General features: G+C 30.3%; 2 protein-coding genes across 3 annotated transcripts in view; one reads left to right on the top strand and one right to left on the bottom strand.

Moving 5' to 3' along the window:
• LOC112694266 overlaps window positions 1–8887 on the bottom strand; it is a 9886-nt gene extending 999 nt beyond the window's left edge. Inside the window, exons 1-4 of the mRNA XM_025569687.1 lie at window positions 8412–8887; window positions 5001–5138; window positions 3650–3749; window positions 1–651 (exon numbers count right to left, since the gene is read on the bottom strand). The exon at window positions 1–651 is cut by the window's left edge and continues 999 nt beyond it. Of these exons, the coding sequence (XP_025425472.1) occupies window positions 70–651; window positions 3650–3749; window positions 5001–5138; window positions 8412–8560 (969 nt within the window). The 5' untranslated portion in view covers window positions 8561–8887 and the 3' untranslated portion in view covers window positions 1–69. The remainder of the gene's footprint in view (window positions 652–3649; window positions 3750–5000; window positions 5139–8411) is intronic.
• Window positions 8888–29306: 20419 nt separating this feature from the next.
• Window positions 29307–62925, top strand: LOC112694292 (thiamine transporter 2-like). Of its 2 annotated transcripts, XR_003149557.1 has the most exons (10): window positions 29975–30100; window positions 50008–50178; window positions 50949–51165; window positions 51897–52078; window positions 52833–52967; window positions 53045–53147; window positions 53875–54067; window positions 55284–55416; window positions 58290–58462; window positions 62619–62925. XR_003149557.1 is itself a non-coding variant. In XM_025569716.1 (9 exons), exons 1-9 carry the CDS (start codon window positions 29975–29977, stop codon window positions 58398–58400), a joined length of 1371 nt encoding a protein of 456 aa, XP_025425501.1. In that variant the 5' UTR covers window positions 29307–29974; the 3' UTR covers window positions 58401–58521. The 2 variants fall into 2 exon arrangements, 1 of the variants encoding a protein (XP_025425501.1); XM_025569716.1 differs by lacking the exon at window positions 62619–62925 and having other exon boundaries at window positions 29307–30100; window positions 58290–58521.
• Window positions 62926–72089: the final 9164 nt, after the last annotated feature.

The raw sequence follows: 72089 nt of genomic DNA, 5'->3' as shown, positions 1-72089 counted from the left end.
TCAGGGTGGGGGGCTGGAGGGTTGGCGCAAAGGTCTGTGTTGGAAGCCGAGCGCACGGCTCGACGTGGCTCACGACGTCTCCATGAACTCGACCGGCGGCACAGCGGTCGAATCGTCCGACTGGTAAGGGTGCTGTTGGTTCTGGGGGTGGTGGTGGTGCGACAGCTCTTGCTTGGCGTGCTTGCGCCGCGCGGTCGGCGGCGTCTCTATGCGCGTGTTGACGTTCAGCATGCCCATCTGACCCAGGAACAGCACCTCGTTGATCAACCGCTTGGCGATGATCACCGACTGTCTGTCCATCTGCCGCAGCTCGTTGGCCGCGTACCGGCCGAAACCGTCGTAGTAGTCGGCCACCGGCGGCTCGGCCGGGTCGCCGCCCACGCCGCCCAGTATTTGCGGATCGTAGAAGTCGCCCGCGGTCGTCTGCGCGTACCGGTACGTGGGTTGCGCCGCGGCCGCGGCCGACGACGGCGGCCCGGTCGCGTCCAATATCCGCCGCCGCCTCTTCGGCCTAATCGCGCCACCCGTCCCGGCGCCCCCTTCGTCCATGATCATTTGCAGACTGCTGGCTGCCGTCGGTTGCTCCGGTTCGGTGGAACACGAGTCCTTGTCCTCGGACCCGGCTCGGTCCTCGTACATCAGTATCTGAGCCTAGAACGGAAGAACGCGATGTAATTGGTTAGGTACGCGTGTCGACAGATTACGGACCACGACTTATCCGATCTCTCGAAAATCTGTTTTAATAACTACAGGTCGGTCCATGGAGCTTACGCTGCCCCAGTCCAAGATTGTCCCGTACCGGCTCATGAATCATAGTAATTTATTGCCTAATTTTAAACGAAACAAGGTAGGAAAAGAAATCGAAAATTGGAGTGTTTTTTTTTATCGTAAACGTATGAAAATCGTACTGCAAACTATTTAATATAGTTTGGTATTCGAATTTTTACTGGGACGACTTTTTTATCCACCTCTCTCGTCAAATAAAATTAAGTCTACGTGCTTGCGTCCAATTAAGAAATCTGTGTCGTATTTACAACTGTCCGAAGTAGCATTAACCACGTTATACATACATAATCGTACGTGGCATAATTTATAAAAGATCTTATTTTTTAATGCGCAAAACAGTACATTATAGGTATATACAAAATAGGTAACAAGTATCGAATCATTTCAAATATTGGTGTTTGTTTAAAACAGATCATGTCTAATCATACAATTTTTGAAAAAAATTTATATGATTAATGTGATAATGTGTATTTGTGTTAATCGTCTAAAGAATTATTTTAATATGAGTAAACTTAGAAATGTTGATCGATTTACTAAAAAAATCGTTATTCTACGCTGGATTCTAAATCTTGTTTAAATAAAAGTCAATAATTATATTTGAAAAATAACTAATGTGGATTCAAATAATTCAAATTCAAATACTAAATGGCACTCCTGAAAAAAGAGTTATCATTTGTGACCTATTTATAAATATTTATATTCTAGTCTGTCATGGACGACTGATTCATGATCGACGTTTACAGAGAAATAGGAAGCAAATCTTGTCATAACAATATAGATCTGTGCGGGGGAAAAAAGAAAAATGACCTTACGATGTTTAGAATACGTCTTTTGAAGAAATCAAGTCTTCAATGACGAAAACGGAAAATGTATGCAAACGAATCGGTTGTAACAAGATTTATTTATTTATACAAACACTTTATAGAATTAATCGACAGTTGCAGTGGTTGGATGTGATTACTTAGTGACTATTTCGATATAAAAAAAACAAATCCTAATTATAATAATGCATAATTAGTAACTGCTTCGATACTTCCTATTTGTTTAAAAAACTTGATTGCTATTTAATAGTAATTTATATTCTCACAGTGTATTACGAGTATAATATAAATATATATTTTTCATTTTAAATTTTTTAAAATCATTTTTTTGTTGTGATATGAATATATTATACTACATTACACATATATACACCTTATTAACATTTATAAAATTAAATATAACCATAACTACTGATTACTTTTATTTTACAACATGTGAATCACTTACAGATTTCATTAGAGCTATACTAATAAAATGTTAACAATTCATAGTTTTCATTACAATTACTTTTAATTTATTAAATATTACAATTAATTTTTGAGTAAAGTTATGACAATATTAACATTTTATTATATATTGATCCAAAAACTGGTATTTTGTGAGCAATTTTGTCCATGTGTACAATTTCATATGGATCATGTTTGATAATTTTTACTACAGAAATACAATTTTTCAATTCTTACTTAAAAATGTAAGTATAGTAAATTTTGTTTTGAAGTATATTTTAATACAAGTGTGTTACTAGCAAAATTTTATTGAAAATATACTTTTAATATTTTTTTTAATTTTAATTAAAATTCTTTTAAATTAAAAACACTTTTAACTATTGAATTTATTACGTAAATTATTGTTTTATTTTTTTCAACATTGTCGATCACATTTTCTTATAAAACGTTTATACAGAACATTTTATACACCCCACAAAATGTTTATGAATATAATTACGTGGTATAAAGACCTGTTTAATACTAAAAAGAATTATATTCGCATGTCTTCACCAAGTAGGTCACAGTAGAAAAAAAATATTATTCTATTATTTGATTTATAATATGATTTATAATATAAAGTGAAACACTTTAAATATTTTACAACATCCATTTATTTTTACCCTTTGTTAATGAAAATTTAAATGCTGTAATTGAACCTTTTTTTTTTTTTTTAATGTAATGTCACAAAAATAAAGAAGTTATGCACATAAGTAATTATGAGGAGATCATTTTTATACGGTTAAAGTAAAATAAATAAAAAACTAACTTAATCATGTGGAAAATGCATTAATATAACCTGATTATATCATAATAGGCATTTAAAATGTCTATAACTATCTAGACGTTTATACTCGGTATAAACTGCTGTGGACAAACTTCATTATAATTTAGCATATATTTTAAAGTCATTATATCAAGTCTACCAAATATGTGTATGATCTCAATAGTATATAACTGTGAAATATTTCCCTACGACTATTATTCATTTTTTTATTATAAAACAATAATTTTGCAAAGGAGATTTTGGTCAAATGTTGAAATTCATAATAACCAGGTTTTATTTAACATCGATTATCCCACATGAATTTTTAATTGTATAATATTATTGTTCGACTAACTGAAATACATGGTTATTAAACTATTATATGGTAATTAAAACTATTTGAATTATTTAAACATGCCTAAACTTTCATAAAAAAAAGTTTTTTATCACAGTTACATATCCTGAACAAATTTGTGAATCTTTTCAAATCTGTGTTTTCTATACTTTTAAATACCATTTTTTATACTAGCTAAGCAATAAGATTTTTGATTATATCAAAAATTATCTAACAATGGTGAATGCCCCAATAATAGATTTACGTTGAAGAAAAAGGGACCAACAGGGAGTCGACTGAACGGGGACACGTTACACAATACACTATAAAATATTTTTATACTTCTCTGTATACGGTATATATACATAGAAATGGGATAAAAAAAGTAAGAACGTTTAATCTCACACTATGTGTTTAAATATATTATATATGCGTACGGCGTACGCGTATAACTACCTCGTTCGACTCGTTATCTTCGTCACTATTATCCGGATAACTGCGGCCCAATCGCACCCTTTCTTCGCCTTGATGTTGGTCGTTTAGGAATTCCAAGGACCTATACGTGTCAAACGACAAAACACACTACATTATATAACAATATAATAAAACATGCGTGCGTTAATATATAACAAATGATGCAATAAAAAATCATGTTCGAGCAAATTAAATTTTTTTATTGAAAAATGTATTATTATGATTTTTTGTAACCTAACAATGAACTACATATTTGTTAATCTATCATTAAATATATCTATACTCTTTTTAAATCTAAAAGTAGCAGATAAGCATTTATATTTATTCATTTTTAAATACTTATAAGTTGTGTATAAATATCGATTTTAATATAAAAATGTAAAACAATTAAGTCCGGCGAAATTCCGCGGTCGAGTGAGATACAGAAATAGTAAATGTAATTGCTGTATTGGTCTTCCTAACTTGAAACCTATGTATCATTGATCTTGATAAAAACGATTTTGAATGAAAGAAGTTAAATGGATGAGTTTATATATCTAAAAATGGTTTATAAAGAAGCAAACTCAAATTTCTTAATACGGTTGATCAAACTCTTAACGTTCTAATTTAAACTAAAAAAATTATTTAAAATTTGGGAAAATAGAAAATTTAAAGTGGTTTTAAACATTACCAACTTCATTAAAATATTCGAACACCAAGTAAATTTTTCAAAATGCTAATATAAGTATTAGTTTTTTTGAAGTTGCTACAGTTAAAATTTTTTTGGATTATAACTAAATAACAAATAATGTTTAATGGAAGTTCGTTGGAGTATCTGATTTTATCAACATTTTATAAACTATTTTAACTAATTTTTTGCGACTTATTAGTGAATTACATTATAATTCAACATATTTGTAAAAAATTTTAATCGTTTTTTTTTTTTTTTTTTTTTTTTTTTTAATTTCACTAGAAGAACACTGCAGAGTATACAACAAAATCTTTATTTGACATTTAAAAATCTAGAAAAATACAAATATTAGATAAAATGAAAAAACCACTAATAAAATATGTTTGGTCAAATGTACCAACTCGTTTTTCGTCAAAATATAAACAACTATAAGTCTCATGGGAATTATCACATTATGTATAACATATTACAATTTAATATATCAATAAAGAGTAGATCCATAGATGGTCTGTCTCTTGGTAGGCAATTGTCCAGTATAAATTAAAGAGATTACTACCCTCTCTACGGTAAGTCAGAAATTAAAAAATTATACTATACGAATTAATAAAAATAAATATATTTAAATAAAGCGTGTAGCGTAAAAATCACACAGCGTTGTCTTACTTGTAATACCATAAGCTGGGCTCGTAAACTCCACCGTATCTTTTGGCGTCCATGACTTTCTTGAATTCCCTCAAATAACACGTTCTCAGGTTGGCTATTTTACGTTTTAAATCGTCCATTGTGCAATGTTCGTTATACCTGTACACACAAAATTTCATTATAAAACATAATATTACTTGAGAAATGACCGAAATCTTCAACTGGACAGTAAAATAGTAGATTAAAAAAAAAAAAATAAAAAAAATATCTCAATAATATTTAAAGATTAAAATCCTCACTGGATGTCATTAATTTAAATAAAAAATGTCGATTGGTAAGCTTTAAAGAGTGGAGTAAAAATTAATTTTTAGTAATGAAATTTTGCTATAAAAAAAAAGAAAAAAAATGCATTCATAAGCCAGATAACATCGCTGCTGCCGGGACATTTTTTTTAAGTATTTTATAACATGAGATTATTCTTTTCTTTGAAATATTTTTTTTAATAAATGGCATATTACGTAATTGATTAATATACTCTTATATATTATAGTATATTAATATACTGACATTACATTTTTTTTTTGAGTTTTCATTTGATCATTGAACTCTGAAAATTACATGTTTCTGTTCTCTTCCGTGTTTTTTAATTATATTAACAGTTTTAATTTGGCTCGTTGTCGATTAATAAAAACTTCAAATATTAATCAACTTCTATTTCGCATTTTAATCAAAATGTAAAATATTTTCAATTAGATATAAGTAAATGTCAGTAATATAAGTATATGTAGATCATATATCTATAGGTAAATATTATCCAGAGATACTATCTCAATCACATCAAATGTGCAAGATCTGGTCCGATACTATTTTTTCAACCGTACAATATTAATGACCAATGGATAATATACGATTCGAGCAAATTATTTGGAATAATACCCCCACACATACTGTACGGGGTAAATAGGTGTAAATGTGAATGTGTAAATGTAAAATATATAAATAGGTACAATCTGTACATATTTATTTACGCACTTCGATAAACATTTTAAATATTTAATTGTTGAGCATACAATAGTATTGTTTCATTTTTAATTGAACATATGGATAATGTAAAATTTGTTAAACTTGATTTACACTGCCAGTCATTTTGTATTTTTTTTTTTTTTTTGTAATATTAGTAATTTGATTTAATATAAGCTTAGATCAAAAAAAAAAATTACATTAAAATTTAAACTTGCGTATAAAAAGTTCTAATAATGTATCAACATTTTAATGGTAATAAAATACATGTTTTTTAATGTATAGATATATGTGGGATTAAATCCGTAAAAAAATTTTAAATTTTAAACACTGATTTTCCCTTAAAGAGTTTAACTATTTTCTATAAGATGGAGAGGTTAGGATTATTTTTAATTTTAGTAACGCGTACATCAATACAAAAAAATTAATGTTAGGAGGATACGTGAAAAACAAAAGGGATCGATAAACAAAATGAACTTCAAAACGATGTACGTGCCACAAAAATAATATACATTTTACCAGCATTGTGTAAAAATCAATCGTCGTGACGTTAATACGAAAGTTATAAAAACATTTAAATCAACAGTTGTACTCGTATTTTGTTAGAACATTTATTAAGTATGTTTTTCTGTTTATTCAAATCATTTCTTTAATTTATAGGTATTGCGGCAAACATTCACAACACCGATGCCATTTAATTATTTAAAATAATAATATCAAATTTTAAATCTGAGACGTTTCTTATGTTTTACAGTTATTTTTAATAGTTTACAAATTACAATAATTAATTAATTATTATTAAAAATGTTAAATAAAACGTAGTTAAAAATAAATCTTCAACAAAATAATAACAAACGAAAATATTAAAATACTATTATTGCCGACCATTTTTATGTATTGATTGCACTAATATACTATATTGATGTATTGACATATTTATGTAGGTAGTGAATATAATCAATTGGAAGAAATTATTAGTATATCAATGAACAAACTATGAACGATCGATCCAAATATCGTTAAAAAAATCATAGTTCCGCTGAACTTTATGATTAGGATATATTAAGTGTGGTTATTTAGTCGTTTTATATTGATAGAAAATCAGATGATCAACTCGAATCAACCCGTACGAAAAATTTATCTCGCATTACGAAAACTACACTTGGAATCGGTTTTGCAAAATATTCGAAACAAACGTAATTTTACGGACGTATCAAGAGAACGTTGTTCAAGGTTTTGCCGTAAAAGTCCTTGTCATCACAATTGATCAGATTGCTTTAAAACGTTTCACCAGACATTTTATGATTAGAAAATACAACGAAAATACGGTTCATTAGGAGGGACCAGTACGGAGTTCATCCACGATAACGTCAGTACGCGGAAAGTACCATCGAGATGTCGGCGGAGTGGTGAAAACACACGATCTAAACCGTAGGGTTGGATTTCCTACACCAACAAACTATTATAACAAGACTCGATAAACGTAAGATGCACGTGCACAGTAGGCGCGTAGTCAGGAGAGCGTCTAAACATTTTCCGGAGGGTTCAATATTTTTACCGCCACGCGTTTGAAACGTATTTATTTCGCAAGACAATAATGTTTTTTGGTAATAATTGATTTTATAACGGGACACGGATGGACGGTGGATTGCAAAAATAACCCTGGAAACCAGTCAGTTTGAACACCCCCTCCCCACACTAATCAGGCACACCCCGGTGCGTAGTGCACGACGAACGAAAACGGCATTTGAACGGACACCGCAAGAGAACACACACCTGACTCGCGAAGACACCGTAAAACCGTACGACGCCGCCACCGGTTGGCCGTCATCGATTTTCGGACGATGCGACGACGGAAATCGGGCGCGCGCGCGCGTAAATCGGTCCCGGCGAAAACGTAGTACGGCCGACGGTACCTCCGCCGCGCGACGATCGGCCGACGACGGGTAGGCGGGCGCGCGGGACGGAGGGGAAAATCGTTAGCGCGGCGGCAACGATGGATCGGCGTCGGCGGCGCAGCGGTTTACGGTCGCGGGTCGGGGACTGACGGATCGACGGCGACCTTACTATTATTATTATTATTATTATTACTACGACGCTTTATTACCGCGCGCGCAAATATTATCATCTGGTATTATTTTCCTAAGGTTGTCCGCCGCCGATCGCGTCCGACGATCACCGCACGAGCGCGTTGTACCGTCGCCACCTCCGCGCCCTATCCTCCTCGACGGCGACCGCCAATCGGATGTGACCGTCGGCCGCGGACGACCCTTCACGCACGGTCGCGTCGGATAACGCGTACGCATCACTACGACGACGGCCCCGCGCGCTACCGCGACATCCAACACCGTTCTACCAACTACGATGATCTGTGCAACGACGCTGTTGGTTACGATTACGTTTTTCCGTTACTTTTTGATCAGCTGCAACAGCGACTCGTACGCCTCGTTCTTCATCTCTTTGTTCTTGTAGTCCGGATCCTTGATCCGCCACAGGCACGTGCACGACTTGTACTCTTCGATCAGCTCCGATATCAGTTTCCTCTCCATGGCCACGATCATCGGTTCTGCCGGGTCGGGTCCACCGCTCCGGGTCGCACGCGACGACTGCAAACGACGGCAACGCGGTCCGACGGTCGGATGTCGCGCGGGTCGCGGATACGACTGTCGTCGCAGGCCCTGGCGGTGTGTGACGGCGGTCCGACGGTCGCGTGTGCGCCACGAGCACTGCTACCACCGTTGTCGCTGTCGCCGTCGCCGCCGCCGACCGCGGCTACGGCGACGGTCGGTCGGCCACCGATTTGTCGTCGGCACGCGGTTGGCCAACCTGACGGACGACGCGAGCGGCGCCGCGCGTACACCGCATCGGCGGCGGTGATCCGACAGCCGTTCCCCTCTTCCGACCGGACGCGACCAGTGGTCGGCGGTGCGCAGTCCCGTCGTCGTTTGTCGTACGGACGATCGCCTCCCCCCAATCCCCTCCGTATAACCTGTAAACCAAGGTGCCGCAACGACAACGAGCGGTTCTATTGTGAAATCGTGTATTTCATTATTAGACTACGTAATGCGCGTGCGTCCGCCGTGTTTTTCTTTTGCTTTTGTTCGTTCCCATTCAGCCTTTGTCCCTTCGGCAACAGCTTGTGCGTCGGATCTTTGCGCTGAAATCAGACATAACGCACGAACAATGTAACAATCTAACCTTGGATCGGTAGGGGACGCAAGGGCACTTCTAGGTCTGCCTAACTCGCAGCACTCGAAACGGTCCCTTTTATCGTTTATCCGAACGGTTCTCTGGGAAGTTCCAAATAATGCTCTTGTAAAAAATTACTTATAAGTAAAACTAGGATTTCAATGAAAACCGCGTCTTTTTATTCGGATGATCTTAGACAATGCTTTCCAAGTTCGTAATTCGTTTCGTTTCGAAATAGATCCTGCAAAGGTTAAAAGATTCATGTGTTGCGTTTTCGATGTTTTTTCATTTCTCAGAAAATTCGTTTCCGAGCATTTCCTGATGTTTTATTATTATTTGGTTAAGCTTAATTTAATATTTATACATTAGAGGATTTAATAATTTGAATTTAACTAACTATAATAATAACTACAAATAATTTGGTAATATTTATTAATATCAAGTCATACTTTAAATATTTCAGTTTTTTTTTTTTAACATGGATACTTAGCTATTTTTTAAAAAAATAAATTAGGTACTTGATAGAACAATACATTTAATAACAAAAGTTATATAGGTTATTTTTTAAGACCATTAATGCATTTCTCATTTGTATTTATGGCTAGTTTTAATGTTTTTATCGCAATATAACCGTGTGGCAGGAGATAGAGTCATGCATTTTAAGCTATATTAGTGGATTTACATTTTTTTTAAAAAAATCTCACCTATGCTCACCATTAAATGTGAATGCACCCTACAATATAAAGACATTTCTTTGAGAAAGACCAATAACTATACGTAAAGAAACTAATCCGGGAAGACCCCTCCCTACCGTTATTATTAAATAGGTAAAGAAAAGAAATAATTATTAGTGTTTTTTTTGGTTAAAACTTATAACTTCGTGTCAGACGATGAACTTGTGAAGGGTAATTAACAGGTTGCTTTTTTTTTTAGAAGTCTGTACTTTAAATCGAATATAGTTCATTCGCTACAGATGGTTATCTGTATGGCCCAGATTTTAATGCGAAATGCATCTTTTCTATATAATCCTAGATAATGCTTTTCAAGTAAGTACATAATTTTTTTCATGTAACAAAAACTTCAAAGGTGATATATTAATAGGTTTTGGTCATTTTATTCGTTTTAATACATAATTAGTATACGAGTCCCTATATTATATAGTATTTTTACATATTAAAAATTTCAAATGTAAAGAAAAATTTTTAAAAGCATCTTCACGAGTTTCAAAGTTAAATGTTACAGTCCCAACTTTTCTTTTACCACTTTAACTTACACGTTGGAAACTTGAATAGAAGTTGTAGTATACTACTATGAATATTTAACATTTTTTTAAACAGCAATCGATGAATTTTTAAAAAAAATACAATGCTATAGCTATTGAAAAAATTGAAACATTTAATGACAATAAAAGAAATTGAATCACATCAAATATCCATATAAGCCAGCCATGGAAATATACCAAGCTGTACAACTTCTAAAGATTTGATGCCGAAACTTGTATTCCAAATAATACAAGTAATTATGGAAAATCAATAAAGAAAAAATTGGAAAATATCTTAGAAAATAATTTTGGTTATACTGAAATGGAAACAATTTTAAATATTTTAGAAGGCAAATAAACCTCTCTAACAAACATATCAAGATTATTATTTCCAGATGATATTTGCCACTTCAAATATGCTTCTAAATCAGTACTACACCGTATGTCACAAGTCAACAATTTTAATTTTAATTTTTTTTTTTTTTAACAAAATAAAATTATTATTATTAATATTATCCATTCTAATAAAAGAATAAATTAAAAAAATAATTATACTCCTCGTATTCATCGTTTTATATGGGTATTTTCCCGGTAATCTGTCTTAATTTTATAGGCATTTTTGGCTGTTTTTTGTGAAAATCTGTGTAATATTATTTTATAATATACTGTGATATTTGGGTGCATATTTATACAAGAAAGAGTACTCAGAACATATGATTCACCTCTTTAAACCGGACTTATTTATAGTTTTGAAATTCCAAATCCATGAAAATAAGAACAATTGAAAAAATTGCGTATAATCTCTACTATTGTGTGGGTTAAGTTAATTTCTGATTATTAATCCTAAATTTATAAAGTACATAATATCGCATCCCTAAACGACAGCGGCTTGCAAATTACATTATTCGTTTAGTAATAATCCTTCGAAAATTATAATGGACAGTATAATACAGCGTAATTCTGCCCGAAATCACATAGACTAATGGTCAGAGTTAGGCTATCAGGTTCAACATCATATTTATGAACAATATCGTCTACCGGTGAACAAATATAGCGCGCCTAAACAAATTATATGGATTTTTAGTTCTGTTATTGTTATTGTCGAGTGAATAGTTTTACAATTTAACAATTGTATAATCAATTACAGTGTAATCGTTCTGACTAATGTAAATAAATGCGTAAATGCGCTATTGCTTTGTGTTACTTATATTATTATTATCAAATTTTTTCAATAGATACGTGTACTGCAAGCCATATTTTTCCCGAGAACAAAATAGAAAGAACAAGGTTCTTTTTTTTCTTTTCATAATATAAAAACTACGACATTTGGTGTATGGCACCGGTTTTGAGATTTACTTCATTCTGATTTTTTTCTTCTTTCGTTAAGTACTATATTATTATCGAATGCATATATTCATATATATCTCGTATATTTTGTCCCTGTGATCTATTAAGCTAATAGCGTTCCCAAGGTTGCACTCACGTCAATTGAACAGGAACTAAACGCATGTTAGGGATTGTATATTATCACATACGTGGAAGGGCGAAAAACTTTTGAAATATATTTAAATATTATAAATACATAAATTTTCAATAAGCTAGTAAAATTAATGCAAAATGCACTTATTTTCTACGAAGGGATGAATTACACGACTCACTGAATATGATTATTATATATTAATATTATTATTATTGAATACCTACTTAGATATTTTTATTATGAAAAATTAAATTCAAAATACTAAATAGGTACGTTTTCATCTAATTAGTTTAAACTTCAGGAGCCTATCATGATAAATTGTTATTAGTATTTGTAAAAAATTGTAAAATTTAAAAAAACATGTTTATCATGTTTATATTTTTAAATTGTTTACTTAATTCAATCTTCGACTTTTTTGTATTCTTATATCCTTTCAAAAAAACAATTTTGCAAAATCTGAAGGCCTGAATTCTGAGACAAAATAGAAGATTGAACAGACAAGATAATGGAAGGAATTTGTTCAGTCTATCCTATGGCTGAGTCAGTGGCACGACGGTATGTTTTTTTTTATAGAAATAGGCACTCCAAAATTAAACTGTACTTGATTAAATTGTTATTTATATCTAGATTTTTTTTTTTGTCTTCAAAAACACAAAACAAATCGAGTAAAAAATAATTTGAATACAAGAATAGGAATACATACTTTTAAAACATTGTTTTGAAGATAGCATTAAAAATTATTCATTGTTCATCAATTACTGTCAATTTTTGGTTTTATTATCGGATTATGTATATGAGATTACAACTAACTATAATATTAATGCGTTTATACCTTTATTTCATTAATATCAATGATATCATTATTTATGCGTAGCTGTATACTCGTATAATGGTAAATTCGTACAAGATTAATTTTATATTTATCTATTGTAATGGTGATATTTTTCCCAAAAACGATGTTCATTTTCGGATGGTATTTAATAATTAGCATATTAGTTATTGGCATATCAGTTCCGGAAAATAAGTCCAGAGAATTTTACGCCAGGGTTTTTGTATGCAGCACTCTTACGTAGGTGAAAAACAGGTCATATTCATGACTTTTTTTTATTTTTCATAAACTTAAGAGTGCCCTTATACCAACATTGCCTGAAAAAGACATACCCACTTGCCCTCCCTAGATACGATACTGCGTACCATTATAACGTGCGATTGCAAAATCTGTGCCATTGCGTGACGAGTATAGATTGTTTGTTTGTACTTTTACAGAACAGGCATGTTTTAAATGTACTCCAAGAATGTAATTACTCATATGAGGAAAATAAAACCGCAAAAGCAGGCAAAAATATTGTGAACAGTTTCGTGAACACATTCGACATATTTACAAGTGCTGTTCATCAAACAACTCTTTTATGGCTTCACTGTGTTGTTTCGGGCTGTTACAATATTATATGAATGCATTGTATAACGAAAGCCCTACTTCCTGCGGAATGAATACAAACATCTAATATTGTACAAAGCAAAATCGTTAGGATCGATATACGCGAAAAAAGCTATTATTTTATATATATTCGCCAGTCTTACTGAAAGAAAAGAAGCTTTTAGTATTGTACCTGCTAAAACAATAGTGGTTTACATAAAAATGAACCATGCCAATTTAAACGAGTAGGTAAAATATACATTTTTTTATTGTCTCAAATACCTTTACAGTATACCTGAGAAATCGAAAATCGTCGAGCAATGTACTTTATGTAGTATTCTAATGAAACACGGCGCATTTAAGATTACTAATATAACCGGGGATTCTTATGAGCTCCTAAAACTTTCGGAATCGATAAGAACCATTTAGTTTTTAAGACTAGCATACCTTTAGTTTATCAACATACATTAACATTATTTCATTTACTCCCCAACCTGTATGTATAACATAAAATTGTATTTTTATTAAACCCAACTATATGTATTTAGCAGTAAACCGATTCTAAAGAGTTGGGTTCGACCTATACTAGTTTTGAGGAAATTAATTGTAAGCGCTAATATGATTTACTAATTTTCCAGAAACCCATCCGTTACATCCACGTAGTGGTAAGCCCATCTATAAAATTATTTTGATACAAGATCCTAAAGTACTTACGGATTGCAATTTGTGACTGAATGCGCATCTTCACATCCGCTGTTTTTACAATGAAAGTTTTATATTCAATAGCATCAAGCCACAGTGTATTTCGTGTAGTTTTACTGTCGTATATAATATATTGAACACCTGCAGCATGACTATACACTTACGCATGTCCGCGGGTTAGAGTTCTATTTCAGGAGGGTGATATTATTTTATTTCGGCAAGAGATTCGCAAAACCTCACCGCAAGCGATATATAACATAATATAGCTTCAAATAAAAATATAAATCAATGAACACAGAACGTGGTATCCTTTTGAGTGCTGTTTGTATAACATCCAAAGCATGTCACACGAGTATTTTCCGTTTGCAATACCATTGTGTTTTTCAAAATTTTCTCAATAAACTATTATTATAAAATTATTACAGCAATGGTTCTTAAAATATTATTGTTCTATCCCATTGGATAAGACCGAAATTTGTTAGCATATGAAAACTGGTATAGCTAAACTACATTTCATATTGTCAATATTTATTTAATCTCATAAAAAAATGTATATTACATTAATTTTGTTAAGTACGGTAGAATACCATGGAATAAGTTTTTTGATTTACTGGAGTGAATATTTTAACCATTTATTATTTGTATTATATTTCATATAAAAAAATTGTACCGTAAAAAAAATTAATAATTATACAGTAAATAATTTACAATCAAACAGTATAAAACAATTAATAGCTAATTTTATAAATTATTTTTTTTTTCAAACCAATTGTACTGTCACCATAATATGATTCTAATATGATTATATAACGTTGAGAGTTTTGACATATTTTGTAAAATGTCTGGTGTCAAGTTCACATAGATACCTACTTGAACATGTTTATTGATAATAATAATTGTTTTTCTTGGCACCTTTTCATTTCACACCATATACACATCCGAATAGTTTTGAATAATTTGAATTATTGAATAATATTGAATAATTCGAAATTATCGAATAGTCCAAATAGTTTCGAATAATTCAAAACATTCGAATATTTTGAAAACTAGCGAATAATTCAAATGAGCTGGACTATCGAATAGTTCGATAGTACCCATCACTAGTGTAGAGTAACCAGATTGATGGCAGGGAGGAGAGACAAAAGAATTAATTCTGTTGACCAGTTTTCGCACTATTTTTATGCTAAATTTTTATTTGAATTAATTTATCATTAATATTAATATTACTATTAGTATTCTGATTATTATATTTTTTAGTATTATCAATGTTATTTTTATTTTTATCGTTACTGAGTTTTATTTCGTAGTTAGCTACTTGAAGTATAACATAATTGCAAAATGCATAATTTAATTGCAATTCTATAATTGGATGCAATCAAACTACTTTGATTAGAATGTTTATTATTTCAATTAATAATGCTGTGCTTTTTATTTTTTATGTATTTTTACACTGATTAGCATTATGATAAGCGTTGCAATGTTGTTAACCACACCATACATTGTTCCGTTAATTTTTAATTTTATCATGATTAATATAACGTGATTAATTATTATTACCATTCAAATTCAAAGACTAATAATCCTATTATCTTTTCATTTGAAATATTGTTTTAACAACCATTACCTGCATAGTTTACAATATAGACTATAAGTATTATGTATCGAGCAATAAATAGATTCTTATTTGCTCAATTTCTTCTATAGTACAAAAAAATACATTATATTATTTTACAAATTGTATTATAATTGAAATCTTTGAATTTATTATTCGTAACATCTTTATTGGGTTCAAATGTGATCTTATATGATAAACTTATCCAATAAAATTTAGTATATCATATCATCAGATCTTCAGTGTTTGTATTTTCGTGTGTAGAAGCTCCACAAACAATTTTGGAAACAAGATATTCTTGTGAACCATATGAACAAAATATATGTCCTCCACTACCTATCACGTAAAGAAACTTCCATGCAATAAGAAAATTGTTTTTTATTCCTCTAACAATCCAAGTTCTTGACCACTTCAAATAAAATTGTTTAATTTCTTTGAATACACCATGGCTGTGAGAACTATTTTATGAAAATGTTATCAATTCTGATTACTACCGAAATAGTCGATGTCGATGGATTGGAAATAAAATGAAAATCTTATTTTTTGGTTTCTTGCCATAATATTAATGTGGACCATTGTATTGGATAAGCTGGTATATTTCCAAGATATAAAAATAAAATATTAACTAATTTATAAATAAATAAACAAGTATTTCATATATAGAAATAAATAAATAAATACTTAGCTTGGAGTATTATTATACTTGTAAAGTACTACTGGTTTTTAATTAAAAACTCGTCGTCAGTTATATACAAATTCAAATTGCGACTGAATATGAAAAAATAAAGGAAAGAATACATTGAGAAAAATTAATCGTTTTACATAGAGATAATTTATTTTAATAGTATTAAAATTTATTTAAGTATTAACCATTTAATAATTTTTAATTTTAATTTTATTATTTTATTAAATATTTACAGCTAATAATTGCGACATTTTATATTATTTTACTACGTCTAAATACTATATTATTGTTGTCATCGGTATGGTATAACGTGTAAAACTTCATCGCTGAAGCACAGCCTGAACTAATGAGAAGTTGTTATTGTATGCAATAAATGATAAATAAAATAACACTCAGATAAAATTATTAATTTATAGAAAAAGTCTCTAAGCACACATAAGAATAGCATAAAAATGCGAACGCTCCGAAGTAAAAGTTTTCTGTTGCACAACTGTTGAAAGGTTACAAATAGAATCATTAAATATGTATAAAGTTCTTTTTTGTTCAACATTCTATTACGCCACTGCCACAAAAAATACGTTTATGTAACAGACCAAGTGAAGTAAATGTTATATATAAATTATGTTGGAGTATGTAAAATTACTTTATATATTTATATAATTTTATTATGTATGCATATGATTTATATCTATATGTACTACTTAGAATACATTTTTTAATAAATAAAATAAATTGTCACGTACAATACCTGTATAGTATTTTAATATATAACTTATATTTTGTACAAGTATTCTCGTCATGACAAGTTATAGCTATTTTTATTATTTTCAAATTAATGATAAAGTACTTTATCTATAACTGAAAAACTTATATCATATAAGTATATCATTTTTATGCTTTTACTCTATACTTTTAATAAATCATATGGAAAACAATGTTACTTAAAAAAAAATGTTTATAGGTATATATTAAATAATATAAACATGTTAAAGGTATAGTATTTAGTATAAACAGGTTATAATATTTAAATATGAATGAATAGTATAATGTATAAATGATTTTGCTATAATTAGCTAGAGGTGTAGGGTAAGTTAGAAAGGTTCAACGTAATGCAGATATCGCTGTATGCTGTTTACTTTTGATATTACTTCATTCAAATGTTGTGGAGTTTTATTCGAAATCGAAAACATACATCATATAAACAGTAATAATGTATGTAAAATTTTTTATTCATAATTTTAAATAATGGTTAAATAAAGCAATATGTTTTTTTGAGTAATAGTTACAAAATCCATGAAACAATCGCTAATTATCAATCACCGGTTATTATATTAATTTGTTGGATAGTTTTCATCTTTACGAGTTCAACAACTCTTGTGAAACTATGTGAACTGGTGTACTTGGATTTATATCGATTTTCGTAATCTTATATGCAGGGCCTGATTTAATAAAATTAAGGCCAAGTGCACAATTTTTTTTGGGAGCTCCCCAAGTCAAAAAAATCTACATCGAAGGCGAAGGAAATGCTGATAGTAAAAAAAATATTTATGTGCTTAAAACGTCACCAACGACGGGTAAATTTGTAAATACTGGGCTTGAATAAATCTACATATAGTTATTAGGTATCAAATATTTCTGCTGTTCAAACAATTTTCTATTATTATTTTAATATTTTGTGATGATAACTTATTAGAACTGTGATGTGAAATGACAAAAATAATCAAAATTTAACTGACATTTTAATGATAAATAAATACTGAACTCTGAACATTGACAGTTGCTATTACATTTTACAAAATAAATTTTTGTAGAATTAATTTAAAAATACAATTTTCTACAACTAACAGAGATCGGGGGGGGGGGGACAGAAATTGGGGGAAAAGTGCAAGTGCTCCATCTGTACTTGCGTAAATCAGGGCCTACTCACATGGAATAATTATAATTACAACTACCAAAATAAGAGTACATTCCATTCGCTGTAATGTGATAAGTAGCGATATTAACTAAAGGTAACAATCTAATGATAAAATTTATTTGAAAAAAACTAAACACAAAAATATTTTCGGCTTAAATATGCACCTTCATGATCCGTTTGGAAATAAATAATCCTTTTTAAAATAATAACTGATTTTTTCTCCATCATCAACCGATGCAGTAGTAAATCGTGTACAGAATATTGAATTTAGATACAGTAGGTTATTCAAAAAGGAAAAAAATCAGCTGAATTAAATCACATTTTTTTATTTCGGAATCGCATTATATGTTAACTACGTAATAAAGGCTATGAAGGTCAATTTTAAATATTGATAACGTCAAAATGGATTTACTACGAGTACGTAATGGTTATACATATAAATACACAGCTATTATGTTACTTTGTTGCGTAAACGTATTTTGTTCATTACTATTAATATTGAAATAAATGCGAATAATTTTAACACATAAATATACTAATTAATTATTTAACTTTCTTAGTACGTTTTATTAAATAGACGCGTACAGTTTTCAACTTGGAAATAGTAAATTTATTCGTAATAATAAATAATTATAAATTTTAAATATTCATGCCGTACATTTTATCAAAATATATACATGTACAGTTGAACGCAAAGTAAAAATAAATTTATCAAAAAAAAATATTGTTTGATTGTCATCACATAATGTTACCCGTAAAAGTAAACAAATTTGTCTACAGGAATTTCTAATCTTTAGTTTAAAACATCTGTAAATATTTTACTTTGATTATCTAATGTTAATTTGTATATTGGTACTATATTTATATACTTGAATCAATCTTGATATTTTGAAGTTATATAATCATTGATCACTATTCAAAGAATTGTATTGTTGGCTATACAATTTCAAAATCTTAATCGATTTATAAGAAATATCAATAAATGTATGTGATCTTTTTATATTTCGTCAAAACAAATATTATTCAAAGAAAATTGCTTTATGCGTGTGCGTGCTTTTATGTGTATATGTGTTTTGAAGCCAGCGTGAAACATTTGGTATCTTATAACTATATAAAGTTTTATTTTTCCTTGAACTCTGTCGACTTTTGTCGACCTGCAGGGCGTAGCCCATTTCGCTCAAAAATGACCCTATCCGTTTCGCCCAAATTTAGCTATTATAAGATTCTCATTTCACCCAAACTAGTTTAGATAAATTTAAAATTAAGTTGTCAATTTTTTATAAATATTGTGCAAATTTGATTTTTTATAATATGCTTTTATAGATATTGTGAAGTATTTTTAGTAAATTTGATTTTTAATAATAGGGTCTTATAAATATTGTGGACTAAATTTGAAACGTTACCATTTTTGTGAACCAGAAACAATTATTTTGGAAAACAAACAACATCGCCTCCTTGTGGTGTTCTTTGAATAACGATAAATGATACTCAAATACTACAATACTATATAATTTAAAATAAAATTGTATTAAAGTATTATATAATTTAAAATAATCATTGCCAACTTAATTTTAAATTAACTAAACCAGAGCACCATAACGTTTTTATAACGTTATAAGTATAACGTTAAACTATTCAAAAAAACGATTGAAATTGGTAACAGTTACATATCGGTAAACGATAAACGATAAAAAGGGATAACGGATAACATATCGGTAAACGATTAACGATTGAAAACGCATAACGGATAACGAAACAGAAACGAAAAACGATAAAAATGTATATTGAATAATATAACAGAAAACTATTAACGATTGAAACATAAAATAAATTATCATGGAAAAATATTTATAATCATCAGTAAAATAGATTAGGAACATAGTTATTTTTGTAAAGTTAACTTAAATTACTAGGTGATCTAAATAAAATAAATATAAAAGGATGTTTAAAACAGCAATAAATTTATCGACTAATAAAATATAAATAAGCATTATCAATTATAATTTATAAATATGCTTTATGAAATTACGTCGAATGTTATCAGCGCGGAACCCGTATGGCCTGCCTCATCAAAAATACCAGTAATTTCGGTGAACACCAATGAAACATTAGTAATACACCATACAAAAGTTATAAATTGACAATACATATTTATTTTACGTGGTATGTGCATTTTATTGTTGATGTACAACAAATATGATTGATTTACTTATAAGTTATGAGATGTACAAAAAAAAAAAAAAAAACATCGTTAAAGGCAACGTGTATTGGTACGTATACGCGGGTGTACGGCGTATACCAATCAGTAGATTTTCGATTTTCGGCGTATACCTAATGTATAATATTATTTAACGGGTATTAGCTTCTAAAATAATTAAAAAATAAAAATAAAATAATAATAATTTAAGATTTCATTAGAAAAAATTGTTATGAACTATGAAATTGATTGAAATATTTATCTGTTGAAGATTTCAGTGTACGCTGTGTTTATGTGTTTTGTTAACTGTAGAGTGGACATTCAGCCCATGGTTCTTAAATATGCATCATGCAGTTTATAACGCACTGCAAATGTATATCTTATGGTGTTATATTTTATAGTATTAATAGAAGTTATAAACATGTAGTTATAATGGATTAATTAAATTTTTTTGAACGTATTGAGAGAAAAAAATTGTCAAACGAAGCGAGAACATTTATTTTAAGATTAATATCCATATATTTTTAGTGCGTACACCCACAAATATATTTACCAATACACCACTGGTTAAAGGTATTATATATATATAATATAATATTTAAAATATTTAATGTTATTTTACATAGTATTGATTGCTAAATAATACATTTGAAAACTTTTCAAATTTTAAATTGTCAATTTTCAAAATTGTTTATAACGTTTTAATTGTCAGTAACGGTAAACTGAAATTTTTTTAAACGTTTAAATTTGTATTCGTTTAAACGCTTAAATTGAATAACATTTAAATTATTTTTAGCGTTAAACGCTCAATTGCTTATAATGTTTAAATGTCCCATAACGGTAAAAAATGTATATTATTTTGATTTAAGCCCTGATCTAAACTAGTCTAGGCGAAACGGGAATCTTATGATAACAAAATTTGGACTAAACGGACAGGGTCGTTTTTGGGCGAAACGGATCCCGCCCGACCCGCGTATTTATTTCCGCACGTGAACACATACCATTTTATATCCGTACACATTGTTTTGTCGATCTTCTGTTAACGTAATCATCGCACCGTTAACCTACTACTATAGTCACTAGAGTCCGGTAACGGGTGAAATTGGCCCGTCGACTCGCACACAATCATGTGTCACCTTGGCTAACGCGGTTTTAATTTTTACCGCATACGAACGCTGCGGTTATCTCACTGCAGCAGTGCAATGCACATACACAACTATTACGCGTATTCCAATTATTATCACAATACACTGTTGCATGTACGCAATTCGTGTGCAGTAAACATGTTTTGACGACAGCTCTGCGAAATCGACGGCTTGCCGCCGACCTGCGACCTTCACAAGGTTCAAAATATGTTTATCTACGTATTTCAATTTGTTTTAAATTAATATTTGTAATTACTAATTACTAAATTCTTGTATGACGAATACGAGTAAACATAATATACTTATTATAATAGAATATAATATACTCAAATATGATAAAAAACAATATGATACTCATATTAGGATACAACGCAGAAGGGTAATATAATTTTCATAAATTGAAACGTATTATATTTTTAATTAATAAACATGAATTTTTCACGAGCATTTCAATATTATTTTATGACTTTTTCTCAAATTCTAGATATTAAACTTAGTACTGCTGGTAATAATAAAAACCGTGTTGGCTAATATTGAATAGTTGTTTGTATTATTTTAGTAGACAAATCCACAGTTTCAATCGTGTTTCATAACAAAAGTTCGTTTAATTTATCATAATTTGTTTTCGTAGATAGACAGGTATGTCGTATGCTGTACGATACATAAAAACGATTAAAGGATAAAAATTCTCAACCATAGAACCATAGAAACCATAGATACTATGAAAAAAAAAAATTCTCAGCATATAACAAATCATCAATAATATGATTAATTGATAAACGACGATATTACTATGTTTGCATACGTTGTACATCGTTATGTTTCGATATTATTCGTTTTGTACGATTGCCGCGGTATCGCGTCAATTGTCGATCACGATTTGTTAATCGGCGACATATCGTTTTACAATCGAACGTTAGCGTTTGCGTTACGCGAAGACGATGAGGCTCGCGGCACCGACTTGCTGTGGTTGATCGAGAACCTGATGGCCCCGTGGGATATTCGCTACAATCCTGCGAGGACCGCGGTCGCGGTACAGAAATCAGCGGACGACCCGATTGCGAACATCATTCGACGACGCGCCATTATGGTGCTCATAACGACGGGGATCATGACCGTGGTTCTGTGCTTGGCGCTGGTACTTATGGTCCTGTTGTCGATCGTTTACCCGAATATGCGAGGCAAAGACGATCAGGCAGGAATTTTCGCTGGATCGTGGGACTTGGCCTAGAACCGCGGACGACGTTCAACGATACTTCGAATGCACATCGGTAATACGGTGAAGCGCAAAGTGTGAGACGTGAAAAAGAGCTTCGTGCGTGTCCGAATACCTTCTGAGCAACGAAATTGTGGGGTCTACAACGTTGTTTTTTTTATTTAATTAATCGTCTCAGCACCACTATTATAGAACGGTTTCGAAATAACATGTCATAGTAAATCGAAGTCACGAAAAAGGCCATTTTTTGTTTATCTGTGCGTTGATTAGCCTTCGTGTTCGTGTCGTTTTCATAACAGTAAAATCTTCATACTTACCATCGTGCCACAGTGTTCTGATCTGTTGAAACTAAAAATCTTAAAACCACCTGTTTGTGTGTAATATAATTAAACAACCAAATAGGCGATGAATAATTATCCTTACGCTGGGTATCTAACTACCCAGTGCCCCGTCCTTTTATTTCGAAATGCTTTTTTGGAAATTTCAATAATATATCCAAACCGAGCAAAACAATTGTTTTCTAAATAATCTAATTCAGAGTTAAAGTACCACCATGCAGTGATTCAGATGTTTAATTTTTATTAAAATTTTATAAATAAATACTGAAATGGTTAAATTATTAATAGGACAAATGAGTATAAGTATATATAAATAAATAAGACCACATGAATTATCAGCAAATAGCACCTTATTTACAATTCGATAATCCCATGCTTCCAGAATACTGTTCGTATTGATTCTAAATTGATGAAAAGTTCGATTTACGAATAGTTACATATATGGGCATGATATGAATATTTAAGCTTGACAAAGTTATACATTTTAAAAGTTGATTATTATTATATTATGAAAACATATTTTATAATAATTATAATTTATTATTATTATTATTTTATGGTTTTTCTATTTCTTAATACAGCGTTTCTTAAATTTTTTTATCCATGGAACCCTTTTTGATGTCCACATTTATCATGATATCCGTACTTTTATTTTTAGCTTTTTAGCTTTTTTTAGGATTATATATAAATAAATTATAATCATATAATAATATTATATTAAAAGTATTTAATTTAAAAAATATGTTAAAATTTAAATTAAAATAATAATAATTGTATACATATATAATAATATTTCAATAATAATAACTTTCATTAGACTAAATATAAATTCAGACTATTTCGTGTATCTTATACATTAATATTTAAAAAACAAAGATTATTTTTCTATAATGAAAACATTTTTTCACCATTACTAATCATTATTTAGAAATTTTAAAGTAATTTTCTTAAATATTTTTAAAAAAATACTTAAGCTTCATGGAATCCTAAAATGATCTTCGCGGAACCCCAGGGTTCTGCGGAACACAGTTTAAGAAACGGTGTCTTAATACATAGACACTTTGTTATTCATTTTAATTGACAATACGACTAAAACAATTGGTAAATTATGAACTTTTGATGGTGGAAAATATAAAAAGTTAGAAGCGATGAGAAACAAATAGAAATCGAGTGATATCTTTAAGTAAGCGCACCCAAATAATTATATAGGGCCTACATTTATGAACGGTGTGAATTCAAGTTTTTGCTCGAATGGTTTCAGATTGAGTCAGAATTCAGTCACTATACGTTTAGATTCAATTTATATTTTTATTATAATCATGCTAAATCGTTTGTTTATTACATTTGTGTTCGGTGTTGTGCGCAGATACTCTTGTTTGCCTTGGACGATGCGTACTGAAATTATGTGCGGGCCCATATGATCGAATTTCCAGTGTTTTCGTTGCTTTATGGATTTTGGGCGCACGTTACAAATAATATTTATATATTTTAGCAAACATATTAAACGATTGAACGCAAAAATCTATTAATAAATTAAACGATACACACACACTCTCATGTGATCCGATCACATAATATCGTATGTCCTGTTGATATTGTATGTAATTCGATATGGGTAAAGATGTTATAAGCCCATGTTAATGGTAAATAATTTCGCGATAACGTCTCATAATGTCGCGTCCCCGTATAATATTATAATATTACAACTCTGTTCGGTGACGATTGTGATATTACAGTCTGGATGTCAAGTCTTCGGGACACTAACTGGAACACAGTTTCGGTAATAATAATCAACGAAATGTGCAGAATCGAGCCATTGAACGGTTTTCTAATTCATAACGCGCCACCCGTGCACTCTGCACGATGTCGATTCAATGTATTTGCGTATTATTTCGTTGATCACAATGATTTCGATGAACAAACGCGGATTTCAAACGAAAGACGACATCAAATTAAATGAACATCCGTGTGTGGATATGTGAGAAAGAGATAGAGTTCGTATGTGTGTTTTTCAACAATGATTTTTAAAAACGTTTTAAGAGTATTTTAAGCATTATAACATTATTTGTGTTATAATAGCCAGTGTAGAGATTAATTTAAATAAAAGTAACTATCAGAATTTGCTGGTGATAAAATAAATGATACGAGTTCCACAAGTAGCAGAAAAAGTGAATAACACTAGCTACGCAAAGAATGGTCCATTTCAATTTAGTATTTCTTGAAATTTAAATAGTTTAAAAATTAAAATGATTATAACATCATTAAAATGTATAAAATATATAAAATTATTACACATTAAACTGAAATATGGTATGAGTGGTTGAATACCATGAATCATTCAATATCGGTTTCCTAGGATACAACGAAAACAAATGCAAGTTTAAAATACATATAATCAATGATTGTGTGTACAATTAATAATAGAACTAATCATGTCATTGAAGGGGTCGGTAAAAAGTTGTCACCATATTTGGTACGTCGTAATAACCGATGACAACTACGGGATATCGAGACTAATGTAAAATATCGGAATCCTATGAATGTTAGTCGTAAATTGATAGATATATAAAGGAAAATAGTGCATCATATACGATTTCTGATACATTATATATTTTATAACCTATTACGCCTATTACACCTATTACCTTATTATTATATTATAAATATAATGTAATCTTACTGGATTCTTCAGTCTTGAATTTTAAAATTTGTAAGTCATCCGCTGGAATTAAACCGGTTCTAGTGTAGAAAACAGTGGGTGTTCAGCAGTTGCCTTCAGTGGCTGTTGTGTATATTCAACTTATATATATATTATACATATACCAATTCCTTTAACCAAAATCTATGATTTATGCTGACGTGCCCTTTGTCCATGTACACGTCACTCCACTGAAAACTGAATAAAGTGATTTATTATTTTATTTATCATTTATTTATTTAAGTATTTTTTTTTAATTTTCATAATTTAATGCTTATAAAATAGTCACATCCTCAATTGATATAGTGCCATATTTTACGCCAGATTAAGTTAGTGCACTTAATGCATTAGGAATTTTCGTGAATTTTTAATATATGAAGAGGAAACTGCTACATGTCTAAAACGATAATACATCATCATCTAAAAATAATGTCTTAACATTATCATCTCAGACGTATAATTTTATTTATCGTCGACGAAAATAATTTATTTCCAAATACTTACGGAATTTTTCATTCGATCCGATTATGAATCTATAAAGTACACATCGTTTTGTGTGATCCTAATTTTGAGTTTAGACAAGTAAAACGATTGAAAATCAACCCCCTCCCCGGCCTGTAAGTAAAGCAACTAGTTTTAAATTTATTAATTATCCGTATTAACCAGAACTGCAACTTAAATTTACCATGATCGATTCCGATTAGCCAACGGACTCCAGGGTGGTTTTATGTTTGATCGAAATTTATCACGGTTTCGGAGAAGGTAGTTGACGATTTAATTTTGATGTAACCCAGGCCCCGTCGAGTCCATCCTATCAGGACATGACGTAAACACTCACCATTCTGGGGACCTCTATTTCCCAAGAGACACAAAAAATCGATTTTCTCTGTCATTGCTCGTCATAATATTAGATATCGCCAAGAGTTCAGTGTATTATATCCAAATCGTTACATCTCTCGGCCAAATATCATAGTCTTTTACTAGGATTAAAAGCCCTCGAGATACGTATACAAGAGCGTTCCTCGACACTTTGTGTCTTTAACAGAAATTACGTACGTGACTATAACTATATACAATAAGTGTAATGTTGTAGGTAATAAATCAGAATCTCGTGAGGCACTGTTATTCTAAACACAGCTGAAGAAATGAAATTCGGTTCTAGTCGAACGTGTGATTATTACCAGACTTTTACACAATAAAAAAAATAAAATAAAAATTCGCGAAACGTGAAATAAACTATAATATTATAATTAAAAAATGTTCGGTAAGTTACAAGAGAAGAGTCATTTATCAATATCGTAAATGTATGACCTTCATCATTCCACGTTATTTCTTCAGTCTTTAAAAAATCAATTGCATGTACGAAACATGAATATAAAAAAACCATGTCTATGATATTTATATACATAATGATCCTGTATCTAGTGTAATTTTTTTCATATTTTCAACACATATAAAGTTATCAACCGCTGAGATTAAGTGTCTTGGTTTTCTTTTTTTTTTTAAGATTACATAACATTTATTAAAATACTCTATTGATTAAATAACAATTTTATAATATTATACAATGTCAAATATATATCATCACTAGCTAAACTACCTGGCTTCGTCCAGAAAGTATTCGACTAAGACATAAAAAAAAAATGAGGTTGGAAAATTACTATTGTCTTTAATCTTTTATTATACCTCCTTAATTTAAATTTGGTTTTATGCCAAGTTGACACGGGAGCAAACAACATAAAATTTTCTGTAAATAAAACAAGGATTCATGATGGCAGGACCTGTGATCTTCAGCATCTGTCCCTGTGCCTTATTGATAGGAACAAAACTTTATAGGTAATTGGACTCGTTTGAATTCAAACGGGTTATCATTAGTTACTATCAATATTCTAAACAGTGCCGTAACTGGAAAAAACCTAGGGGGGGCAATATAATATATTTATTATTACCAAAACCCTGACACCCCTCCCCCTCACCATTTAAAACATATTTTTATTGTACGTATTTTATACACTATATCTAATTGTTTGATTTTACATAAGTCTTTTAACTCATTTTATGGTTTAGATAAACATACATTGTAGGTAGCATGTACTAGGTACCAATATTGTTAAATAATATCCATAAGAATTCATTAATAAAAGGTGCTATTTATTCTGTTGGAGCGGGGGCAAAATTATACCTTTATCTCTCAAAAAATGGTCAGTGGGGGCATTTGCCCCCCCTTTTCCCCCACAATTATGCCACTGATTCTAAGAATAAATACAACTTGACCTTGTACTGAGCCGGAATGAATTTTAATTTCACTCATGTTTCCTCTAAATGTAAAATCTCTAAGTGTATGATCAAGAACTTCAGACCCACCTTTATTTGCCATATTCGATTCGTCCCACACTAGCAACATCTATATAGGTATACAATTCACACGATTAATTTAATTAATAACTAATTATATATATTATATATTAACTTTATTGGACTAAATGTGTGTTTAAAACCTGCTTTATGATTTCCTCTTTAATTTAAAAATAAAACTGAATAACGATTGAATAGTTTCGAAGATAATCCGTAACAAAGATTTCCAATTTTGCTTGTTTTCAGTTTTATAAATTTAAAGAGATATATCTTATTATAATGATTATATTATGCATCTTTCACTATCATATTTATACAAGTACAACAACAACTTTATTCAATAAATAAGCGTCTTGCTGTTTTCTTTATATTTTTGTTATAAACAAAAATATTATGACTTTTATTTTGAAAATATAACTAAGTATACATTTTTATTTTTAAACTTAAATTGTTATTAAAAATCAAAACTAGCAGCTAAGTATAACACTTTTGAAATATTTATCGCTATGTTCACCTGACGATGTTGAAATAGTATTACAATAAATGTTAACATATCTTTATACTAATCAACATTTTGCTGAAGTCGCCTTATAACTTTAATCAAATATTATAATAGTATATCAATTTAAAATTGTCTATTTAAAAATGTTTTCTGTTTTTGAGTGTTGAAAATCTATAACAAATACTAGTCATAAATTTGCCATTTTTAACGAACGACCACGACAAATGCGAATTATTTATCTACCCGGTCACGCTTTGTACGCTGATTTTATAAAAAAAGTATTGTTACATATATTTTGCAAAACAAATTCATACCATACGTACGACCAACTGTTGTGTTACACATTAAGTATATTTAGTACGGTTGAGCATGTCCTTTCACAAGAGACACAGTTACAAGAGACTTTCGTTTTGACTTCGTGATATTTGCATTGCGTGTAATGGATTGGAAATGTTGAAAGGAAAAAACCGTCTAGATAAAATCGGATCAAATAAACGCGGAGAAAAAAATATCGCTGACCCGTACAGGTCAAATGCGCATAAAACATATATGCACATAACGTGCATTAGTGTATGCGAACGTGCGTCTACCACCACTACCGTCCAACGCAGAGTCGACTTACTACCGCGTGACCGGTTTCGTATTCCAAGTGCACGTTGGTTCCGTGTTAAATGTCGTCCGCGCGCAGTTCGTAAGTCGGGGGTGGTAGTCTCTGCGCTCACCGTACCACCCGGGCGTGATGATTTGCGTGTCGTGATAGTCGCCGAACGCGCTTGTACTCGCGTGGAACTTTAACGAGCCAGGTAGGACTTTCGTTTCCATCGGCAGCTGTCGGGACGGCGGACACAAACACCGTGAAACGGAACGCGCGCGAACAGCCGATAATTGTAGTGAACATGTTGTCGTCCTTGCTGGCGTTGCGATTCGGTTCGAATCGCTGATTATACTATGGTCACGGCGCATCCGTCGATATCGGTTTACGATTGCACCGTCGAGGTAGCAACGCAACGTTGCGATTCGCCGGACAACAGCGTCGGACACGCGTCGTTTGACGAGCCGATAAATCGCCGACGATCTGATTGTTGCCGCACGCGACATTACGTTTTTAAGGCTCGAGTGGTAGTGTTTAACCCGCTGTTTTAGAACGTATAGTACGCGTTTATTGTGTTCATTCGTCGTCCCGGACTTGTCGGATCGGCCGCGCGGCCGGTGCTGGTGCGGTTAACGGTTTACGCGCTGGTGCATCGAAGCCCAACCAACACCATGGAAAAATGGAAAAAAATCACGATCATGGTCACGGCTTTTACGTTTTTTCTGCAAATACGACCGTTGGATTCATTTCTAACCGCGTACTTGACCGGTCCGAACGTCAACGCAACGTTAAACGAGGTAAAAATAATGAATTCGATTACTATCGTTTTACATATTAAGCATTTACAATAATAATACATACTATATGGCTAAGTAGTAATCGTAAACATCATATTACAACCGGTGGAGACCGTCTACAGGTTGGTGTCTGACACATAAATTTAATAAGAATACTACGTTGTACAATGTTACTGACAACATACTATATTATAAACAGGTTCTAATTATGGTTTATTCGTAAATGGTGGCAGAACGTTCGAAAAGTAAAAAATAAAAACAAATCTAATTTGAAGGGAAGAATAATAAATATTGTTAAGCATACGACTCGTTTCATTCTTTTCGATTATTCGGAAGTTTAATCTACATTATTTTCTATGGTTTAGATGTTCGAAGTAACGACTAAATTTAACACGTTTTTCGTAAAAATTTCCGGATTACGGTGTGGCTATAATCAGAGACATCCTCAAGTAAAGGAGGGGAAATAGAACAGTCGCCCCCTGGCCTTTATCTTAAAATATTTTTTATTTATATCAAGGTAGAACAATACATATAGATGAATGCGAGTGTGAAGTTAACCCTTACTCTCCAAATAAAAAGGTCAAAGAACGCCACTAGCTGTAATATTACACACTATTATTACACATGGAAATCGTTAATGAAATACATTTTGACGAATAGCATCAAATACTTAATATACTTATAAAAAGTACCTAACAATTATTTTCAATATCAAAAAGTGAATATTGAATAAAAAAAAAAAGTATGATAATTGTTTTTTTCTTATATTTAAAAAAAAGTAATATTTCAAAATATATTGATTGCATTAAACTTAATTAAAAGGCCACGAGAAAAAAACAATAATAGGTCTTAATTCTAAAAAATTTAGTATTGCAGTTTAAAATTAAGAAATTAAATGCCATATAATTAAAAAAATTAAAACATGGTGCATAATCGGTTGGCATTTGAGTATTGCGGTTATAGAACTAATTGATGATAAAATGAATAAAAAAAATTAAGTTTACTTTTTAAAACATATGACAAGATAAAATAATAATTAGATTTTATTTATTTTTTGATTCTTATCGTTTTTCCCCGTAGCTCTTTAATTCTATAATGTGTTGTATTATGTACAATATATATATATTGAATTATTTATGTTAAAATATCTCCAATAGAACGTTTTTAAAAAGAAAACGTCAATTTTAAAAGTTTCAAAGAAAAAAAAAATGATTATTTTTATTGAAAAAGATATATGCTGCAATTCAAACCATGTAAAAAATTTGTAAAAATTATTTTACAAAAAAAATAATATGACATTCGAATTGCAGTATTATTTAATTTTTTTATACGCGTTTTAAAATTCGCAGCTGATTATTTTGACGAACTATAATGATTCCTTTTATTTTTTAAATATCAAAATTGACATTCACTAGTAATAGGTTTTTGTAAACGGTAATTCATCGTTGCTATGCAATTCGCCTAAGTGTACAAACGAGTACAATTATACAACAATAATAGTTTTTTTTTCAATTATCTAAAATTTATAAAGTATACGTGTCACTATGGTTTACAATCTGAGGAAGTTCGACCATTTTCATTTTTACGATAACTTAATTAATATATTAGAGTTCAAGAGTAAAAGGTTATCTAATATATTTATTTTTTTTATATATCTCCTTATCTAGATAAGCATAACCATGGCAGTCTATAGCTGATTAATGTGAATAATCTTATATAATAGATTATAATTTACTACAATGGTATGAAACCAAAGTCCAAACGGGCTAGTCATTTAGACAATAATTGTGTCGAGTTACAATAAAAAACCTATAACCTCTCTTAAGACTTAAATACAATTTAATAATACTAATTACATATTGTAATTGATTTAAAAAACTAACTTTAGACATCGCTCTTCAACATTGTAAAAACATAACTTGAGGAAAATAAGAAACTATTATAAGAATAAGCTGCTCAATGAGACAAAAACCTGTCTGTCCATACGAAAATCTGTCGTCTTACTCTCAGAATCAGTTTTACTAAAACCAATGATAGATTAATGAATTCAAATATAAACCAGAAAAACTCATCTGTATTAGTCACCAGTATCTGGATTCCTCCCAAATCTTGTATCTCAACAGTTTTGATTTAAATTCAGTAAAATTTGAGATATTAGTAAATAATAAAAATTTACCATAGATACTAGTTATTATTATTAAAATACTATGGATGCGTTCAAAAATGTGTTATATATTGCATAAATATTACTAACATTATAATTTATGAGTGATCATCGAAATAAACACCCAGAAACATACGATCTCACACGTCGTTGTATTATTCAATAGTAATTATTCTGAATAATTGTTTTTTTGTGTGGGTGTTCAATATTTCAATGATACCAAAAATTACAGCGTATTGGAAAATCAAAAATAGTTTCCGGAATTAAAGTGGGGCAACTCTTTAAAAAAATCAAATATTTTTTAAGTAAAAATAATTATTTATAATATATAATCAATACATTTTTAACTCATATATGATACATCGTAGCAATTAAAATTATTTATAAGCAATTAAATATTTTCGTTTACAAACATGGCCCATTATAGGTGTGACCAAATTTCGTTATCAGATCTGGCAATCACCCGTAGCTACGTGTATATTAGTGATTATTTCCTGAACCATTATCAGTTATCTATCTACCATTGTCAGCGGCAACCTGCGCCCTTTAAATATATTTCATGGTGTTTAAAATTTTAATTTTATATATTAAATTGTATTAAATAAAATCAGATTGTGACTGCTATATAACAATATAAGATTAATGAACGTAATCTATTCGTATATAATGTATATGTTATGCCGAATTTAAGAAATCAGCAATGTTTTCGCCGAATACGTGAAATCGGCAAGACCCTTCTTAAAAAATTATAAAGCATAATTTAATTTAAATAAATATATAAAACGCTAGAAATATAATAAAATCAAATTATAATGATAAATATTATACGTAAGTACTCGTATTTAAATAAATGTGTAAATTCACCGGAAATATAATAAAATAATAAATATATTTTAATGTGTAAAAAAAGTAAAAAAAAAAAAATTAAATTATACTTAAATATTTTAGCAAGTATGGTCTGGGTGACACGTCGAATTATACGTAATATTATTTTTTTTACGTGTGCACTTTTTAGATGTATAATTCGTACAATTACAACGTCAATATAAAGCCAATCAATAGCTTTGTTCGGTCCCAACTGACCCCTATCTAACAAGATCCCGTAATAAATATTAATTTTGTTGAACGTCTGGAGTCGTTAGGGAAAAGTACTTTGTAGCTACTAAACTGTTCCGTTCCAGCCATGTGCTTAAAATCCCTTCTTTATTCCCAATACGAAATTTACCATCTTTTTCTTCTATGATAACTGTAATAAGTTTGGCTGCATCACTTCGCTCTCGATCCACATTCGAAATTGACACCAACATATCGTCACCTACTTTTAAATGAGGGAGGAAATTTTTTTAATTACTGCCATAAGCCACTATTTTTAATTATATAATAATAATGTGTTACCGAATTCGTGCAAACGGCAAAAAAAAGGCTGCCAAATTGCCGATTACACGTATTCGGTGACCACATTGCTGATTTCATGAAATCGGCAATTTCATAAATTCGGCGTAACATATATATTTGTCATAACTTTCTGAATTAAATTTTAAACGGATTAAAAGTTTTGCTAAAAAAATGATTACTGCTTTCGATAGCACTTATATTCGTGAGCAGACATTTTTAAAACTAAAATTCCAAAAAAATTCTATACGCTAAAAGTTGTATATTCACATAAAACAGTGGTTATCAACGTGGCGTTATCGCTCCCCCCCCCCTTTGGTTGGTGGTGGAGAGATTCTGGAGGATTCACCGTGAACCTTTTTTTTTTTGCGGTAGGAAGGTTGTGAGCAAGTCTTGGGCAATAGGGTTGCGTTGAACATAATATATATATATATATATATATATATATATATATATAATATTTACATTAAAATGTATGAAAAATAAAAAGTATTGACATAATGATGAGCTTTGCACCATTGATCTATTATTGTTTTCAAATAATATAGTTTTAACACTTTATCTATAAAATAAATGCGTAGTAATAAAATATCAATACCTATCGACAAGGTTGACATGCGCTTAATGACCTGTAATTGTTTCAAACTTATTATCATTATTATATTCTTGTTATTTATTTTACAATTATTATGTTATCACTATACTGAATCACTGACCTGTTCCATTGAACCTAAAGTAAAAAAAAATAATTATGAAGCACCAAGTAAGCTTGGTTAAGACCATCCCACTGATCATTATAATTTATTAACAATTTATTATCATATTTATTATACTTATTATTATTTAATAACTTTCAAATATTTAGTTAAATTTTCTGTTTAATTTAAAACTTACAATTTTGAAGAATACCATTTTTGTTTTGTTTTGTTTTTTTTATTTAAAAATTATTTTTCTTTTAAAGATAAGCAGCTTGGTAGGTTGAAAAAAACTGGTCTACCGCATCGAAAATCATATCTTAAATCCAATATAACGACATATAAATCGTACTTGAGAGACTAATTAAAAAAAAAAACTACGTTCATATATTGCACCGAATATATCGTTACGAAATTCACTGATCTTTTTATTCGATTACATAATTTTTTTTTACTCGTAATTTTGAGTATGAATATGGAACGTCTAACAATGCACTAGCCAATGTACGTGATAAAAAAGAAAAATTTACATTTAACGATCGAGCTAATTAAGTGATTGATAATATATTATAACATATCTGTATGTGATCAATATGTGAGAAATACAATTCAAAACACATATTGATAAATTTTAACGTCTAATGTGATCAATCATATTGCTTTATCGTCCTGAAAAAATATAAAATTGTATACAATTTATTCATATAATAAAAGTAACAAAACAAATAGAATAAATAAAATGCGATAATAATAACACTGGTTACGTCTCACAATTTATGCATGAAATAATTGTTTGCACTTGAGTTATAATAGATGTTATATAAATTGTACAAAAATATGATTATAGTTCATTGTTCGAACGGATAATACGTTTTTAATGTTATTATGAGAAAATACATTTTTCATACATGAGCGCGAGACAAATTAATAATCGCAAAACAACATTTTTATCAACAGTACATAATTTATGTTTTGATAACCGTAGTAACGAATAAATTTCGACGCACGTCTCAATAGGCTCACGGTGTAGTGTTATGAACCCAAGAACAGCCCATACAACGATAGCACTCATGTAACCTTGCACTACATAATGCATAATTAAAAAAATACTATCATACGTGTATGGATAAAAACAATTTTGACGTAAAACGATATTCTGCTGCTGAGTGTACTTTAATCGAAATCGTCACGGAATTTTACGGATGATTATGATTAGGGCTCGGAAGTTATAGAAGTTGCATAATGTTATGTATGCACTCGATTTATAGTAGACCAAGCTAGAAACCCAAACTATACAGAATTGAGTTTAAAAATTGAAAATTAAAAATACACATTTTGCATGTTTCATTAATTTTACAGAAAAAGTGCATATTTCGTCGATTTTCATTGATTTTCGCATATTTGTATGCATATTTAATGTTTCATAAAAAAATTAATTTTTTTCATTCTTAACCGATTTATTCTAAATAATGTTACATAACACAACAATATTAACGCAGAAAACGTGCATCATATAAAACTAAAAATTATTTTTCGTGGTTATTTATTGTTATTTTTTAATGTCTACTATGAATTTAACGAAAATATTGATGGTTCAATACAATTATTTAACAGTTATTATACAACACATATTTATTTCGTATTTCACAAGTAATGAAAATATATTTGTTTAATTATTTTATGAGTTCAATAAAAATGCCAACCGATTATGATTTTAGTTTTCAATAATACATTTTTTTTTAACTATAGGCTTTTAAAATTTACTAATTAATATTTAATAAATATTTTTTTTTTGCGTATTTCAAATTTATTCATGCATACTTTGCCTTTTTTGGCTCCTATAACTTCCGAACCCTAATTATGATTGTTATTTTACGATCGAAAACCACTCACCAATGGGAATTATTGTCGAAAACAGTGGCGTATACATAACTTTTGTGTGGGAGGGAGATCATTTGCAAACAAATCATTATTTTTTTCTTTTTACGTTTTTAATGCCCGAACACTAAGAATATTATTTTATAACTTTTAATAAACGGCCTACGTGAATCTGACGATCTGACACCCACACCCTCCCTTGTATATTCCACTGTTTAATAATAACCTAGATAATTATCGTGATAGAAATATAAACATTAGCTATTTATTTGTCTTAAATAAAAATTATAATTATCTACTGTTTATTTATCTTGAATTTATTTTATGTGTATAGTATTTAATTGATTCTTTGAGTGCTTTGGAGACTCGAAAATTTGGCCACATATCGCTTACGAAGCTGCGACAAAAAATGTTAATTATGAAAATGTATAGTAAAATGAATGTGATTGAAAAGGTATCTCCCATACGTTTTCCCAGATTATAATGAACATTTATACCCTAATGAGTATTGATCATATGTAGCTATTATTTAGCGTAGATATATTTATATATTTGAAGGATTCAAGAATAACCACAGGCGTGTGCAGATCTGTATTTCAGGGAGTTCCTAATATACTTTTGGGCCCTATCTTAACAAAACGTGCAAGTATATTAAATATATTTTAACGTAAAAGTAAGTAATTCATTAAACAAAACTTTACATTTTTATTCAATATTGTGTTGTATTAATCCCCATGAATATTTTTTCCTTGAAAATCGTACATTATTCTCAGATAGCTTCAATTATTTATAATTTGTACTTCTGTAGTCAATTGTAGCTGTTGTATTATCATAATAATATTTTGCACAAAATTTCAGACTATTTTATTTTATTTTTTTCTATTACGAAACATAATTTTACCAAATATTTTAGAATAAATTACATTAAACTTGATATTCTTGATAAAAACTATTAAAATCTTCTTGAAAATAAATCCTTTGACTGCGTTCATCCATGCTTAATGAATTAAATAACGTGGAGAAATTTCCTTTTCTATAATTTTATATTAATAAACTGTAAAATATCGTAACCCGCTAAACGGCCAAACAGGTAAGCCCGTATTAATAAAATTTATTATTATTTATTATTATTATTATTAAATAATAATTATTATTATATTTAATAATTATTTTTTATTTTTTAATTAATTTATTTATTTTTATTAATTTTATTTTTAATTAATTAATTATTATTATTTAATAATAATAATAAAAATTAAATATATATTTTTCATTATCCGTTAAACAAAAACAATATATACAATCTTATATATTAACATATTTATTTATATTTATGACAATAATTTAAAAAATATAACATGAGTTATCACAGTGTTTCACTTTTTACAATCAATTTTTTTCAATTTTTAATATTTATTTCAACTGTAATTAATATTTATTTAAAAAAAAAATGTAAAAAAACATTATAAACATTAATAAATATATTATTTAGTTTATTAAAAAAAATTTTTTTTTTATGTTCGTACACAGCAGAAGACAAAAATCACCTATTTTCGGTAGCCTATGTTTTTTCTTCACGGATCGGTCTTACCGCGGAATGAATCAACGCTTAAATTTGGAGATTCGAAAATAAATATATAAATTAGAAAATTTTACCTACATTTTTTGTTCTAAACAAATAAAACACTTTAAAATCGAGACAAATTTCGAATATCTCAAGCAAATACAAAATGTTTTACTCGTGATAAGTATATAATTTTTTATTTTTTTTTGGTTTTTTTTTTTGTAAATTTAATATAAAATCATTGTTTTTTTAAAAATGTTATCTGCTTTTTATCTAAATAAATTAGGATTATCTTATATGTTTTATAAAGATAATTTTAGTTGAGCTTATTTTTATCATTATCTAGATAGTTAAACTGGATTGTTAAACAATCTTTATCATTATGTAAATAAAAAAATATTTATCTAGGCTTAACATTGATGAGGACTAGGCGTCCGAAACACTGGTGAATTTAAATTTTAAATATTGATCCGAACTATGGAATAATGAAATACACAGAAACGTAAATCTATGGTGACTGACGAGAGATAGGAATGTGCTAAAAAAAACATACAATTTGTTTACTATTGTAGACCAAATTAATACATTAAGCAGAAAAAACATGTTATTGACGTCGCATAAACTATACTATCGATACCCCGAGAGTTGAAACTTTAAGAAACTATAAAACGATTAGATAGGTTAACACTATAATATTATTATCGAACATGGATATTTGTTATATTTTTAGAAAACATTTACTGTGATTAGTTAGTATTCATTGGCGATACATTAGTGAGATGGTGGATGAGCGCATAAAATATATTTTTGACCTGTCATATTGTGCGAAATCTGCAGTGAAAATGCTCACCGAAGCTTTATGGCGTTAACAGAGGTTCGACGACGCGGGAAATGTTCAATTCTCAAAGCAAATTTAATCTGAAAATCTACTTAAGTACGACGCCTTCTGATAATAAATCATGATTGTCGGGATTTTTCATATATATATATATATATATATTATAGTCTTTTTATCGTACAATGCACATTATTATTTCTGACAAAATGGTCATGTGGACAGAGCTACAAACAACGAAAAAGCAAAAAATTCGAGTTTATATGTATATTATTGTGTTTCATTTGAATTTGAATGCCGTTTATTGATTATTTATAATTGAAGTATGGATTTTGTGGCTCTATACAACTAAAAAAAACAACTTAGGACAATAAAGTACCTAAACTATTTTTAAAACCCCACCATAAAATTTAAATAAACATGTTAGTTGTTTTATTTATATTTTAATTATTTAATAAATATATATAGACTTATGATAATAATTAATGCAAGGCACAGTGACATATAAAATTTGAATCTTAATTTTTAATTAATTACAGAAAAATTAAAAATTAAACAAGGAGCTTTTGAAATGTTTGTATAAATAATATAGAAAATATGAATATTTGATTAATATTTATAAATATATATAACACATTAATATTAAAATTGATAATAAAATGTAAAATTTAATTTTGATTCCAGTAATCCACCAAATAATTCTAAAAAAATTATTATTTTTACATGTGATGTTCAAGTTGCGGTAATAAATATTTATATAATTCGAGAAACTTCTTTCGACACTCATCGAAATTGTGGACACGAATTTGAATTACGAGTACATCATGTTGTTCAATGTAATGATCAATCAAAATTTCTTCCATACATATTTCCCATATTTAGGACTGCAAATTTACTTTTGAAGGGTCTTAAACACAAGATTTTTGTTCATTACGATTTATAATTTTTTCTGACAGTCTATTTTCTTATTTTGATAAAATCTATTAACAATAAGTCGGTACATTTCTAACCTATTAAAATAAATATTAAGAGATATAACAAATTTAGTTAGACTTTGGAACACATTATATAGAATAAAACTAAATTTGACCTTTCAAAAATTTCAAATAAGAAGATATAGAATACATTTTATAAAATTATTATTATAAATTTAAAATAAAATCATCTCAAAAGTAAAAAAAATATATGGAAAAAAACGAAAAAGGCCAAATAAAATTATTTTATTGCCCAATCCAATCAATGGTTTGAATTATTTTTAAAACCTAAAGAAAGATAGAAATACACATTGGTTTAGTAGGAATTACGATTACATAATATCTATAGCAGTAGTGTCTAATTCGTGGCCCGCGAAATCATTCTATGTGTCTAGTTACAAATTTTTAAAATAGAATAAAATATTAAAAAAAAATTTTAAAATACATTTATTATTTTATTAATTTTATTTTCGAACATTTCCAAACAAAAATGTTACGATTTAATATTGATATGACTCGTGCACTTAAAGAGCGTACTGATCAAATTAATGAGTACTTACAATACCTCAATCTGCAATCTTTTCAATAATCAACAAAATATATGAAAACAAGTTCATTATATATCTACGTCTAAATTGTAAACCTACTATGTGTAACAAAATTATATTATTAGATTAATATTGATATTATTCCTACTTTTATATTTTGTAGTTCGATCGAAGATAATTGTTTACCAAAGTGGCTCACCAAGGAAGAATGGTTGGGTATCGCTATTCTACAGTACTCAGAATACTGAAAAAATATATTTATTGGTCTATATTAATTTTAATAAGTGACAATATAATATTAAATAAAATATAATTTTGAGATAATAATTTTTTTTTTTTTTGCGAAGTATGAAGTTTTAAATGAGAAATTCGAATTTAATAGTGTCAAAGTTCACCTTAATTTATAAAATATAAACGCGTTTCAAACAAATGAAAATTAGTTACATGAGTACCTCAAAAAAGAAAAGGAATAATAGACAGTTGCAATGTTTTTTTTTTTTTTGACTCTTGAAAGTTATGCCATTTTGATCGTATACGTGTTTTGTATTTCCAACGTGACGCATGCGGACAGGGTTGTTAAATTTTGGAATTTTATTTTATTTTCATTTAAAACCTTATACCGTACTCAACTGTTGTACGACCAAAGCAACAACTATCGTCATCGGTTATTATTATTCGACTATATACTACAACGTTTATTATTTTTAATGACGTAACTTGTATTGATTATAGCTTTTCAAGCTATATAGGATATAACTTCCACGCCATAACAAAAGCAACAAAAAATCATGTTGCCTCGAAACTTTTAAATCTTAACCACAACGCTGTAGGTTATATGGGACCGTAGATGGGAAACATCATGTAAGACTCGTCCAGTTTTCTAATCTTTTTTTTCTGAACATCGTGTGACCTCAATAATAATGTTCTGTATTACAGCGAAATTAGTTAATTTATTAAAATATACATTCCGCAATTTTTGGCTACATACACTGATAAGCCCTAAACTTAATTAGGTATTGACATTTCACATTAATACTCGATACTCACTTAATTTGTAGTTTCAAATCACGCAATTTACGTTAGTACGTATCTAAGATATATCTCTACGTGAAACTGTGTCATTTACCAGTAAAAAATTTAATTTTATTACACGATTTCTAAGTTTTTTATTTATTTTTAAGCTCCTAGTTAACATATAGTAATTCATTACTTAATATCAAAACGATAATTTCGTTCACACCCGTTACCTCAAAAAAAATTACGATTTTTACGATAAATGTATTATAGTTAAATTGTCAAAACACTATAAATAATATGATTTTATATTATTTTGATATCATGGAATCTTGTTGTTATAAAATTCTAATACTCCGTCAAAATATGTTATCAACGGACAAGGAAACAACGAGTTAATATTTTACAATTTTAATTTATCACCTGATTTAAATTTATTATTGTGTATATTGGATCAAACAAAGTAATAATATAATTGAAATAACCTTTGATACGCTCATAAATAGATAAACCTCTGGAAAGGTCATTATTTCCATGAAGTAGCTTTCTTCTGTTAAACGGACAACTAAATATTTAATTACCTATCAGTTTATCAATTAAATTTGTATGCTAGTGCAGATATTCTCAAATTGGGGGTCGCAACCCCCTAGAGGAGTCACCAGCAATATTTTTATGGTCATCAATATATAAAATAGTTGGTGAGATGTTTTTATAAATATCATTACGATAATAATTGATGAGAATAACAGTTGATAAAAGTTTAGGATTTTTCAATAAATCTTATTAATTTATCACTACTTTTTAATGTTATTATAATTAAAGAGTCGTTCAAAACTTGATGATATTATTAAGAATCGCAGCTTCAATAAGACTGAGAACCGCAGTGCTTTTACGCTGTAAAGTAGAGGAGTTCGCTCATACTATTGATCATTTAAACTCGCAAATACACGACGTGTACATCGAGCTGCCAATGATTTGCTCGCTTAAAAAATGAACTATGTAACAGGCGAATTTAACTGACATGGGTATATACCGGTAAACGCCGATACAGGCCAATAAATAATTGCAAAACTATTGTATTTGTTTTTTTATTATTCTTCAGATACGTTTAGAGTCCTGGATGCTTCAATGTGAGTTTCCAAAAACGGAAAACTATTGTAGTTTATGTGTATTTTTGACGTAATCGTTTATAAATTATTTTAATGTTTTTCTATTCTTTACGGTCCCTTCATAAATAAAAAAATAAAAAAAAAATCGAAGTTGAGTAATATAATTTTCGTATGACTGTAAATAAATTCATGAACCTATAATTTATCTTTCGTGTAGTCTTGAAAAAAATCTATAACTTTATAGTGTAAAATGTTAACATTCGCATTTTTTATTACATCCCAACAATGGAAAGCATAGTTATGTGATATACGTTTTGTATTTTTATGTATTTTTGGAGTGAAATTAAATTATATCTTTATTTAAATATAAAATATCTTTGTTAGGCTTCTTTTGGTAATTTTAACAGTGTCTAATAACCCGGTGTAATGAAATTTCATTTTTATATGCATGTCTACATGATTACGACTAGACAATAATTTTCTAATTATATATATATTATTGTCTAATAAATGTAATTATTATTAATCGTTATTTACTTTTTCAATAAGAAACAGTACGGTTTGAAAAAACTATTGAAAACGATCTGTTTAAATTTTGATATCAATTGTTTAAACATTTTAATACATGTTTTGGTAAAATATATCATTATAAATTTATAAAAAATTATATTTCGTAGTTTTTCGATATAATTTCTCATTGCTATTTTATGTTTATGGTTCATTTACATATTAACTGCTCAACATATTTTATTCTATAATTCATTTAACCCAATACAATTATATTTAATGGCTATAGCTGTTTATTTTATTTACATTGTTACTCCTATACCTTTACGTGGTAGCTTTTTTGCATAATATGACCATATGAGTCTACGTATCTAGACAGTGAGACCTAAACTAGACGTTTTTAAGATCAAGGAAATGTGAGTTAAAATAAAGAAAATATTATACCGAATACATTTGTACAGATGAAATATTATATATAAATTATTGAAAAGTATATTATACTTATAAATCGGCCACGAATACAACGGACCAACTGAATATATTTCGGCATAATGGTTACTCGTTTGGCATGGATGGGGCACAAAGTGGAGTCCTCAAAATGATCTACTAGATACGCTTCGCAAGCCTCCATTACAATTGACATATTTATTTATTTCATTTTTTTTATTATTTGGAACAATACAACATTTATAATGTTCTGACTCAACATATTATTGTTGTGCGTTTTTGTGGGCCACATTTGCGCGGGGGAAAAGAATGACAACGCGGACGATGGAGGGACACGATGTTACAGTGTTATGTTGTAATGTCGTTTCGGTTAACGAGTTCGTTTACCAACAGACGTACGTTTCCGTTTAATTAAGAAAAAGTAAAATAATCACCGTCGAGTACGAGCGCGTTGCAGTACGCTTCGGGACGGTTTCTGATTCACAACACGTACCCACACATCGCGGTGCTAGATGAATTATTCACGTTCACCGCCGTTACTGTTATATCCTGAGGGCACATTTAATTTTTCACGGGATATAAAATATTACAATATAATATTTGGACTCCAATCGGAAAGTTTAGCGAACATTTTGTTGACAACACTCACCCCCAAGCCGAAATAAATAAAAAGTGAAATTTAAGAAATATCATTTTTTGACCATATTGATTTCAGTTCAGATTATAGTTATCATTCACGTTGATATTTTACAGACGATCGAATATCCATTTACCTCAAAATTACACTATCGTAATAGTTAAAAAAAAATTTAAAAAAATCAGTAAACCAATAATAATTATATAATATAATAATACTGTTTTTGTAATATATCAATATATATATATATATATATATATATATATATATTAATAATAAGTTATTTTATAAGTTAAAATTGTATTTAAAATTATGTATCTGTTATTTGTACTAGTTAGTGCTCTTGATACCCGATTACCCGGGTAGTACTCTTAGTTTTACGGGTATTACTCAATTTACAAAATTTCGGGTACCCGTAATGGAATGGGTAACCATTGTGGTTCTCGTTTAATTTAATTCGCAAACAGGCTACAGTTTCTCAAAAATTTGTATACAAGATGATGACCAGCTGTTTGATAACAATATAATATTGATGCACTTGCTGCATTATTTCTACTTATAATTTTGATCACTTATTATCTGCGTAGCTATACAAATAAATGGTCATGCAAATAGCCACTAAAGCCGTTACCTACATGATTTTAATATTAATATTATTTAACATTATACATGATTAAGCTTATTATTAAACTACTTTTTTGCTATGAATTTTTAATATATACGTATTATAAGTGATGAGATACAATAATTTAAAAAAATAAAAAAATAAATAAAGATTAAAAATCAGTAATAAGTTATTAATAATAACTAAGATATGCATTGTTTAATAATAATATTTTATTTCACATTTAGACCAAAAAAAAGTTGTATGATAATTTAAAGATAAATTGTGGACAAATTTTTATTTGAAAAAATAATTCAAGTAAAAAGCAATTAGAATATCGAATATAAAACAGTATAAATCAAGTTAAACAATATTAAACTGCATTATTTTTAATATATGTAATATATATTATATATGTATATATATATGCCTACTAGTGATGTCAAATAATAAATCTGATTATCTTGGAAGTTCTGTTTTCAATTCAGAGTCATCCATTACTTTATTAATTCTAAAATATGAAACAAAAATAAAATAATAATTAATAAAATGTAAAATACAGAAAATTTATATTATTGTCTTTACCCCGATGAAACCGAATCTTTTGATAACAATTCTTCCGTAACAACTTTTATTTTAAAAAAAATACCAGTCTTATAGTGAATACTTTAATTTTCGTTTAGTGTTATAAATAGTGTTCGGAAGTTATAGGAGCTAAAAAAGGCAAAATATGCACGAAAAAAAGATAAATGATGAAAAATTGTGGAATATGAAAAAAAAAAATTATTTATTTATTAAAAGTTAATTAGTAAATTTTAAAAGCCTATAGATAAAAAAATTGTATTATTGAAAACTAAAATATGGCGCATATCGATTGGCATTTGAGTTTTTATTGAACTCATAAAATAATTAAACAAATATATTTTCATTACTTGTAAAATACGAAATAAATATGTGTTGTATAATAACTGTTAAATAATTGTATTGAACCATAAATATTTTCGTCAAATTCATAATAGACATTAAAAAATAACAATAAATAACCACGAAAAATAATATTGAGTTTTATATGATGCACGTTTTCTGCGTTAATAGCGTTGTGTTATGTAACATTATTTAAAATAAATACGTTAAGAATGAAAAAAATTAACTTTTTTATTGAAATATTAAATATGCATACAAATATGCGAAAATCAATGAAAATCAATGAAATATGCAAAATGTGTGTTTTTAATTTTCAATTTTTGAATTCAAAATAGTATAGCTCGGATTTGTATGGGATTTATAGCTTGGTCTGCTATAAATCGAGTGCATACAGAACATTATGTAACTCCTATAACTTCCGAGCCCTAGTTATAAGTATCAGTACAATTTCCTGTAAATATTATTAAATAAATAAACATAACGTGTAATCAAAATGTTATTGGTATTATTATATAGAATATTGTAAACTCTGATGGTTAAATATTTATATTAAAAAAAAGTTTAATATTAATCCGAAATAGCTATTTCAAGGAAGTAATTTAATTGTTTAAATCGTTGTCAGGAAGGTAACCAGACATATTTCTATAAGGGGGACTAAGGTTAGGCTAACATTTTTTGGCCTCTTTTTGTAGTTGTATTTATCAAATGTGCGTTCGATATCCGTATTTAGAATTCCTGGTTTTCAATCTATTTATACACGTACTATTGTCTTATCTCAAATTATCAAATGACGAATATTTATTAAATAGAATCTCAGAATTTAATTATTGTTATACGATCGTTAATTATATGGAATGGGCGCATGTAAACTCCGCCACAAGTACTATTTTTACTGTTAACTCCTACTACTGTTAACTAGAAAAATAAAACAGGTAAAATTGGGTTCATGTAAACTCCACCACTAAAAAAAATCATGTAAAATTTAATACATGTAAACACTGCCACTGAAGAAAATCGAGTAGTAGTATAAAATTATTACGATATATTATTAAAAGTAATACGTAATAAGTAATAATAAGTGAATATTATTATTATAATATTATATAATATCGTACCTCCATTTTATTTAACCGTCTGGCATATTTTATATTTTGGTTATATTTGTAGTTAGTTGTTAAATAAAACCAATAAATTGCCTCGTTGATCAGTAATTAATTTTATATTATTGCTTTGTTGCAACATATTTCGTTCAATATAAAATATACACGAAGACACGTAGCTACGAATGATTATGTTCGTCAAAGTATACTTTACGTATACCTTACCTACTGCCGACATCATCAATGGAAATACTAATTTCAAATAATATGAAGATAAAATTATTAATAAACGAATCAATGTGGATATATATCTACCTTGAAATTAATGGAACCATGATAATAATTTTATCAATTTCGACATACATCATCGCAATAGATGTCAACGTATTTAATGTGAGAAGGCACGTAGTAATGTGATCACTGAGCAGGTAAACAAAAAAAAAATTGGAGGAGTTTACATAAACCCATTATAGGTAAGAAAAAAAACTGGCGGAGTTTACACTAGACCTTTTATTATCTTTTTATCTTAACCGGTATTTTAGCGGAGCTTACAATCGCCCATATGGAATATACATTCAGAATTTAGTCGGTTTGGGACAACTAAACACTATAATATTTAAAAATCAAAATCAAAGGGGCCAGGCCCCCTAAGGCCTCCCCCTTAACAACGTGCCTGATCGTTGTTATTAACAGGGGTCACAAATATATTCATACAAGTGAGCTACATTCGACATATTAAATTTTTGATGATCGATATCTAGAAAGTTTTAGTAGATTTGTTTGATGAGTAATAAAATAATCGAATAATTTTTTTTTCTTAATAACAATGATCTAATAATACGTACATAATTTAAAAAAAAAAGGAAGTTTTTAATTTGATTATCATCGATCTATATTTTTAGAAAGATAAACTAAAAAAATATTATCTTATTTTATTATTTTTTATATTTAAAACACTGATTATAAAATAAGTTAACCAACTACATACCTTGATACTATTCTTGTTTTCAAAATTATTAAGAACAACAATACATTCATCAATAATACACTGGGCCATTACAGTATGGTTTTAATTCATATGGTTTTTTTAATTGTTCTGGCAACTTTTCAAAAGAACTATGATTCTTATTACTCTCAATTAACTTAACATGTTCTGTAATAAATATACATATATATAATTATTATAAAAATTAAAGTGATTTAAATAGTTCATAAATTATGTTATTTAGATTCAATCAAATATAAATTAAATTATTTTAAAACTATTCAGAAGGTATCATATATTTTGTATATTATTTATTTATTTTATTTGATAAAAATAAAATTTTGATGTCTTCGTTATGAAAACTTGAAGGGATCATTATTTTAAACCGATCATTTTTTTAAAACTTTTTTAAAAAGCAATTATTTATTGCTGCATAAAAGTTTATACTAATAAAAAATTACAAAATAATCTAATTTTATCCTACTTTCAATATACAATTAGAACGTAATGTTACAACTTTGTATAACTGCTAAACATATATAAAAGCCATAATTTTAAATTTTAAAATTTAAATAGTTGAATATATTATAACAAAAAGAAAATTATAATTATACATGACATATTATAAAAACATTACTAAATCTTAAAACAATTTGTTAAAATAAATACATAATATAGTAACTTAATGCTACATTCTAATGAACAATAATATTTATACAGTTTAATTTAAAAATTTACATTATTACCTTCATTTATCCAACCTTTTAACCGCAAGTTTTGTATTTTGAATATCAAAGACTTTAGAGTTGGTGACATTTTTATGAGGACAGAGTTTTCAATTTTAAATGATAAAATATGAGATTCTATGCAATCCAAGTTATGAGTTTATAAAATTTAATTAAGAGGTTATTTTTTCTGTAACTTCCTAATATTTTACTATTTTGGTTATTTTGATAGTTTTGGTCCTGCTAATTCTAGTATTGTATATAAGGAATGAATATTCTGATAATCTTTTACTTTCATTAATTCTTCAATGCACGCCAATATGATTTTTTCGGTAAAAGCCCCTTGTTGAATAGTTAAGTTTGAGTAGGTTAGTCGAATAATCCTACTCAAGTCGATTTACTTAGCTATTATTGTTGATTATATAATTTATATTTGGGTAAATAGTATTATGTATGAATTAGTCTAGATTTAAAATTATACAAATTAGTTTATTTATAAATAAAAATGAATTATGCAAGTATCAATACTGTTATTTTTCTTAAGCTAAAAGTGGCTTAAGACTAATACATGTAATGATTATAGATTATATTATATAATCTAGTATAATCAGAAAAATACAGTTATTATACTGACAAAATATAACTAGTTTCCGTTTTACTGTTCTTAAAATTTTCTTTTAATTTATATACTTCTTTCTGAGAAGTATGAAATAAGGTACAGCACTCAAAGTATTCCTGTGCTAAAACTAACAGAAAAATTAGACTATGTGTTTCCGTATTGTGCATTTCGAAACGTTTCATAAGACAGGAAAAACTTTAACGCCTATTTCCTTAAATAAAAAAAAAAATTAAATAAATATTTAAATAGCTTTTAGAAAATCAAAAATGTACCCATGTTACAAATTTAAACCATATTCAATTTGATTTGAAGTTTCTATGTAGTTATTTTCTTACATTTTGTATAATTTTTTAATTTCTAAATTAGCATTTTGCGTTTAGATAAAAAAAAAAAAAAAAAATGCTAAGTCCAGTACTCTTAACAAAACAAGAGCACTAGTACTAATAAGCAAACATCACGGATACATTTTATAAGACGGCGCATTGTATAGGCAATTGTGGTGCATATTATTTACAATACACTGTGTATAGACTGCAAATAGTATAAATCAATCAATAATTATATATATTATATGGTACGTTTTCCAATAAGCAAAAAAAAAAAAAAAATTAGTAAAATATTGGAAGATATTAGTATGACTTAATATCTGAAATTAAAATGTATCCAAACGCAATCGGTGATTTTCTCGGACTTCAGAATTTGTCAGTTACATACGAGTGGTATGAATATCTCATAACAAACGGTAGTAATTATAATTTCTCGACTTATTTTATAGTTCAATATTTTGAAGATTCTATATTTCACAAGATATAAGCACATTTAATTCCTACGGGATAACATTTATGTTAAACATTATATGCGCATTCATCGTCCATAGAGACAAATTTAATATGGTTATCTGCCTTCATCGAAATCAAAATTTATTTGTCAAAAAATAATTGGACTAAATCAATAATTTTTAAATATTTATAAGCCTTCAAAAAAATAATCGTACTCCTGTTTCCATTATGACAACTGCCAAAGAATACTCCACCCCAGGTTGTCCATTTTGCGCATCACCTTATAAACATGGTCGGAATTATTGTAGAAAACTATACTCTTTGCAGTCGCAGATATTTTTATTGACTTTTAAACCGTTTCTTGGACGTAAAATAGTATTATACTGATACGGTTGGTGGTGTTACAGGTTACCGATGTATTCACTCCGATAAAGCTGTACACTTCGGTGGTAAGCACTTTTCTAGTGTTCCTGTTGGCCGACTATTTACGATACAAGCCCCTCGTCGTGTTCAACGGGATGGTAGGCATGGCTACGTACTTGTGCCTGATCGGGAAGCCCTCCATATTTAGCGTTAAGGTATGTACGAACATATTTTCGGAACTCCTTTGCCTTTTAACCTCCAGATGATCCAGTTCCGTTGCGACGCGTTGAAATTATTTCGTTTCGTGAAGCGATCCACTACTTTCGACTGCACATGATGTGGTCCCACTGCATTTTTGTTAGCGTTAAACAAATAAACGTATAACTTATCATATATAGGGTCTATACGTAGGCAGTAGAAATAAGTGCAATTAAACAACAAGCAATTTTATTTTTATTTTTAAATAATCAAGTTTTTCTAAAATGTTCTAGAAATACATATGATTTTCAATCCTATTGTCGGCAGTCTCCAAATATAAAACTAAGTACGACTAAATTAATTTTTTTTTTAAAAAACTCCATTCTAATAACCTAGCAAAGTTAAACGTGCTAAAGTATTCATAATGTCAGAAAAAAATACTTTAAAAAAAAAAAAAAAAAACGATACCTGTAGACTAAATATAATTTGTTTTCCAAACAATCCATTTCATTATTTTATACATTAATTAAAATACACTACACCTTTAACGGGCGTGCAATGCACTTAGATAAATTATTAATTAGTTAATTGGTAGTTTTAACGTAAAAAGTGAAGTAAATTATTTTTTCTCCTCGAACCCAATTAATTATTTTAACCTTCTGGAACTCAATAAAAATAATTATACTAGCCGATCTCAGGTCCAATGTAAGCAACAACCCGTATGGTATATATGCCTACGTTTTACTCTAGAGCATTTATATAACTGATTTCATGTGCATTGCTGCAGTTGTCCGAGGTTTTCGGTTCCCTGGTACTCAGCTGCGAATGGACGTACTACGGTTACCTGTTCGCCCGGATAAAAGACAAGAACCACTATCAAATAGCCACGGGATGCGTGAAGGCTGGGGCGCTGAGCGGCCAATTCATATCCGGTCTTTTCGGTCAACTCGTGACATATTTAAATAACAGCGATTACAACACTTTACCGTACTACAGTATCATTGGTATGATTTATCGTAACGTCTCATTATCATATTTTTGTACGATCGTGGTTCGAATAGTTTTTTCGATCCAATCAGGATCGTGTGTTTAACCCTTCCCCATTAGTGTAATGGAGATGAGAGTAGAGTGAGTACCTTTAGAGTACCCTTAGAGATTTCGTGGGACGTTAGAGAAATTTGCACCACTCCTTGGGTCTATAGTATAATCACCGGAACAATGGATGCGCAATAGGGAGGGGGACTTTGGGGTACAATGCCATATTATAGTCAGTGGCCTTGTCCTAAAATTTCATATTCGAGTATTTTAGCGTACTAATGAAAAACGGTTTGCGATTCAATGATCTTTTGGAAATATCAAATGAAAATACTATATAATGAATACTTCATAAGCCGTATTTAATAAGAATAATATATTTTTCAACATGATTCGTAAATATATTTTTACGTACGGTAGCCTTGTCGGGCTCCAGCAAAACTAAATCTTCTATACCTCTATATTTTTATGGTTAGGCCTGATAATGAAACGGATAAAAAGAAAACGCGTATTCAAATGAATTTTTATTGGATAATATTATTTGTATATACTCGTATATCCTTAAGAAATATGTAATAACTTTCACATGTAACAAGGACATTTTGACGCTGTTAAAATAGAATCGAAAAAGCGTCAAAACTACAATTACGACTCTCACTACCCTCCGAATACAAATTAACCCATGACGTTTTATTTTCAGGCGTGACTATCGCAACCGCGTTGGCGATCATGTTTCCGCCGATTAAACGGAAGATCGGTTACTTCCATGCGGACAACACTCTTCCCATAACCGTCGACGAGAAAGCAAACTTGTTCTCGAAACACGTTATCTGTAACTCGGATTTACCTAAGTACTCTACGTTTGCGGTGAAAAAGGAAAACGTGAGCATTCGATTATTTTCTTCTTCGGTCCGTCCAACCCAGGACACGTGTACGCGTACATACCCACCTCCGATCTGATAACATTGAACGTCCCACCCTTACCGCACCGTTTGCTTGACAAAATAAATTGAGTGAAACCAACACGTGCTTTGCATTCATTTCGCACGTCCTCGCGGTAGTATAATTAATTTATTCGATACGCATTGAAACTGCAGGTTTAATAAAACGACTCACGTCCGAGTACGGATGATACGCGAACAAAACGGGAAACTCGTCTTTTCGGACGGTAATCCTTCATTCGGTCCTGCCGTATATCGGGTACGTTCTGGTCGTCAGACTGGTCACGTCAAACAACTCATTTTACATAACGGGGACGTTCTTTTGCGATTCGCTCCTTGGACCGCGTTTTCGCTATACAACAGTGGCGGTACAGACGTTGAACCGGACAAAAAAAATACGTTCCGTTTCAGACGACAGTTCCCCGTAGCAATTCGTCCTGGTCTGTCGTGCACATCGCTGATGCACATTTAGCCGGTGTTTATTTCAAAAACGTATAACCTCCCAACATGTATTTATTTATTATTAATTTACTACGATTGGAATACCGCATATCACATACTTTCCATGACAATTTATGGTGTTCAACCTTCCCACCCTTCCGTGATGGAACGTCTGAAATAAACACCACGTACAGCCTTGTAGCTCACGGTCTTGCTCCGATAATGTGATGAACGTATTCTGTGACCGTTCCCAGGTCGACTGCAAGCCGGCGACGAAAATCAAAAGCCCGTTCGCGTGCATCTACGAGAACTTCAAAAACTCTTACGCTAACCCCGTGATCCTGCGATGGTCATTATGGCACGTCTTGGGTCTGACCGGGTACATACAGGTAAGAATCGTGCATGCAATTTGACGTTTAGCTCGCGCTGTTTCACCCGATCCGTCCACATTTTTCTCTTTCCGCAGATATTCCTATATATAAATATTTTGTACACGTACATCATGGACGTGTCGGACAATAAGAACGAGCTGCTCAACGGACTGATCGATTCGCTCGCCACCATGTGCGGTTAGTTGATTTATATTTGCGGTCAGCGAAAAGAAAGGGAAACCTTCGCGGGATCGTTAACACCCGTAACGTGTAACGGCGCTGTAACAATGTACATTAATTACGTGTTATACGACGAACGGCCGAATCGCAGTGCAAAGCGTAATTAAATATAGTGTTAGCATGTGAATGTGGTAATCGTGTAGGATGATACACTGACCAATACAACGGAATAATTTGTTTTACTAGAAATTAAAAATAATTATAATTCACATAAAATACAAATCCGTAAATCCAGATGATCCGAATACCTCGGAAAATCTGGATTTGAATATCCGGGAATTCGAAAAATTCAGATCTTCGAATTTTACTTTCCATCCCTAGTGACAACTCAATCAGCTACTGATATGTAACAATATAACGTGTTGTAATCGAAAAATGATTTCCTTTTCTATTTAATTTAAAGATAAATTCGACCTATCCGTTCCACCATCGACATATTTATTTACTATATTATCTAAGTCTTCTACGGAGAGTAGCCAAAAAAAAAAGACTTCAAGTGTCACGGGACGCACCATCCTAGTCTTCACGAACACGTAAGGCGTATTCGAGAATCATGTGGATTAAAGTATAAGATTATTCTAACTGCATTCGAATTTTTTTATAGATAAACATATGAAATATATTAAAATATTAAATAATATATGAAAATATTGATCTATTCCGTTACCATGTTTTATTCACACAGCGGCATATTGCTCTTACAAAATGGGAAAGACGAACGTGGACTGGATGGTGTACGGCGATACGTTCTTGGCGCTCAATGGACTTGCAATCGGGCTGCTGGTGTGCCTGTGTAGCTGGGTGAAACACATCTATCTCGTGTACATAATATACTTCAGCTATACCATACTAATACAGTCCGTATTCGTAATAACCATGTAAGTGAACAAAACCGTAGACCTAACCCAGACATTTTTCATGCATTTGAATTCATAACATTTCATAGTTCGTAATTTTAGTTTTTTTTTTTTTTTTGGGGGGGGGGGGGGGAATTATCTTTTCAATTTTTAATTGTTTTTATCAGTTATATTTTAACTGTTAGGAATCATTTAAAAAATAATTCGGTATTAACTGTCAGTAACAGTCAATATAACAAGGTAGAAACCGTTTCTTAGAAATATTGATAAAAAATAAAATGTTTGTCATACGAGTATTAAAATTGAGTTATACAGATTTTACGAACGAAAAGAGAATCCGGATTTTTTATAACCACAATACGAATAAATAAATAAGTAGTCCCGATTGATAGAAAACGAATCGTAATTGAAAATCTGGGAAAAATATAGTTTTCTATGACGAGGTGTTTACATAAGTTTCACCATTTAACTCCGGAGAATAAATACCCGCAAAAGGCGACACAGTTTTATTAAATTTAAATTTTAAATGACTACCAGTAAATTTTTTAGTTAATTGTTTAGTCGTACTAATTAATATTATTGTTTGATTCGTTATAATATTAAAACTTTTAATATTAAACAATAATAGAGTAACAAAAACAATCTCGTCGCTTATTATACCTATACATCTTTGGAGTAGTTAAATGTACCAAAATATAAATGTTTAAAGAACCGAATTTATTGTAAATCTGTCTTTAAGAATTCTCCGTGATGTACTGTAAATAAATACGAGTAGTACATAATCCGATACCCCAGATTATCAAAAAATCATAATAGGTTTAAATAGTATGCGAGTTATACTCGTTACCTTATAGTTATACGAGATAAGATATCTCGTGAGATATAATATGTTTATGGTATACTACATACAAAAATAAAACGACTACACTATATTTTCTTTATAATTCATCGATAAAATACGATTTTTGAAGTTTCTCAGAGCATCGATGATTTAACGCAATAATATAAGGCCTTGACGCTAAAGGCAATTGAAACGTTTTGCAAATCATCAATCTCGGACACTTTGGTGTCTTTCGACTGTTTTTCATCTTATCAACTATATTTAGACTGAACAGGCAAGACGCGAAGTAATATTTTATTGTAATCTACATATCCTCGTCCACTTTCTATGTGAAACTAATTCACCGGAATGGTCAACGAATTGATTTTTCACTCATGCGTCTCTGTTTCGTTTCAGATCCGAAATCGCTAAACAATTGAAAGACGACTGCTACATATTAGTGTTGGGATTCAACGCGTTCTTATCAAACGTACTGACCTCGATCACGTCATTAATACTAGTGTATGTGGGAACATCTATACCCAAACAAGTGAGATCCGTCGATTAATGTTTAGTAAAATCGAGCTCTCGGGTTTTGACCGAGGCCTTGCAGCCGCGCGCCTTATATTAACGTGAGGCGTTATTCAAGAAGCGTGGCGTGGTACAGACCCAAAGTTTCCAATGGTCGTCTTAAGGGCTATCAGCTCCAAACTCTAAGTCCGTACCCTTCCAGAATGCGAGTTCAAAAACGGTGTTAGTCTCCTCTGAGTCCTGTGTTTTTGTTACTATCCAACGCCTGTCTCACAGCCGTCACGTTGCAACCGAAGCAGGCACCTCACCTTCGGAGGGGGGGGGGCATTGTTTCCGAAGGAGCAAGTCGGTCCGACGTACGACGGAGCTCCCCTCCCTCCCTTGGTACCGACCAAGTTCTGAGTTGACTTTAGTAGTTTGTTCCGAGGCCTTTTATCACTCCCAGTATTTTTACCTTCCAGTCGGTTAGCGGTGAGCCCGTGATGCTTGGTAACAATAATATTACTAAGCTCGAGTACAACAGAACTTTTGAAGACGGAATTTCGTGCGAACCAAAAACATATCCTATTTATATACATGCTATCCTCTTCTATAATAATATGAAAATAATATTTATTAGGACCGCGACAAGTTTTAGTTATGTCTTGAAACCGTTTTTAACAGCTTCACCATGTACCTAAAGGTGATTTTGGTAAATCATAATATTTTACGGAATATTTCATCAAATATGAATTCTATATATATATACATACACAGAGTATGTATTATACACTATTGTGTATAAAAAAATATAATATTTTGCATTAAACCATATCCACACTTAAGTAGAAATACTAAATAATAGTGTTTTATAATAAAGTTATATAGTATGTAAACGTTAATTTAGAACACACAATATCTTTGTTTAGAGACCTGAAATTTGAATTCTGTTTTTAGTTGGTTGTTATAACATAAAAAACACATTTTTATGATCTTTGAGTTTTTTTATCTTAAATAAGACAAGTGTGTGCGCAGAACAACTTTTTTTCTTAAATGGAAACCTTTTATTTTAACTACTACTACTTTTTTTTCTAATTTTTGAATGAATTTTCGTAGTTTAACCAACTTTCTAAGTCCAAAATCGACCAAGTTATAGCAATTAAAAAAAAAAACTAAACTACATATATAATTTCACTTAAATTCATTTAAAGCATAGATAATAGCGGATTAAAGAATATTTGTAACTGTATCTTACTTACTTTATGACCAGCTAAATTTATAAAAAATTTGAAATTTGCACTCTAAATCCGTAAAAAAATGTTAAGCTTCCGTCGCAGCAAAGTTCACTGCGCGAGGAATTATCATGTTTTAATCCTCTAAAAGATTACTAGCCCCATATTATATCAAGTAATGATGGGTAAACGCAAAATTTTCTTTTATTTTTTTTTTTATTTTTATTTAAATTTTAAATTTGCGTATGCTTTTATTGCGATAACAACGTCATCACGGTTGGCTACGATGCCAAGAATTAATTAATATAACAAAATATTTCAATTTGGTGTGTAAGTAATATTTACTAAGTACTTACTTACTCAGTACATGCTATTATAACGTTTATTACGTATAAAATATATTTTTTATATGTTACACGTTATATTTTGTTATCTAAAAATGTTACTTATTATCAACGCGGCTTTAGAAAACTAATTTCAACAAAAACGTAAATCGTGGGATTTAGTAATGCCATCTCACATTACCTGATAATAAAAATGAATATTTATTGCGACCACGATGAACCTTCAAACCGTGATGATATTTCGAGTCACATTTGTTTTCATTTACATTCAAACGACAGCCCATTCCTCTTTTAGTTTCTCAATTTTATCATGACAGCCATCCAAAAGCTGTTATCAGTATGATTCAAATGAATCAACATTGCGATAAAAATTATTCCTAATATTTTTCGTATGGATATATTTTATTACAGTTGCTGTAACGCCAATTATCCATCCACTTTAAATTTTTAAACACCCGATTTTCCCAAATAATTCCAATTTTCAATCGGAAAAAAAAATGTTTAATTAAAATAATTTCACCTTAACTAACTGACCTTTACCTTTAACTTTACAATAAAAATTAATTCTGTATAATTAGTTGAAGTTTTCTTAAATAAATATAATAATGTTTCGTTTATCGAAAATCCATTAGGGCATCCCAAAATATAAGAAATATATGAGACCGGAAATAAGTCCAAAATGTCCACAAATTACTGCAAACATTTGGATATCATGTCCGAAAAAGATAATATAATATATTATAACGAATGACTCATAATTAAGTATGTTAAAATTTTTAATTGTTAGTTAACACAAGTGAAATATCATATTCAAAAACATACTGTGTAATTTTACACTTGTATAAAGAGCTATAATTAAATTCATTTTTATCCACAGCATCACCGTCCACTGCAAAAATAAAAGTAATGCTAAGGATTATCCACTTTCGATTGTCCTTCTTATTCCTAAATGCTTCTCTCCTCGTACCAATTTTAACTGATGACTGAATTGTCAACCACACTGTTTTTTACGAATAATTTATATTATAGCTTATTCGATGAGCATTGAGATTGAAATTGAAAACAAAAATAGCGCTTTGTTAGCTTTCTTTTTCTTTCATTCGTCTTTCATCATCAAAATTGTTTTCTTAATCGATTTCATTGACAAGATAACTGTTTTCACCAATCATGGTTGGCCAAAAGTCACGTTACCTAATTGAACTAAGCGATTTGATTATAGGCGTTAAAATATCTTGAAAAAAAAATGTTAAAATAAATTCAAGGTACAGCGTAATCGATAATTCACGATCGGGTTTTAAAGCAAAAATAAAGCTCACCACGTGACTCGTGTGTTTCAGTTTTTGATCTATGGCGGATTTTTCTTGTTCCTCGCAGCTGTTTACGGTTACGCAGTCATTTACAAAATATATTCAACGAAAACGGTGAAACACTTTGTCCGGGTGCCATGATCGACTGAAAACTATTCCGTGCACGATAATAGACCATCTCCGACGAAATATACGAGATGACGGTATACGACAACTGCTTGCTGTTATGCTTATGATTTTTATTAAATTTGTTGATTTTTAATTTGATGTATATTACTTTAAATTTATCACAATCATATAATGTATTTTACGCTGCTGCATAATAATCATACTGTATAGGTAAATTATTATTATAGTAATAATTTTATATGCAGTGGCGGATGCAGGGAGGAGTTTTGGGGGGCTTAAACCCTCTCGAAATGAATGAATGATTAATTTCGAACGTAGTTATTCTACTTTATGCACCTTAAACAAAATTAATTGTTCAAAAGACTATTAAATATGCTAAAAAAAAAATAATTTCAAATTTTTTAGTAAGAAAAGTGAATCTGAAATAATTTGTAATTTTCTAAACGTCCTAGAAGGTATTGGTACTTTCAGCTCAAAAGTTCGAAATTGTATGATGACAATACTTCGTAAAAATAATGGGTCTAGTTAGTTTCGCCGTGAACATTTCACCGCCAGAATATTCGTCGAAATGGTTTCGCTGACGGATTATTCACCACCGATCATTTCACTGCTATATATATATATTTTTTTTTTTTTCGTAAAACGTCAATAAATCGATTTTGATTTGTTACAAAATTTTAATATTTGATACAATATTCCTCATATATTGTTCTTACTCGTGTGAAAAAATCTCAATATTCTGAAGTCACAATTTTTAAAAATAAGCATTTGAATTTGAAATGTTGATAAAAATCACGAAATCTGTCAATTTTTGGTAGTTGATTAACATTTTAATATGTAAACTTAAGACTTGAAAATATAATATAATGTACTAAAGATGTTTCTTTTTCCAGTGAATTAAAAAAGTTTATCGGAACAGCGCAAAAAAATGTTTAAAGCGTTAGAAAATTATATTTTGATGAAATTAAAAGGTACTTAGGTACCTTATCAAAAGATGTTTAGGTAAGCAGTTATTAGGAAAACTGTTGAGACATTAAAAAAATTACCTATCTAGTCTCTAATGAACCAACTAGATAAAATTTGTTATCGAATAGCATCCCTAAAGTTATTGATTGGATAATTTTGAACATTTGAATTCTCTGAGTTTGTTTCATAATGTTTACGAACATGTTTGCTCATCATTGGAGGAACTCCAATAACGAATTATTACGTCAATTTTCATTGACGAAAACAGCACTAAAACTGATGGAGTAAAACCTCATACTCAATCTCATAAACTACGAAGAAGTTACCAAAACGTACTATCGTCGATCCATCTTTATTCCATTTTTAGACTATTTATTAGATCAACTCAAATCCAGGTTTCTCAATCATTGTTAGTTACTTTCAAAAATACAAAATATTTTACCAACAAAGTGCAATGAGCTGACTAGAGTATGATAAGAAATAGTCATAACAGTCAAAACGTTTTAGAAAGGAGTAACCAAATGACATAAAAGTATCTGATGAAGACGTAGAAGCTTATTCACAATGTAGCGCAAGTAACTTTGTGTCTTGTTATCTTAGATATTCTTTGTTCTTGAACAATTGTTCTAAACCAGTGGTTCTCAAACATTATTTATCACGTACCACTTGAGTACGAGTAAATTATCACGTACCACTATGATTAAAAATAGAACTATATAAACTTTACATAGTTAAATACATTTATTTTAAATAAAAAGGCAGTAAAATACTACAGAAAAATTATTATTTATTTATTAAAATAAATTTATTATTGTTTTTAAATTAATATATGAATTAAATTGAGTGAATGTGTCTGAGAGAGGTTCCATCACCGGGAGGGAATGTACGCTCCGTCCGTTTAATCTGTCGGAGCGGGGAGCTGCAGGCGTACCCCGCGTTTGCCTCCCACGCTTGACTGGACGCGGATTCGGTCGTCCGATCCCTGACTTCCTATCGTTCTCCAGCGAAGATCAACGCCACCACGAGTCCGACCTCAAAGGTGCGTGCCGCCGGGACCAGGTCCCGAGGCGCGCCCCCCGTTCTCGGGCACCGTCCAATTAAGGAAAGTGGGGCTCCCCGAGTTCCCGTGGCATGGATTATACAGCTGGTTTTTCAACTGCCGGCACCCACTCGGCCGTGCGATTTTTGAATGGCCACCGTCAGTACGACTCGGTACGGGGTTGGTAGCGGTCGATTGGACGCACGGAGTTCCAAGCGACTGCCTCCAGGAGCGACTGACGTTCGTCCGTCCCTGCGGTTACAGATCAAAACTCTGGTCAGCTTAAGCGAGTTTTCCCGTTTGGTGCTTTGTTGACTATCGTCTCCGGTCCGGACGAAAATTCGCACGAAGCTATCTGGGAGTTGAGTTCGGGGAATGGCCGAGTCTCTTACCCGTTGATAGCAGTAACAACTGAACTTCCTATCCGTATGGAAGAGAGGCTACTCGGTCACGCTCGCGCGCGCTTCCGCATAGCTCTCCGGGTTTTCACCGAGAATCGGATTCCGTGCCAATTGCCCGCGTCATGGGAGTGACGGGAGCACGTTACACGCGCCCTATCTATGTTCTCGCCCACTGAAGGTTCAGTTTTGAAAGCCCTTTCGGCCCGAGCTTCGGTAATCAGCCGAGCTGCGAGTACGGTATCCCGGTGTGAACAGGTCGGAACCCCTCCAGTTCCGGTTGTTATGACAGCGAAAGTAGCGTGTTTCCGCCACTAGTCGTCGTCAATCCTCCGCCGGCCGTGACTCATTGATTACGGACGTATGGTCCGTCTTACTCCGATCTCGCACAGCCAGTTCATGGGGCCACGTGCACCTCGAGACGAAGTTAGGTCTTTCGTAGAACCAGCGTCGATCAAATTTTCAATTTCCGTTCTACCACCATGCGGCCTTCCACGTACAACCATATAGTCTTTTGCGTACCACAGTTTGAGAATCGCTGTTCTGAACTGTTGAAAATCTACGTTATAGCAGTCTATAAGTCGATTTTTGCAAATTAAAATCAACCCCTCCAAGAGCACAGAAGTTATATTTAGCCTACGTTCTTACGTTAATCCTTCACAACTCAATTTTGACAGTTAAAATATACCCTGGCAACTTACGGTCAAATACCTATGAGTAACTCTTGATAAACGACTCAGTTGGTGAACCCACATTTCATATAAAGTCCAACAACAACAATTTACTAGCTTATTTCAATGCTTTATCCTATTCTAAATATAAAAAAAAAGTCCACTTTACAGAAAAAATACTCTCTCCTAATTTACTAACAAATTATAAGCCCACTGCTCACCTACACTTGCACGATATGGGCTAATTTTGCATCCTCAAACATTAAAAAAATTCAAATCGTCCAAAAAAAAAATACTGAAAATAATCGCAAATGCCCCATGGTTCGTTAAAAATGCAAATCTCTACAAATATCTTCAAATTCAAAAAATTAAACACCATATAAAAACACTAACGAAAAATTTCCATAACACTCTTCCAGGATCAATAGATGCAACTTACTACAATTTTTGCACTCACCCAAATTGGGAGTAACCGAATTGGTTCTCATTTGGGCGAATTAATTCCCGTTTAAAAAAGGTATTTAATTAGGTATAGCCGAATTTGTTCCCATTTGTGTACAGGCAAAATAGTGACAATTTTAATTTTTAACACAATTTACCTACACTATTAAATATTAAAATTCAGCGGGCCAGTTTTTATGTTATTTACCATAGAAACAAAAAAAAAAAAAAAATGTTAATAGCTATCTGTATGACATATAGACATAATTAATATCGATTAATTATTATTATATCGATAGGATAGAGTATAGAATATAAAAGACTATAGATTACTAGAGACTAGCAAATTATTAGCAAACAGGAAAGTAATAACAAATACTTGGAAAATTGTAAGACTGAGTAAATTAATGAGAAGTTTACGAGAATTGAATATTTAAAGAAAGTTAGATTCAAATTTGCAAATCAGTGGTTTTAAATTGTATTTATTATATTTTATTATTTGTATTTCGTACACCTAAGTGATGACTAGTTGACTTCCAAATCAACGATTTAAAATTGTATATATTTTATAATTTTTTTTTAACACATATTAACGCACATTATTAATCAAGCCTACTTTAAAGTTGACAGACTTAAGCCTGTAAAATTGAGAAGGAAAATGTGCATAATTAAACGGGAACCAATTCGGCTATACCTAATAAAATACCTTTTTCAGACGGGAACCAATTCGGTACCAGCCACCCAACTCAACGTCGTTTAAAACGAGGTAGTCTCTACGACCTTTAATGCTAAGCTCACCTCCAACATTCAAATCTTCAATTGTTCAAGCACTTCTTCCTAAAGCACTCTTACACATTAAACTAACTGCTAAAATATATTACAATTATTTTGTGAAAATTTAAATATTATTCCTTATTCTTACTGTAAACACCAATACTGCATTATTAACTTAAGTTAAATCCATATTATTATGTTAAAACTTTAAATTTTCTTTTTTTATTCGTAGATATAGATAGTATATGTATATGGCAAGGAATGCTTTATTTTTATTTAATGAAAAAAAAAAAAATTATAAGTATGATACGTTATACAACATTCACAATAGTCTTCTTGTTCTTTGTCATTTCTACTTAATATATTACATTTCTTTAACTAAACGTTAATTACTATACATATTTATTTTAATTATTTATTGTTATTCTGGTTTAAATACAAATACTCTTATAAAAAAGATACTTATAACGTAACAGTATGAAAATAAAATACCCGTATAGGTTTTCATTATTGAAAAGTAAATAGGTACATCTCATATATGCGATTTCGTTGAACGAGGCCGTCCCTAATTTTTATTTAAAGCCATATAAATGACAATTTGATAATTGATTATTAGCTTATAATTATCATTAGCTTATTATTAAGTTTAATATTTAAATTTATATTGAACTTCTCAGTTTATTATAATAAATAAATAATTAATGAGAAAATATAGATTCAAATATTATAAGAAAATTATATTTTTTATAATATTTTCCTAGGTCGTTAATATGTATTTTCATAAAAATATTAATCGGATAGTATGTAAGATTGTATAACTATAATTAAATATTTAAACTATAGTTAAAATTGTATAATATACTTTTATTAATATATCGTATGATATTGTATGTATCTCATTTTGTGATATTTTGAACACTTTTGTATCACATAAATTTAGAAAAAACATTTTATATAAACTTTTATTTATAATATTTGTTCTATTACTTTATATTTTAAATTTAAACACTTACATTAAATTGTACTCTTTATACATATATTAATGTGAAATATTAATAATATAATTAATATTACATTATATTATAATACATATAATGTGAAATTTTTCTGTGATTGAAAATGATTTCTTGTTCATAATTACTGATTATCAACACACATATTCGTATAATTATTTTTTTTTGTTTTGTAAAATTGAGACCCTCATAAATAGATTATTTACTTACATTTACCTATTTATCCGACTCTGCGAGTAAAAGTGTTCATACTTTAGAACTACTAAACCGTTTTCCAGTTAGCTATAATCAAACGTTATTTTATTCCATCTTAGCTCTCGATCTCTTGAGGAGTAAAACGTCTACTTGTTTATCGCACATGAAATAACCTAGTATCTATCAATTATCATTCGCTTTACAATATTATACTATGGCCAATCGCGTATTATCTTAACTAAAATCCTTGGTAAGATGACGTGCTTCAACATCCGCTATGATTTTCCAGTGTGTTAACCGCAATAATTTGTATAGATAATATATATAAATATATATAAATATATATAAATCTTATTACATAGGATCCCGGTGTGTAAACTTAACGAGCCAGTTATTTATGTTTCCAAATGCCCGTGTGACATATTTTTCATGTTCATTATCTAAAAACAACATGGTCCTGTACAACAATATAGTATACCCACACACAAGGCCCTCACATCTAGATCATTGACTAAGCGCACGAACCGCATGCAAAACATGATACTGTATTATACCGGGAGTAGTATCAAAGTTTCAAATAAATATACTATATATTGGATACACAACATTTATAAACGTTTATAAAGAATGAAAGTCGAATAAAATAGTATTATCCGTAGTTATTTACATGATTTTTTTATGTATAGAGGTTTTTTAGCGGTAAAATGTTGAAAATCAAACGATTACCTCTATTTGTATTCTCTTAACTAAGCCGATCGATCGCAACGGTCTGAAACATTGAATTACTTGCAATCGACTCACTCCTCCGCAACTCCTTTGCATCGGCCGGGGCGGATCGATCCACTGTCCTGATATCGACGTCAACCGATACGGGCACTGGAACTCGCGAGCCGGCAAGTGCGAACCGTACAATCGGAAATACGAGCACAGGAAGCCTGTGTCGTACTCTCGTTCCGATTTACCTGAATGATAATCCTGTTGAAATACATACGTATACGTGTACGCGTTGGGTCGCGGCTCGATGATGCGTAGAGGACGGGATGAATATCTTTATATGTATAAACACATAGAATCGTCGGACTACGAATGCTTGGGCTTTAGGCGTTTCGCGTGGACGCGATGATTAAAGCGCTATCGTACGCGCACACCTATGTACACACCATCAATCCCGATCAAGATATGATAACGGAAACATCGATGAATATTAATGATCGGTGCCGAGATGGAAAGAGATTGTCGCTGCGTACCGCGAAAATGTTTCGAGCCGACCATCGTCTTTGCGATATTTTGACTTTTGCAACAACCTTTGCTAAATTTCCCCCGGCGACCGCACGCCAATTCCAACAGGGGTGGAAGGTGGCCAACGAGCATGGAAAGTGATAAGCTAGTACATGTAGTTATACCACTGACCTACTTAGAACGGGTCGGTATCAGATCTGCGAATTGACTGTCTTAGATATTTTGATAACATAAAAATATTGTTTTTTTTTTTTTACGAGCGATAAAAACAGGTACTCTAAAAACGATTGAACAATATAAACACAATATTATCCTTCGGTAACGTATAAGTATGAAAAAATCCGAAAATATTATTTTTTGGAAACAAGCTATATTGACAGAGACTAACACGACAATACACTCGGTATAGATGTATGTGCGTTGCACACCTCTGTGTACCTGCTGCATCGTTAACTAAACTCTATCTACGTGTATTGAAAAGGGTTGAAAATTATTTCCGAGATTTTCAATCAAGTCTAGTGCACGGATATAATCCAGTATGCCCCAGAGAACGCTTATTGCGCGAACAAACTTCTCTTGAAGTGACCGGTATTAATTATTACGAGTATACCAGCTAATATTTGAACCGTCACGAACAGCCCCTAGCTATTGTTTGACAAACCGACAACACAATGGAATTTATATAGATTATGAAATTATAACTTTATCATAATGCGAATATTAATTGAATAAACAAAACAACAGCTATGCTAGGATTTTATGAGATAAAAACTTTCTAGTATGATTTTTCGCTTATGAAATACAAACAATGCAGAGGGGACACCTTCTTGACCGCTGCGCGAAACGTATAATTTGCTTCATATTTACTAATTGTACTTGTAATCTTTTAGATATTTAAAACGTGAAAATCTCCTGTGATCTTCAGATCAGAAAGTAGATAATGAAAGGTAGTTAAATTCGATTATAATAAAATATAGTCGGTATGAAGAGTACTTGAAACAGTATTATGTAACAACACAGTACAGTCCCTGTACTGTTTTACATCAATACTGTCTGTGTAATTATTAATATTAATCTAAACTAAGAGATGATATAAAATATTTTGTTATTATAAATCTTATATCAATAAAACAAATTCGTGCGAATAAAAGTAAACTGAGATTGATTAGCGTCTCCCACGTTATAAGCCCTTGTTGTGCAATATCACAATGCTAAAGAATAAATGATATTGCAGTTTACCGTTACAACGATGTATTCAATAGATATTTCGTTATTATTATTTAATAGTGGTAATCACTGTAAAGAAATAATTGAATTACAGTTGAATTACTGAATTATTTATTATATAAATTATGTTCGAATTCGGTAAATCATTATAACGGTTCCATTTAGCTGCATGTCCCCAACCCCACCTCCACCTTGAAAGTTCAATAACTCGGAAACGGGTTAAGCACAAACGACGGAAATAAAAACACAAACAAGCACAAATGAAACACAAATGACTGTAAAAATTTGAACTCGAAAGTCCGAGGTGGGTGGCTGGGGACATGCAGCTATTCCATTTGCTCGTTCTATTATCATCCGTCTCAAACAACGAATTTATATATATATATATATATATATATATATATATATATATAATTATGTATAAAAAAATATTATGTATTATATTCATAATATTTTTTTTGGTTTTTTTATTAGTAAAATGTTTTGTTAAGAAAACGTTTTACCAAATCGCTTGAAACTACAGAGCAAAATCATATTTACAAGATGTGATCACAAATGAGACCATGGAAATATTTGCCATTTCAAACAACTCTCCGGCTTAAGTTCCGTTGCAAATGATGCGATAAACGTCTAGTAAGATTTTTTTATAGATCTCAATCACACCTAGAAACCATCTCCAATGTTGTAAGTTTTTACTTAACTGTAAAATATTAAAGTATCTTTTCAAAACAATTACTCATTTCGTTTTCAGTAAAATTATATGCAACGCATAACATTTAGAACGTAAATACATCAGAACAAAATTATAAATGCCACAGAGAGCTCGACGAGACGCAAAACCTATTCAAACCCCGGGGGAACACGAAAAGATGCGCTTCGGATAGAAATTAAATTTGACCCTGGCATCGCGTTTCACAGCGAATTACACTTCGTCTAAACAGGTGCGCGCGTCACGTTTCTTCGGTCGTCCTCCTCCTGATTTTCGATTTTGAAAGTTTTCTCTACAATCGCATCATGCATAATTATTATTCAACACGAAAAAAATTCCTTGGCTTATTATATAATTTTATCGGAATGTTGACGAACATATTTTAATTTCGCTCGTATTTTCTAAAATGATAATTACCCCTCTCGGGACCCTAAATTGTGGAATACGTAACTAACGTCTCAATGCGCATACCTCGTTAAGCTTTAGGAATTACAAATTCCCGTCCCCTACATAGCAAAGCAACGTAATACACGTGAATATAGTTTATAATAATTACAGCGTACAAAGAAAGACGCCTCGTTGTATTTCAATGTATCTACCACTTAACTGACAAAACTGTTGAACATTTCCTCTTAGAATTGTACAAAATATTCGCTCGGATATCCCCGAGTCGCGCTGTTTTTCAATTTATTTTCGTTGGAGGAAGAGAGGCATCCATTGTATTTTCTGATATGTCACTTTTCTGATAAAACTGTATGGAGCATTTTCTCGACTTTTGTTTACCGAGTTGTAAGCCTGCAAGTTTCTCGACTTTTCTTTTAATCAGTTTGTACACAAATATAGTCTATATAGAACATGGAAGAGGGAAGGGATGCGAAATGTGCACTTTTAACGTACCTCGGCGATAGCAAGTAAAACTTATCTCTTCGCGTATCAATTTCAGCGAACGTTATTCTTCAACATTTTTATAATATTAATTTAATTTCCAATAGATGCATGTAAGATGCTATTAATATCAATTCAACTTTGTGGAATTTGATTTGATTTTACTGAGCAATGATATCAATATTTATTTCACGTGTACATTATTCTTTAACTATTTTACGGATAGCTGTGGTTGAAGTAGTGCAGTAGTATATTTAAGGTTTCCTAGTTAATTTTGGTCATGATAATTTAGAGTTTTATAATTACAAATTATTCAATAATATTTATTAGTCCTGATCCAAAACACGAGATCAGAAAATATTATTCCGATAAATCTTAAAAGTACGAGGAGAAAAATATCCTACACTGTAAAAAAAAAAAAAAAAACAATAACACTGAACACCAAAAAACGTTGAACCGAAATTCACAATCTAATAAACTTACACCATATTTTAAATTTTAATTAGATAATCTTTAATTATTTTTAATATAATAATATTTTCTATAGTTGTAAGAAACTATATATCCAAATGTATTCTATTCGAGTATCATAATGCTGTCTATGATCATATAATTTCGAATTGTAATATCATGTATTTAAACAATCTATAATAGACAAAAGCAAAATATCAATACGTATATATATATATATATATATATTACGAAATCTATAGCTTGTATATAAAGTTAACGGAATAGGTTTTTTTTTTATCATTTTCGGTTTTTAGTGTTAATCGATACTTAAAAAACAAAAAATATCTGATATACTTGTATATTAATTGAGTACTACTATATAGTTGTATAATTTTCAGGTATTCGTGTACTCGTATAACAGTAGTTCCTAACATTTTTTGGATCACGCATCTCTAAAACAACAAAAAAAATCGCACCCTCATAAATAAATATAACATATTTTTTAATTATTCAAATGTAGGCAAATTATTATTTACCTAAAAACAAATATATGTTAGTGCGTCTCCACCAGTAAATACTCGCGCCTCACAGTTTGAAAATCGCTGTTATGTAACATTATTTCCAATGGTCTTTGAATAAAATACTTTTAAACAATTGTTCACTTAATCACAAGAGTAAATTGAAATATAATTTGAGAATCATAATTTTTACATGCGGCTTCTTCCGCGTTCCCCATTTGTTGTCTATTGCACGTCGTCAACGAATAACACCGAGCACGAAACTAAGTTTAACGCAGTCTTTCGTATCGGACGCGGTTGATAGTTTGTTGTTGAGGGAAAAAATGGGCGAGGAGATCCAAGACCTGAAGCAATGGGTCACGCATTTGAGGATTTATGGTTCCCGCATTTAATCCGCAAACGAGTGAATTATGTCGATAGGATTTCAGATTAAGTCATCGCCAAGTTAGATTGTAATGGCGCAACGTTAACCGTGTAGTTGATGACGGAACTGTCCGAATTTTCCCGTCGAAATAAATCGACCTGCCACACTCGTCGCAGTTAGTAGCATAGGATCACTGCGGTGTAAATCGTTACCGTCCCACCGGAAGACATGTGTGTAAGTAAAGTTGGGAAAACATCAAGTTTTCGGAAGTAATATTTGAATCAAACCATCTAGGTTAACACTGTTATAGTTATAGCATGCACACAAGCACACACAAACATATATATATATATATATGTGTGTGTGTATGTGTGTGTGTGTGTGTGTGTGTGTGTGTGTAATTATACAGTCAAATGTTTATTTTAAAATACCTCCGAGATAATGCCTCGTATCCTTTTCGGGGAAAATATTTTCCAACAAAGGATATACAATATAATCAGTATTATAGCATTGTAGGAAATCTAAAATATGATTTAATAAAAAATTGTGAAACGCATGAGAGTTCTTAATATCATATTTATATGTTTTATTTTTTTATTTTACAAATAACACCCCGCGGAGCAAAAGTACAACAGTTAAATAAGTTTACAGTACACACAAACTAAATACTATAACTGTAATAAGTAAAAATACTAATTACTGGATAGGTAGGTACAATGAATAAATAGTAATAATATGGATTAGGAAAAAATGTGTATGCATAATATAAAATTATTAACCTTGAGTTTAAATTGTTATGGCGTAATAAACACATGTACACTATCAAAATGAAAATCATAACTGTTTAATGAACTACGAGTACAAAAGGATATAATTTGATTAATAGGTGACTAAATAATATCATATGAAAAGGAAAATAAGTATATTTCTATGTATAACTTAAATATAAGTTAAAAATAAAAAAAAAGATAATAAAAATATAAATAAAAAATAAAATAAATATAATAAAAAGATAAATATATCTTTTTATTCAATACACATCATTCATGATATGTAATACAATGTTGGATTTAAAGCAAACATGTTCTTTAATATACCAGTAGCGCCCATACGATATACGAGTATTTGTGGATGGAAATGTCTAACAGCAGGGCTCTAAGACTAAGGGGGCCCCATCATAGGCGTAAACTTAAAGGGTATTTTTAACGCGATAGAATTGAGTAGTGCATTTAATGATAAGTAAATAGTAAGTAAATAGTTGCATATAATGTGATAACTCCGCAAGCGAGGGGAGAAATCACAAATGGTATCGCTGTCATAACAACCGTTTTGTAGCTGCACATTACCGATGATGTTGTGAAATTCAAACAAAAGTTATGTTACGCAATACGTTTGTATTACGTAACGTAGTTTTTGTAAGGACATTTTTAATTGGTTTTAGACCTATTATAAAATGTGTAGTTCAAAACTTTTTGAATACGATATCATCAAGATTGATAATGTATCAATATACAACTCACCATCGGAAAAATTAGTGGCAGCTCGTGGGTCACGTCGGTGGTGAGGCAGATATTTAGTAAATGGCAACATTTAATACCATAGCCAGGATTTTTTTTCAGGAACTGGAGGGATACATTATTTTATTGCTAAGACCCGGATACTACCGGCTTTTTACAATATAGTAAGTTTGATATTTCTGACCCTTTGGGGAGGCTTAAGCTCTTATGTTCCCCCTCCCCCCATAACTACTGCATTGAAAACATATATTATGCATTTTTTCAAGGTATTAGTATTATTAATTATTATAAATATTCTAAAAAGTAAAAGTTGTAAAAGTTTAGCTAAGATATTTTTTATGACACACATACCTATGATCAATATAATATTGATATAATTACCTATAATACCTGATATATATATATATATATTTGGTAAATCTATATATTATATTGTATTATTCACTAATTTATATCAACCTCATTTTACCGTAAATTGTCAACTCATCCTCCACCTAATGATAATATTTCAATATTAGTATATGAAGTTTAAAAATGATTACCTCTCGGGTCTTGTCGCTTCGCTTCAAAAACGCCACCCAGCGAGCATTTGTAATATTTCCTGTTGTCACTCCATGGATCCTCTTTAGCCGAATACCGCGGTACCTGGGCAGCCTGAGTCGCAAGTTATAAATATTTTTACAATCGACTTTTGTCTTTTACGATTTAAAAATGTATAAATTGTATTTTGTAAAAAATTAATTTTAACGTGTTGAAAGGTAATTAGAATATTATAATAAATACGAATAATAGCTCATTATAAATTATTACAATTTCATTATTAGAAATTTCAAGTGAGACACGACCTCACTTGCTTCACCTGGCGAGCCGGCAGTGGAAAAAAAAGAGAAAACTTTAATTTTATATTTTTAAATTACTGTGACTTTATAAATAATTAAGATTTCGAAATACACTGATGAGATTTTCTCTTAAACATTGTATTTTACAATTTTCAAAATAATGGCTTTTTGTTTATTTTTCATAGACATGTTCTTACTATTAAAAATCAATGACTCTAATGAACATATAATAAACATTACGTTAAAATGTATTATGCAGAGGTGCAATTAAAAACAATATTGCTTCTGGGCGTTAATATAATTGAAAAAAAAAATAAAATTAAGGAATTTATTACAAATTGATACGGTCGAACCTGTGATTAACGAATGTAGCAACATTAATGTTTTATTAGTCAATTATTTTTACTGACACAATGAGAAAAAATTGTTTGTATCCAATGAAAATAAATCTAT

The sequence above is a fragment of the Sipha flava genome, unplaced genomic scaffold (assembly GCF_003268045.1).
Source record: "Sipha flava isolate LNK unplaced genomic scaffold, YSA_version1 126_pilon_pilon, whole genome shotgun sequence".
Classification (NCBI taxonomy): domain Eukaryota; kingdom Metazoa; phylum Arthropoda; class Insecta; order Hemiptera; family Aphididae; genus Sipha; species Sipha flava.
The sequence above is the reverse complement of the archived record's forward strand: the minus strand, read 5'-3'. Positions and strand labels throughout refer to the sequence as shown.

Excerpts from the sequence above, each read along its gene's own strand:
- LOC112694292 (XM_025569716.1), top strand. The coding sequence starts at position 29,975 with ATGGAAAAATGGAAAAAAATCACGATCATGGTCACGGCTTTTACGTTT. Across the intron at positions 53,148-53,874 it reads TTCGCTCGCCACCATGTGCG|CGGCATATTGCTCTTACAAA; the intron begins GTTAGTTGATTT and ends TTATTCACACAG. Across the intron at positions 54,068-55,283 it reads TCCGTATTCGTAATAACCAT|ATCCGAAATCGCTAAACAAT; the intron begins GTAAGTGAACAA and ends GTTTCGTTTCAG.